The sequence below is a fragment of the Quercus suber genome, unplaced genomic scaffold, assembly GCF_002906115.3.
Source record: "Quercus suber isolate HL8 unplaced genomic scaffold, Cork oak 2.0 scaffold_522, whole genome shotgun sequence".
Lineage (NCBI taxonomy): Eukaryota > Viridiplantae > Streptophyta > Magnoliopsida > Fagales > Fagaceae > Quercus > Quercus suber.
Window position 1 is genome coordinate 159,846 of NW_027069971.1, and position 71,529 is coordinate 231,374.

The 71,529-nt window shown below is 35.5% G+C and overlaps 6 protein-coding genes across 8 annotated transcripts in view; 5 read left to right on the plus strand and 1 right to left on the minus strand.

The window, feature by feature from the left end:
• Positions 1–4,166: 4,166 nt before the first annotated feature.
• LOC112023190 (uncharacterized) lies at positions 4,167–20,797 on the plus strand. Its single transcript, XM_065763742.1, is given in 19 exon segments — positions 4,167–4,365; positions 5,428–5,557; positions 5,688–5,805; positions 6,433–6,540; positions 6,658–6,776; positions 6,908–7,299; positions 8,329–8,458; positions 8,550–8,639; positions 9,932–10,096; positions 10,179–10,250; positions 11,168–11,207; positions 11,210–11,287; positions 11,362–11,543; positions 11,545–11,692; positions 11,798–11,958; positions 12,074–12,304; positions 16,131–16,772; positions 17,458–17,613; positions 20,455–20,797. Coding segments are annotated over 18 exon segments (3,030 nt in total). The 5' UTR covers positions 4,167–4,365; position 5,428; the 3' UTR covers positions 20,524–20,797.
• Positions 20,798–23,953: 3,156 nt separating this feature from the next.
• LOC112018304 (cytoplasmic tRNA 2-thiolation protein 1) lies at positions 23,954–29,371 on the plus strand. Of its 2 annotated transcripts, none has more exons than XM_065763747.1 (10): positions 23,954–24,231; positions 24,726–24,832; positions 25,880–26,022; positions 26,648–26,767; positions 27,026–27,138; positions 27,218–27,310; positions 27,396–27,436; positions 27,741–27,807; positions 27,896–28,007; positions 28,694–29,371. In XM_065763747.1, the coding sequence occupies exons 1-10, from the start codon at positions 23,963–23,965 to the stop codon at positions 28,856–28,858; spliced, it is 1,230 nt and encodes a 409-aa protein (XP_065619819.1). In that variant the 5' UTR covers positions 23,954–23,962; the 3' UTR covers positions 28,859–29,371. The 2 variants fall into 2 exon arrangements, with proteins under 2 accessions (XP_065619819.1, XP_023906584.2); XM_024050816.2 differs by having other exon boundaries at positions 24,037–24,231; positions 24,718–24,832.
• A 6,213-nt stretch (positions 29,372–35,584) lies between these two features.
• On the plus strand, positions 35,585–36,011 carry LOC136063397 (transcription initiation factor IIE subunit alpha-like). Its single transcript, XM_065763743.1, has 2 exons — positions 35,585–35,712; positions 35,849–36,011. The coding sequence occupies exons 1-2, from the start codon at positions 35,585–35,587 to the stop codon at positions 36,009–36,011; spliced, it is 291 nt and encodes a 96-aa protein (XP_065619815.1).
• A 3,081-nt stretch (positions 36,012–39,092) lies between these two features.
• Positions 39,093–39,875, plus strand: LOC112018298 (uncharacterized). Its single transcript, XM_024050809.2, has one exon. The coding sequence runs from the start codon at positions 39,181–39,183 to the stop codon at positions 39,523–39,525; it is 345 nt and encodes a 114-aa protein (XP_023906577.1). The 5' UTR covers positions 39,093–39,180; the 3' UTR covers positions 39,526–39,875.
• A 10,448-nt stretch (positions 39,876–50,323) lies between these two features.
• On the plus strand, positions 50,324–64,543 carry LOC112018292 (L-ascorbate oxidase homolog). Of its 2 annotated transcripts, none has more exons than XM_065763749.1 (8): positions 50,324–50,684; positions 50,780–50,889; positions 59,795–60,065; positions 61,146–61,248; positions 62,233–62,578; positions 63,393–63,758; positions 63,891–63,969; positions 64,058–64,543. In XM_065763749.1, the coding sequence occupies exons 1-8, from the start codon at positions 50,532–50,534 to the stop codon at positions 64,268–64,270; spliced, it is 1,641 nt and encodes a 546-aa protein (XP_065619821.1). In that variant the 5' UTR covers positions 50,324–50,531; the 3' UTR covers positions 64,271–64,543. The 2 variants fall into 2 exon arrangements, with proteins under 2 accessions (XP_065619821.1, XP_023906572.2); XM_024050804.2 differs by lacking the exons at positions 50,324–50,684; positions 50,780–50,889 and adding exons at positions 56,528–56,874; positions 56,971–57,080.
• A 1,581-nt stretch (positions 64,544–66,124) lies between these two features.
• The window catches only part of LOC112018290 (T-complex protein 1 subunit beta), a 6,321-nt gene continuing 916 nt past the window's right edge, over positions 66,125–71,529 (minus strand). The window contains exons 4-12 of the mRNA XM_024050800.2: positions 71,490–71,529; positions 71,262–71,373; positions 70,853–70,981; positions 69,835–69,906; positions 69,409–69,524; positions 69,095–69,171; positions 68,244–68,729; positions 67,177–67,492; positions 66,125–66,552 (exon numbers count right to left, since the gene is read on the minus strand). The exon at positions 71,490–71,529 is cut by the window's right edge and continues 26 nt beyond it. Coding sequence (XP_023906568.1) covers positions 66,406–66,552; positions 67,177–67,492; positions 68,244–68,729; positions 69,095–69,171; positions 69,409–69,524; positions 69,835–69,906; positions 70,853–70,981; positions 71,262–71,373; positions 71,490–71,529 — 1,495 coding nt within the window. The 3' untranslated portion in view covers positions 66,125–66,405. The remainder of the gene's footprint in view (positions 66,553–67,176; positions 67,493–68,243; positions 68,730–69,094; positions 69,172–69,408; positions 69,525–69,834; positions 69,907–70,852; positions 70,982–71,261; positions 71,374–71,489) is intronic.

Below are 71,529 nucleotides of genomic sequence, written 5' to 3' on the forward strand. Positions count from 1 at the left end.
CAGTAGTTCAATCTATTCCAATTTACTCAATGAGTGTATTCAAGCTTCCAGTGGGTCTCTGTAAAGATATTGAAGCCATGATTCGTAAGTTTTGGTGGAGCAATGGTGATGCGAAGAAAATTCATTGGGTTAAATGGAATTCGTTATGCTCTTCAAAATCAATTGGAAGTATGGGGTTTCGGGATTTCCAAAAGTTTAATAACGCGCTGTTGGCTAAACAGGTGTGGCATTTTATTCACCATAGAGACTCCCTTCTTTTAAAAGTGTTTAGTGCTAAATACTTTCCGGATGGTAATATTCTTGAGGCTTCAGTTCATCCTAGATGTTCTTATGCTTGGCAAAGTATTTTACAAGCTCATGGGGTTATTAAGAAAGGGGCAATATGGAGGGTGGGCAATGGGCAATTGATTGATGTGTGGCAACATAGGTGGCTGCCTGATTCGAACCACAGTAAGATTATCTCTCCCAAATCTAGTTCATTAGTTCATCGAGTCTGTGATTTGTTCCTCCTTGACACAAGAATTTGGGACCCTAGTCACCTGGCGAGTTGTTTTCTTCCATGGGAGGCAAAGATGGTGCAGAAAATTCAAGTTTGCGAGGATGGGGTTGAAGATGCTTTGATTTGGCCTCTAACCAATGATGGTGAATATAGTGTTAAGAGTGCTTATCGGATGCTTGTTTCTGCTGAAGCGCTTTTTATGCCGAGCTTATCATCTTCAAACATTAATGGTCTGGTTTGGAAGAAGATATGGAAGATCCGGACACCAAATGAGATCCGGCATTTCATTTGGCGTGCTGCAAAGGACTCTTTACCAACAAAACAGAACTTACAGGCTCGGCACCTTCCAATAAGTCAGGTGTGTGATGGTTGTGGTGACCATACGGAAACGACTTTACATAGATTATGGCTTTGTGATCAAGCTCGCTCTGTATGGATGTCAATCTCGGAGTTCCATTCTTTGGTTCAGAAGAAGTGTCGAGCTTTTTTTGAACTATTAGAGGAGCTTTTCAGTGGTGGATCGAGTTTCCAGATAGCTTTATTTGCTATGGTGGCTTGGTGTTTATGGCAACGTCGAAATCGGATGCGGGAGCGTCAACTTGTTTGGCCGTTGCATGAGCTGGGTGCTAGAGCAAGGGAGTTGGTGATAGAGTATGGGGACGTGAACTGTCAGGAGCATCGTGTGCCTCTTCCTCTTCCTAGGGTGCGTTGGTTTCCTCCACTTGCAGACTCCTACAAAGCCAACTTTGATGCTGCTTTTTCCAAAGAATCGGCGTTTGCTGCAATTGTTGTATATCGAGATCATACTGGGCAAGTCATTGCTGCCTTATGTTAGAATTTGGGCCAGGTCCAGTCGGTTGAAATGGCTGAAGCGTTGGCAGCTCAAAGGGCAGTGATTTTTGCACAGGAGCTGAGCTTGTTTAATATTATTATTGAAGGTGATTGTCTTCATGTTATTCAGGCTTTGCTGCGAACAAGTCCTTGTAAAATGTTATTCGGTCATATCATCAATGAGACTAAGAGGTTGGGTCAGATGTTGAGAGGTTGTAGGTTTCAGCATGTTAGGTGGGAAGGGAATATATTAGCTCATAGTTTAGCTAAAAGAGCAGTTTCATTTGCAAATACTGAGGTTTAGGTAGAAGCTCTACCTGATGAGGTAGCTGATGTCTTTCAGTCGGATATTTCCTAAGTTTTTTGGTTGTTTTTTTGTAGTTGTTTCTTTAATAAAATTACGTTTACCTTTTTCTCAAAAAAAAAAAAAAAGACATGGTTATGAGTGGATTGAATAACAAGGACGTGGAGTATGAAATTCTGTCCTCGGCCCTCATCTGAGGAGCTTGTTGTTCTTATTATTTCTTCGGTGCTTGATTACAAAGGTTTCAAAGATGATACAAATTGCTACAGTATCCTCTGTTTCTAATTTTTCGATCCCCCCTCTTTTCCTGGAGGATTTCTTACATTATATATCCCCTTTCAGTTGATCTTGTCCCTCCATTTGTTGATCATGCAGGTCACTACTCGAGTGCTTGTCCCATCTACCGCCTTCTTAAACCCTCTGTGAGTTGCAGCAACCAAGACAATACTATTCAGGGGTCATTTCCTCATTAATGCGGCCAGAACGTTAGTTGTGGGCATTTAATGTGAAGGTGATAGTTTCTCCTTGAATTGCTCCTCCACCATGCTCCCATGACTGACCCATTGTACTTGTCCTTTTTCTTGGGATGCTCTGGGAGGCTGCCTTTGATAGCGTGCCGCTCTTTCCTTTTATGATCTTGGTTGGCCGAGAACAGGATTGTCATCGGCGATGTTTCTTAGCAATTTGGACTTTCTTCGTTCGTCCTTGGACATTTCTTTCTCCTCAGCGTGGGCCTTAGGCTTAGCATAAAATGGGCCGGGGTTGCCAAATTCTTTGACCTCACACACACACACACACACATATATATATATTCTATAATCTACAAAATACAAAATATATATAAAATATATACTTCCATGATGCCTTCTATAATCTACAAAATATATATAAATTAAATACATTTGATTTTGATTAGCATCATAATACTATGTTATATAAACTTTTAAGACCTCATAATTTTATACGTTATTATTATCGTATATTCCCTAATTGAAATAAAATACAATTCCATAACTAAACCTTCTATTAAAATATTAGTTACAAATTTACTATATATATATATTTTTTTTTTATAAAAGAAGATTAAAAAAATCATTAAACTTTTTGGTGCATTGTATGGGTTACCAACTTGTTTATAGAAAAATTAAGGTTATATTTGGTAACAGTTTTTTTTTTTTCTATTTTCAAAAACTTATTTTTGGGAATATAAATAAAAAAACAATTTTCTTGTATTTTTGAAATAAAAAACATGTTTGGTTAGTTGAAATTAAAAAATAGTTTTTTGAAAAAGAAAAAGAAAATACTAAAATATGTTGTTACTAGGATTTAAACTCTAATGCTAACTCATTAAATGAGACAAATTCATCAAATTAAATGTGTATTTTCATTGACTTTTGAAAATTATAAATTGAAAACAGTCTTTCGCATGTTTTCAGTTTCTTTCATAAATTAAGTTTTGTTTGTTTTCTATCCATTTTGGGTTGCCAAACAAGTGTTTTAGTCTCAAAAATGAAAATAAAAATTGTTTTTGGAAACAGAAAATAAGGGGGATAAATAGCTACCAAACACACCCTAAACATTTAGCGCATTTTTTTTAATTGTACTAGAGACATAACAAATTGTCACAATATTTTTACAACAATTAAGGTGTCAATCTCTTATAGATCAAAATAAAATAATAGACTAAAACTCATCACAATTAAAAACAAGAGTGTTATGAAAATGTTAATGAGATTTTGTTCTGTCCATAGATTTTTTTTTTTTTTTTTTGAATAATTTGACAATTACTATGGGAGTAAGGTGATTTAAAGATTGTATGTCCTGTAAATTCTAGTTAGTTCGATTGATAAAATATCTTGTCGTCAAATAAGAAATATAGGGTTTGGTTCTCTCTTACACCAAAAAGTAATATATTGAAATTTTATCTCAAAAAAGAATATTAAATGTCTTTATTGAAAACACTAAAAATTACCATGAGATTGCCGGTCTGAGTAACGAGTAATGACTAATGAATACTGGCCATGCTTCAAAAATGTGATAATGGGGGTAAGTAATGGGCCTAATGGCAGATGATTCCATGGGCTTACCTAAAAGCCCAAATGGCAGCTGGCCGATGACTACGCACGACTCACGAGTCCTTTAAAATTTTGACACTATACCTACAACAATTTTACAACAATTTTACAATAAATCATAGGTGGTTAGTTGTTATTAGTTCAAATTTGAAACTAATACTGAGATTACTTTTTTGCCCTAACAATAATAACCAGTAACAACCTGCTACTTATAATTTGTTGTAAAAATATTGTAAAAATGTTATAGACGTATCATTTCTCATTTTGATAAGGAAAAAAAGAAAAAGAAAAAAGCGCTCTTGGGCAAGTGCCAACGCAGCACTGTTACGACAACGTATCATTTTTATTTTTATTTTTATTTTTTGGGAATGATTTTAAGGACTGGCCGTCTAGATTATTCTGGAATATTAATTCTTAAACAACTTTACATTATTTAAAAATATATATATATATCCTTAAACAACAAAGCCAGACCTGGACTGCAAAGACCAAGAGAGTGCTATTTCTCGCTCTCTTTGTCTCTCTCTCTCTCTGTGCGAGAAGCTAATTTGCTTTCGCATCAAGTCATAACGTGAACCCCTTTCAACTTTCTTCGGCGATCAAATCCAAATACTTCACACTCTCCGATTCATTTTCACGCCCCCTCCATCTCCAAGGTTCGCTTACAATATATATATATATATATATCTCTCTCTCTGTCTCTCTCTCTCTCTCTCTCTCTCAATTTTCATTAAATCCCTAAGCCCGGTTCTTGTGCCTTGTAATCGCGATTGTACATGAGATTATTCAGGGTTCGTTTTCTTGATTTTCTTTCCTGAATTTCTTTTCCTTTTGGATTTTGAAAATTCGATTTTGATTATCGGCGTTTGGCACCGAGTGGAGAAATGGTTTTTCAAAGCTTCACCTCTGCTAATTTACTTTCTCGCTCAGCGAATTTTGTTTAGATTCTGGATTTGACAAAATCTAGGTCTAGAATATCTACTGCGTTCTTGCAAAATTTAGCATTTTAGTCTTTTGTGCCGTACATTTTGAAACTCTCTAAATTTAATGCAACAAAAAGCACAACACAATGATGTTTGGAAATTGAATTATCATATGCATTAGTTCCTGATTCTCAAATGTGGTATTGGCAATGAGAAATTTCATGAACCTAATTGTGGGAATTAGGGCAATGATGTTAATGCCCATTATAAGTCATGGTTTTTGTATAATAATGACAGTGTTAGTGGGAATCCATTTTCAGGTGCAATGTGTCTATTTTTAGACAAAGTAAAATTCGGTCTTTCTTTCTCTTGCAAGAGAGAAACCGTTCTTCTAACTAGCAGAAATAGAAAGTGTACATTTTGCATAACGTCGCTGTTTGGGTTTGCATTTCAGTTATCCCCATATCCTACATTGGCTAGCAGCTTTCTTTTATGGAATGGAAAAAGAGATATGGATGCTATAACCTTTTTTTCCCTTATGGTTGATTATAATGTGTATTAAATATGTAAGTTAAGGTGGTCTCGGGTCTCCTTAGTTGATAATTAACGACCAGTATGGTATTCCGATTCCCTTTTATTGTGGGGCCTTAATGCTTAGGGTCACTTGGATTTTGGTTTTTTTGTAAAACATTTTTTAGCCACCTACACTGTGTATTCTGTGCTGCTTCTTTTAGAGTATATTGCATTGATTGAGTACATTTCTTGTGTTTTATACCTCTGTTGTTTTTGATATAGCATGGCGGATCAGCACTCTAATGAAGGTTCCAGTGCTGGAAATGTTTCTGGGGAAAGCTCAGATTCGACTGTCGAGCTCAATATCAAGACTCTTGATTCCCAAATTTACACTTTTCAAGTGAATAAAAATGTGAGCACCAATCAGTTGTCTTGCTTAAAAATAGAGCAGGACCTTATTCACAGTTATCTTGCTTAAGCAGGTTTATTTGTAACCTGCCTAGTTTCTAATTTTAATTCTTTTCATTACCAATTTGTTTCAGATGCGTGTTTCATCGTTTAAGGAGAAAATAGCTAATGAAACTACTGTCCCAGTTGGTCAGCAACGGCTGATTTTTAGGGGAAGGGTCTTAAAGGACGATCATCTTCTTTCTGAATACCGTATCCAACCAATGGAAAACTAATCATGTTTGCATTAAGAAGTCAATAATTGGTTGAAGTCAATAATTTTTTTATTGTTTAACTTTCATAGCTACCCAATGGGTTTTGAACCTACGACCTTACCTTATACCAATTCTTATGAGAGGGGTAAGTGTTATTTTTTTAGGCCAGAGTTCATTGGCTAGGTTGAACTCAACAAGTGTAAAGTTATTTATTGGTCTATTGCTAATTTTATGATTTATAAAGGGCTTGGTTGGATGATTGCTGATAAGTCTCTGTGTTTGTAAATACAAGTTGAGTGAACTTAATGTACTTAGGAAAAGTTGGTCTTTTGTTCTTCTCCATAGGTCATTGACTAGAGCTTAGTTTGGATTAATCTATTTAGCATATCCTTGCTAGAAGTATTATGCTGTTTATAGAATTTATATTTCGTGCTGTGGATTGGATTTACTTTTGTTTATTATATAATGTTTATCCTTCAATGTTTAATTATTGAGCATATCGGGCTGCATAAATCTGATTGTCAGTGAGTTTGTCACTGGTCTTTATAGTTCCTAGAATGGGTTCATTTGTGCTACCAGCTTTATATTGATTACTTTCAGAAAGTAGTTCCTTAAGTGGTTGTAGATGTGGAAAATGGACACACATTGCATTTAGTGGAAAGGCAGCCAGCACAGTCTCAACCTTCATCTGGTCCAGGTACTGGAGAGACAACTGGGAATGATGGTAATAGAGGTTGGTTTTCAGGCAAAGTTTCTTCTGCACTATATCGGGTTTGGACCGGTTCTCTAAAATGAAAACCATCAGTTGTAAAAACTAATTGTGTTTTTATTTTTTCATGCGAGTTGGCAGGAAATGATTCCAGTGCTGGCAACCCTCGTAATCGAATTGGGCAAATTTCCCACAGTGTAGTTCTCGGGACCTTTAATGTTGGGGAGCAAGGTGAAGGCGTTGTTCCTGACCTTAGCCGGGTGTGTTTTCTTGCTCATAGTTGGTGAAAGTCTTGCTTTAATTTGTATCTTAGTATTAGGGTTTGTGGTGAGGTGGGTTTATGTCAATTACTATTGGAACAGGACCTTATGGCTTTTTGTTTGAATTGTAGGTTATTGGGGCAGTTTTGAATTCAATAGGACTGGGTGGCCAGACTACAACTGTTGGTAATTCTGGCACGCAGTCTACCACGGTAAGTAATGCACAAAACTTGCAATGGTGCTCATCTATATTAATTTCTATGTTGGATGCACTTATAAAAAAAATTTATATGTTGGATGCATCTTGCATCTCAGTTATCCAAGAGGAGAGCATTTTTAACAATATGATCTATATATACTCAACTAGATTTACAATCTATGGGTTTGGCTTCATGAATCTAGTTAATCATTTGACACTTTTGGAGGTTCATATATTATTATTAATTTTCTTTCTACCTTCATGGTATTTCTTTCTTCTTTGCAATCCCTGTTTGAACCATGTCAAACCTATTTACTGGTTACTGTAAATATCATTCACTTACACATCCGTCAGATCTCAAACTCCTCTTGTTGACTGCATAACTAATTGTGGGAATTAGGGCAATGATGTTAATGCCCATTATAAGTCATGGTTTTTGTATAATAATGACAGTGTTAGTGGGAATCCATTTTCAGGTGCAATGTGTCTATTTTTAGACAAAGTAAAATTCGGTCTTTCTTTCTCTTGCAAGAGAGAAACCGTTCTTCTAACTAGCAGAAATAGAAAGTGTACATTTTGCATAACGTCGCTGTTTGGGTTTGCATTTCAGTTATCCCCATATCCTACATTGGCTAGCAGCTTTCTTTTATGGAATGGAAAAAGAGATATGGATGCTATAACCTTTTTTTTTCCCTTGTGGTTGATTATAATGTGTATTAAATATGTAAGTTAAGGTGGTCTCGGGTCTCCTTAGTTGATAATTAACGACCAGTATGGTATTCCGATTCCCTTTTATTGTGGGGCCTTATGGCTTGTTTGGAAGTTTAGAGAGGGAGGAGAGTAGAGGGGAGTAGAGGGGAGGGGAGTAGTGGGGAGGAGAGTAGAGGAAAATGATTCCCCTCCACCTTGTTTAGATGTTTTTAAAATTAGTAAGGGGGAAGGGAGTAATTAGTCCTTCTTCTTGTGTAATTTTGTTAATATAATAAGGGTAAATTAGGTAATTTACTTGGTCAATAGTTTATGTACTCTACTCTCCCTCCAAATTTTTCCAATTTGGGGGAATTAAAAATGGGGGGCTAGAGGGAGTTGAAACCCCTCCAAACCCCTCCCCCTCCTTCCTTAAAAAACTTCCAAACAAGGTAATTAGATTACTCTCCCTCCCTCTACTCTACTCCCCCTCTTTTTTTAAACATCCAAACAGGCCATTAATGCTTAGGGTCACTTGGATTTTGGTTTTTTTGTAAAACATTTTTTAGCCACCTACACTGTGTATTTTGTGCTGCTTCTTTTAGAGTATATTGCATTGATTGAGTACATTTCTTGTGTTTTATACCTCTGTTGTTTTTGATATAGCATGGCGGATCAGCACTCTAATGAAGGTTCCAGTGCTGGAAATGTTTCTGGGGAAAGCTCAGATTCGACTGTCGAGCTCAATATCAAGACTCTTGATTCCCAAATTTACACTTTTCAAGTGGATAAAAATGTGAGCACCAATCAGTTGTCTTGCTTAAAAATAGAGCAGGACCTTATTCACAGTTATCTTGCTTAAGCAGGTTTATTTGTAACCTGCCTAGTCCCAGGGGTTGCCTTCACCTGAAGCATTGAGCATTGTCCTGCGTCAAGCAGAACGGCTTCTCAGTGGTCATGCTGTTGCTGCACTATCTGTAATCACCATATTCAGAACACTTTTAAATTTTGGGTTTTTTTGGGTGACTTTGTTTTGTTCCTTTTGCTGCAACCATATTTGTGTGTATGTCTGCTCTCTACCTCTTTTTTGGCTTTTTTGTTCGATATATCCATTATTTTGATTTTTGTGTCTTTTTGTGGAAGAATACATTTGGGTTTGTTGTGACATTTAGCAACTTTTGGAACATTTCTTGATGAGTAAAAGAGAGGAGTTTCATTAGTTCCAATATTTTTTCACTGAAGCTGGTATTATTTTAGAAATATATATGGATCATAAGAATTCTGAATGGATTTCTTAAGTGTCCATTTGTCTGTAGCTTATTTGGTTAGCTTTAAGCTTTTAGCCTTGATATGCATCTTTTTAAAAATCTCACTCTTTCAAAGTACAAATACACTTTAGCACTTTTAGCAAAAAGCAAAAAGCTAAATAAGTTGATGCCAAACACACACGATAAAGAGTGACACAGTTTGTTTTAGTATGCAAGGTAAATCCTTATAATGATAATAAAGTATGTAACAATATAGACTTAATATGTGCGTGTGTGTGTGTTGTGTGTGTTTTAAAGCGTACAGAAGAAATATGTGCATCTTCTACACTGCACTCAAATTCTAATAAATAAAAATTGTCTCCAAAACATAAGAAACACAGTTACACATTGCATTTAAATTTTTTTGAATGGAGAAATTATATTGCATTTCAAGTTTTAAACATAAGAAACAAAGCATAAGGAGGCCCTAAGCAGCACATTTTAACTCATAAGAGTCCCTTTCCTGGCTGTGGGTCATCTGCCATCCACCCACTGAAGTTAATTTTATCAGTGCATTGAATGGTTTCAATGTTCAGTGTAAAACATATTGTCAACATCTCATTGTATTGTGCTGTGCATGTTTCATTGTGATGCAGTCACAGGATCTAAAAAATTAATTAGTACTGAAAAGTTTTGATCCCTGGAGATACCTAGTTAAAGTATGGAGTAAAGTAAGTCATATTTTTTTATCATATTATATGCCTTGGACATTTATCTTACAGAACTTTCTTTGATTACAATGTTTTTATGCAGTGCTTCAATAAGTAACTTTGACAGATGAATTACACTTTTCCAAAGCTGATGTATTGTATCAGCTATTTATTTTTCCGTATAAGATTCTTATTACTGTAACATGAGTTTGATGAAGCTGATATATTCATTAAGATGTGCAATTTTACATTCCTTGGATTTTGCCTTATTATCTGATTATGTGTTGTTTGTAACTTGCTGCAACTTTGTAGCATATTGCAGGACGCTTGGAGCAAGAGGGATCTTCTTCTGATCCCACTATAAGGGGCCAAATACAGGCAGAATCAATGCAATTGGGAATCTCAATGCAACATCTAGGTGCCCTTCTTCTTGAGCTTGGCCGCACGGCTTTGACACTGCGAATGGGACAGTCTCCTGTATAAGTCTTATCCCTATTCTGTGCTTTAGTTCATTTGTGTGTCAAAAGCATTTAATAAGTTCTGGCGGTTCGATTTGCAGGCAGAATCTGTTGTAAATGCTGGGCCTGCAGTGTACATATCTTCATCAGGCCCTAATCCTATAATGGTTCAGGTTTGTTAGTAGCTGCACGCTTATCAATTCTTTTACCTATATTAAGCATTTCAAATATCAGTTCGCTAGATTAGGAAATTTTTGGACATATAAGGTATCTGTGAGACTGATTTGATAATAGAATATTTTAAAGTTAAAGTAGCAATATCTTAGGTGAGTAACTTATTGCAATATTTGTCATGGATAGGTCAATATTTGTCTTTCCCAACAACTTTGTTTGAATGGTCTTGTGTTTTGGGTCACAGCGAGATACATTACATTCTAGATTTCATTGATTCTCTTTCATTAAATTGTAACTATCAATTTTTGTAACTCTAGGACTATTTTGTGTACTCTTGTGTATGTGAGATAGTTCATTTTTTCAATTAAGTGTTATTACTTATAATAAAAAAGGGGTCAATATGTTTATTGAATGACTCATTCTTGTCTCTAAATCAATCATTGGTATTCAGCAATAATAGTATTTTCTCCTGGAACTAGAAGTCTTGTTCACGACTAAGGCAGATGCTCCATGAAGTCCAATTCAATTTTGACCGATAAAAAAAAGTCTAATTCAATTTTTATGGGGTGTAGTAAGGGCATTCAATAGGAATCAGGCATATTCTAGTCTCCAAATAGAGAACAAATGTATAAACTAACAAGTACAGTGAATAAGTAGAACAAGCTAATAGACTCTAATGGTCTGTTTGAATTGAGGGAGAATGGAGGGAGAGTGGAGGGGAGTAGAGTAGAGTTGGCTGAAAATAGATTAGGCCAACTCTACTCTACTCCCCTCCACTCTCCCTCCATTCTCCCTCAATCCAAACGGACCATAAAGAAATTGTAGATTTGCTTTGTTAAATCCTAGTAGTTATGGCTTCTAAATGATTGCAAAGGTTGGTGTCAGTTATGGATTAGTGATGTATTATTATTTGCAGCCTTCTCCTTTTCAAACCAGCTCCCTGTTTGGTGGTTCTGTTCCTCAGCCAATCCCATGACTTTGGGTTCTGTTGGTATTGGGAATGTCCCAAGGCACATAAACATTCATATACATGCTGGTAAGATTTTTTTTTTTTAATACTTACCTCCACCATGTAACTTCTATATGGTGATTTGATGCTATTAGTATCAGGTTCTTCCCTAGCGCCAATTGTTTCAGCAGTTGGTACAAGGGCAAGTAATGCGGAAGGAACACAGGGAGAGCACCGTAATGGTGCTGGTTCTGGTGATTCAGGTGCAACAAGGTGCTACCTCTGAGAAGTGTATTGCGACGGCTGTCCATCACGCCCTGGTGTGCACCATCCCCTGGTGGTGTTGCAAATTCCGGTGTGCTCAACCTGGACTAGTTTCTGTTTCACAGCCACCTTCTGATTCTGTTTCACTATCCTCTGTTATGTCTGAAGGATATTCTCGATTTAGAAATTTAATTGGAAATATGCAAGGAGATAACATGGTTTCATCAGGTGGCTAGCTGTTTATTTATTTTGTTTAACCTGAATCCATTTATTATAAATATGTTAGCAAGTATTATGCTGTTCAATTCACCAAGCTGATATTTCTGTATACAGGTCAAGTAGAATCAACTGTTCAAAGTTCATCTGGTGAATCTGGTGCAGGTAGTGATGTAGGGAATGAACATTCAAATACCTTGACAGCCAACTTGATCAACAGAGTTGGGGAATCAGATGCATTTATATCTGGAAGCACACCTGAAAGTGAAGGTCAGAAGGTAGATTTTGCGCACAAAATGGGGATCTTATTTCTGCTACTTTTTTTGATAAGTAATTTCTGCTACTTTCTTGATTGTTGTTTGAATCTTGTACTGATTTATTGATTGTAAACAGCATGATCCTAAATGTGACCAATTAAGTAATAATGATGCTTCAACTGGCTTAAAAGATGTTTCTGCCTCTGGAAGTTCTGTGAGTTGTTTAAGTGGAGGAACAGTGGCAAAGCCTGAGGGTGTTCAGGAAAATGCTCTAAGATCTGGTGAGAAGCATGATGCAACTGAGGGTGACAAATCGGGTGACAGAACTGTTCCACTTGGATTAGGACTGGCAGGTTTGGAACGTAAGGTAAGCTAATTTTGTATTTTATAATATTCCTTAAAATAGCTTATTGAAAGATAAATAGCTCTCTTCTCTCAGTAAATTATTGCTATAAATTCAGCTTTGCACTTATGGTGTACTTGGTGTGATGTTTCAACATCTAATGGAGATGGACATAGTGGGGTATTTGTTATCACCAGGGAATAGACTGCTGGGGGATGTTAAGGGACCAAATAAGCCTCCTAGACATTATATTTGAGAGGAAAACAGAAAAGCTGGTCTTGTGGCCCCACGCATGTCCTTGTAGGCAAAGGTTGTGGTGCAGACTTGGGGGTTGTTGTAGATTTCACTGGGTGCCAGCTTAGGTTTGGTCACTGCAAAACATGTTTTATGTTTTACTCGTCTAGTTTTGGACTATGGGTGGTTCAGTAATGGCTGGACAACGGTCTGTTTTATTGGACACTTCCGTGGTAGGATGGGAATTTACATGTGAGTTATTTTAGATCCACAAGTTTTGCCACAACTTTGGTGTAGTCAATTGCAATCTATCACTTTCACATGAACCTATCTTCTTTTCTCCACCACTCACCATCAACCACATCAGAGTTGTGGCACAAAAGTTGTCTAAAGACTTTATCATTGTTTAAGTGCCTATGATAAGATGCATGGATTTATTGACGCAAATATAATGCCCAAGCAGTCAATTGTTCACTTTAGATTTATGCAAGTGCTTATATTTGTACAAAATTGCTAGGTTAGGTAGCACAGTTTTTGTGCTTGCATGTTAAAATGCAATCTGCTGGAGGACAGAACATTTGACTAAAGTATCACATGTTTATTTTTAAAAAAATAAAGAGGAGGGAAATGAATGATTTATATTATTTATAGGAACAAGTAAAATATTTGTGAGAATATGAAAGGAAATATACACGCCAGGCTACTTTGCCAATTTTCTTTCTTTGTTATTGTTCAGTTGTGTCCTATATGAGTTAGTTTGTGTGCTCTTGCTCTTTTTGTGCCATTTTCTTCTTAGTTTTAAGATAAATGCTTTTCCATAGTTCATAATGTGTTGGAAGCCGAATAAGAGAAGGGGTTTTGAGGTTCGTAGCTGTTAGCAGGTTTTGACTTTTGCTAGTGATCCTCCTCCCCTTGGAAAAGCATATGGAAGCCAAAGGTCCCTTCTAGAGGTGCTTTTTTTGTTTGGATTACAGCATTGGGGAAAATTTTGACGATTGATAATTTACAGAAAAGGAATGTTTGGAATGCAACAATGGCTTGCCAAATTATCTTAATATGTCTTCTTCCACCTCTCCCTTCTACTTCAATAACTTCCCCCCTCAACCATCTCACTCACCACTGTCTCTACCTTCCCCACCTTCCCCGCCATCCTCTATACCTTTTCCCCACCCTTTCCATCCTCTGTCCTCACAACAGTTCCAATACCCTTTCCTCCATTTTTTCCTTGGCCCTACCTTTTTCAACTTCAATATGTGAGCCTCCTGCTTCCCTTAGTGTGTGTTTTGGTTTTTCAATACCCTTTTCCTCCATTATTTCCTTGCCCCTACCTTTTTCAACTTCAATATGTCAGCCTCCTGCTTCCCTTAGTAAACGTCCTGTGCGTGTGTGTGTGTGTGTGTTTTTTTCCTATCAATGGATATTATTACTTATAAAAAAAATAGTTTGGATTTTGGATTGTTGTTATATATGCAAAGGTAACGGGGAATCTGTAGATCATATGTTACTTCATTGTCCTATTGCTATTGAGTTGTGGACTATGGTGTCTGTTTTGTTTGGTATTCAAGGGGTGATGCCAAAGACTAGTGGATTTACTGATGTGTAGGCAAGGAAAGTTTGGACATCAATTATAATATTAGTGTTGTTTGGATGGCTGTCCCTCATTGTTTGATGTGGTGCATATGACAGAAGAGAAACAACTAGAGCTTTGAAGATGAAGGACTGTACTGGATTTTAAACTTTTTTTCTTTCGAACTTTGTTGGCCTGGATGTCAGATGTCGGAAGTTTTCTATATGTTTTTTGTTTTTTTTGATAGGTAATAGAGATTTTATTGATAAAAAGTTCAGTGTGTTCACAATGATGAACACTCTGAACTTGAAACGAATACAATAAACTCAAGGAGTAAAACTAATAGAATGAAGAAAAGCACGAATGGAAATACATTGTGTGTAACCCCAAACTGAAGACCACTGAAACAAAGTACCAAACAGAGGAGATTTTAATAGTTCTAGAGATTTCTCTTTATCTTCGAAGGTACGAGTATTGTGTTCCTGCCAAACTAACCATATTTGACACACCGGAACCAAAGGAGTAGTTTTCTATGTGTTTGATTTGTGACTTGATGGATCATTGTAATTTTGTGTGTTAGTCGTATACATCCTGTATACTCGGGTGACTTCTTTTTTTTTTTTTTTTTTTTTTTTGAATTCAATAAAATTTCATTATTTAAAAAAAATAATTGCTTTTCCGTAGTTCTGGTTTCACTGGTTATGCTCTTGTTGTTAGTTTATTGTATGCAAAATGTTTTCTGGAACTAACTAGCATTGCACAACATAAAGAGGCTTCGGTGGCGGATGATCATGCAATGTGGTAGCCTTCATTGGGATATCAGTTTCATTAGAACTTTGCAAGGTTAGAAGTTGGTGTCTTGTCTCTTTTCTGGATACCCTTTACTTTACAAAAGTTTGTAGGAGATGGGAGGATTAGAAAATATGTTGGAAACCTTCATAACACCAGGAGTGCAAGGTTAAAACCTTTTACTAAGTTTTCTAGGATGTATTGTGCCCATAAGGAAATTCCTAACGATGGATAATTTGAGGAAGCACCAAATAGTAGTGGTAGATTGGTGTTGTATCTGTATGAAGAGTATGGAAACTACTACCTATAAAAAAAAAAAGAGAATGAAAACTACTAATCACTTGCATCTTCACTTTAATATTGCTAGAGTAGTGTACCATGTCTTTATGTATATTTGTGATGTTGCTATGGAGTTGTGGGGTATGGTTTTATGTCTATTTTGGAATCAGTGGGTCATGCCTAAAGTTTTGTTAATTTGCTGTCTTGTTGGAAAGGATGGTTTGGTTGACATCATAATGTAGATAGATGGAATGCAATTCCTTTATGTCTTATGTGGTGTATTTGGAGGAAAGGTAATGCCCAAAGTTTCGAAGGGTGTAAGAAATCAATTTGGACTTGAAGCTTGGGTTCTTGAGGTTCTTATATGATTGGATGGCTACCACCACATATTTTTCTTTTTCAAATTGACTTGAGTTTATTGAACTTTGTAGTTTTAATTGATGGTTGGTTGTCTCCTCCTATGTACATGGGTTGCGCCCTTTTGTGCCTTTTAAAATAATGTACTTATTTATAATTTTTTAAAATGTTGAGAAATGCATTAGCAACAGATCAAGCAATAGAAGTTCATTAATAAAGATGTGATGTTGGAGTCTTGTACTGATTTCCTTTTTAATATAATTTTACAAAGCATTACATATTTTTATTTCTTAGATATTTGTTATAATTTGTATTTAGCATTGTAGGTTCTTCATATTGTGGTGATTCTATATTGGCTTTAGTCAAGTTACCTGTTGGCTTGAGTTTGTATATTTCAAATTAGTACTTGAGAATTCTCCCTCAGGCTTTGTTCTCTCTTTTGAATAACTTCATGTGCCATGTTTGATTTTGCTTTACTTCTATTCATTTTACTTTATGTTTCAAATGAAGTAGTGGGCTATACATGCTTCATTGTTTAGTTTTTGGGTTCTTTAGTTAACATGATTTGAGTGTCTTCTGTTTCATAGAGATACTTACTAAATCCGTGTTTTTTTATACAATCAGAGACGAGGCAGGCCACAAAAATCACAGGTCCTGGGTGGTGATGGTGGTACAGCCAGTGCTTCTGTTGATCAAGATCAGCAGATTAGAACATGCGGCCAACAGCTACTGGAATCTCTAGCATCCCGTAGCTCTGCTGCAAATAGTATGAATGCAAATGAACAGCTCCTAGGACAACTTCCCTCTGTAGTTGGGCCGGTCATGGACAGTAGACCTCTGGGAGGGCAAGGTTCTGATGACCAGATGGATATGGCGAGTGTTATGTCTCAGGTCTTGCAAACTCCTGCTTTGAATGGTTTATTGGCAGGTGTTTCAGAACAAACTGGGGCTGGCTCTCCGGATGTCTTGAGGAATATGTTGCAACAGTTCACTGAGAGCCCACAGATGAGGAATACAATCAATCAAATTGCCCAACAGGTTGACAGCCAAGATCTTGGAAACATGTTCGCTGGGCTTGGAAGAGGCCAAGGTGGTGGCCTTGATTTGTCTAGGATGTTCCAACAGATGATGCCCATTGTATCCCGAGCCATCGGCGGTGGGTCAGCCACCTCTCAACTTTTTCCTTCTGCTGAAGCTGTAACCCAGCCAGAATTTAATGGGAGGAGGCTGAGCAGAGATGATAAACCTAATGAACATAATGTCCAGGTTTGTATACATGCGTGTTCGTAAAGGACTTGTACATGTATTTTCTTTTGCTCTTTTTCATTTGTTACTTCTGGCTGGCAGACAAATCCTACTAACAGTACTTGTTTTACATGTGGGTCACATTATTGCCTTGGCCTTGTCAAAGAACCCTGCTGAAATATATTTTTTACATTAATACCTCATTGAACTGCATCAGGTTGTTGATTAAATGGATTTTTTTTTTTTTTTTATAAATTTTGGAACACTTCTATTGACAGATCAAGTTTTCTAAATTAAATCTGTAGTTACTTGTTATTAACAGAGAAATTAGGAAACAAGGACTGGTTGGATTGTACTATAATAACATCACTTTTATTGACTGACCTAGTTTATTGATTGTGTAATTGTGGTTTATTGTTGTTTTGTGGGATTTAGTGCTTAATACTAAAAATCTGTAATCTGTATATTTAAAAAAAGTCTATTGTTTACAATCCTGCAATCCTGCATTTGTCGTGGATTATTTTTTACCACAGGTCCACAGCTGCTGGTTGTTGATGTACTTTGGGCCTTATATCTGTAAGTAGGAACCATAGGAGATAATTTGATCTGAAGATATGTCAAACGTGAAGTTATATGAAACATGTGCTTGTATTACTATTAACTTGGGCTGATAATTGATAAGATAAAGTCTCTTCTTTGTTTTCAGATTAACCTTCAACAAGTGGCTCAGGGGATTGAAAACCTGAATCCACCTCAAAATGTTTTCCGTTCTGTAGTTGAAAATGCAGTTCAGTTATCTGGCAATGAAGGTGGTTTTGAAGGTCTTGTGGATGAGTTGTGCAGTGATGAAGGTCTTGCTAATGTAAGTTTCCAAAATTTTGATTTTGTGCACCTATAACCAATTGCATGTTTTTTGGGGGTGGGGGGGTTGTATCTGGAAGCACAATGAACTGCACTTCCATTGCTATCATGTGCTCAAGGTGCTAATGAACTCTTAGTTAAGGCCACCTCTTCCCCCTATAAGTAGGGCTGGAGAGTAAGAATGTGGGTTCAAAACTCACTGGGTGTGTTTAACTTACCAATAAAAATAATGCAGTCAAGATCATTTGTCTGCATTAGAAGCTATGCATTCTTGTTCTGTAACTTAGTTTTGGTGGTAGTAGTTATGGAAGCTATGAATTCTTATGCTTTTTATGTTCTGCATGAGGTCTGTTTAATAATGATTACAGTAGATGTGGCACATTTGACTGCTCATAATATTATTTGGCCTGTGCAGGAATATATAGAGATGTTACGACATGAACTAAATCAATTTGTCTGCATTAGAAGCTATGCATTCTTGTTCTGTAACTTAGTTTTGGTGGTAGTAGTTATGGAAGCTATGAATTCTTATGCTTTTTATGTTCTGCATGAGGTCTGTTTAATAATGATTACAGTAGATGTGGCACATTTGACTGCTCATAATATTATTTGGCCTGTGCAGGAATATATAGAGATGTTACGACATGAACTAAATCAACGAGTTCAGGGTGACCCTGGGCAGGACAACTAGTAACTAGAGCCCACAAACTCAAGTGGGCATGGTTGTGATTTCTGGATGTCATTGTGAGGATTATGGAAGGAGGTTGGGTTTGATGGTAATTGACTTCGCCAGGGTTTTTATTAAATGGTTGAGTTACTCATAATCGTTGTATAATTTAGGTTTTTGGCTTGATGTGCTTTTAAATTGTGGTTGGTCTTCTTGTTGCTGGCACACTCATCTGGTTTATAGTGTATCAAATCATTAATTTATTAATACATGCTATATAGGTGACAAATTAATGATTTTTTTTCTGGGCCTGGTAGTTAAGGCCTAGACTGTCTCCTAACAAACCGCCACCCCCCTCCTCAGTTTCTCCCACTGTTATTCCAGCTTCTCTTAAATTAGTTTTTTCCTGCGAGTGCGTGATTATAGTATTTGGTACCTTGCCGTACAAAAATAGGACAATGGTGCAAGAAAACTTGAGAAAGGATTACCAACACAATGGGCAAACCTAAGAAGAAATGAGGGAGAAAGGAAATGTGCAGCCAGAGTAAAATGCACGTTATGCAGAGCTCTTAACACTGCATTATGTGTTTAGTAAATCTGAAGCAAAACATTTTAACTCCTTATTTATGGAAGAGATTTTAGCTTTCCTTCAGTATAATAACCTATTCTAACCAGCTCAACCACTGTACAAACCATCTTAGGCTAGCTAGTCCTTGACTTGTTGAGTCAGCAAGGATGCGATGGGGTGTTTGTTCAGTTGGTTGAGATTGACTTGCCATGGAGTGGGCCTGGCATTGCATTGTGTATTCTGCTGCTTCAGTTCCTCATCAAACGCATGGCCAAAGTATAGGGAACATGAGTTTGGAGCGAAGAACCAGGAACGGAACGTAGCGGAAGAAAAGCATTGGCGACCTGGTCAACAAGTTAATCTAAAGGTAGAGACACAGTTAACTTAAGACCCTAATGGACAACCTTCTCTCAAAAGATCGATAGTCGATCTCAAAGTGCCTGGTCTGAACATGAAAAACTGGATTTGAGGCAACCTCAGTCTGAGCACGAAAAACTGGATTTGAGGCTGAAGAAAGAGTTGAGACATTATCGAAGTAAATCTGTAGCATGTGTGAAGAACAATACCCAAGTATTCGAGAAGGATGTGAAATCAGCTAGTCAAGTAGTAGTAGAGGCAAGAGAACAATATTCTACCTCTGTAGAAGATTGGTTGCTTTTTAGCAGATCAAAGTAATGGGATTGAGAGCGGGAAAGATAAATTGGGCTTGATTGGATTGTTGAGTTGGGTTTGGTAGGAAATCATCTTGGACCTACCTGCGTTACGTCTGGTCAAATCATATTATTTTAATATGCTTTCTTTGTTTCCAAAGAAAAAAAAAATCTAAATGTTTTTGGTGTTTGGAGCAGTGGAAAACGCAATTCAACGAAAATTTGTTTATATGGCTAACGTAAAACATCTCCAATATAATTGAAAATGTTTTTTTCTTTTTCTTTTTAAGAGTAGAATAAGTTTTCCAGTTTTCAAAAGTGGAAAATGTTTTTTTAGAATATCATATACTCAACAAAACACCACACAAATACGCTTCACAATACAAATATTTCTTGAAATTTGTTTTCCGGAAAGTAAAGAGAATGAGTAATTATTAGAAAATATTTATTGTTGAAGCAAATAAAGTATAAGACGTCAAAGAACCTAGAAAAAGGAAAATTATTAGCTATATCTCTATAACTAGAGTTCATATCAAATTACCTCCTTCAATTTTAGATTTTGTCATTAGGTTTTTCTATTTGAGTCTAAAATTAAATCAATATTCTTAGATCCAATTGATTAATTCTCCCAAAAGTACACGTATCATTTACATATTTACTACCAAAAAAAAAAAAAAAAATAAGGCCACCTCTTCCCCCTATAAGTAGGGCTGGAGAGTAAGAATGTGGGTTCAAAACTCACTGGGTGTGTTTAACTTACCAATAAAAATAATGCAGTCAAGATCATTTGTCTGCATTAGAAGCTATGCATTCTTGTTCTGTAACTTAGTTTTGGTGGTAGTAGTTATGGAAGCTATGAATTCTTATGCTTTTTATGTTCTGCATGAGGTCTGTTTAATAATGATTACAGTAGATGTGGCACATTTGACTGCTCATAATATTATTTGGCCTGTGCAGGAATATATAGAGATGTTACGACATGAACTAAATCGACGAGTTCAGGGTGACCCTGGGCAGGACAACTAGTAACTAGAGCCCACAAACTCAAGTGGGCATGGTTGTGATTTCTGGATGTCATTGTGAGGATTATGGAAGGAGGTTGGGTTTGATGGTAATTGACTTCGCCAGGGTTTTTATTAAATGGTTGAGTTACTCAGAATCGTTGTATAATTTAGGTTTTTGGCTTGATGTGCTTTTAAATTGTGGTTGGTCTTCTTGTTGCTGGCACACTCATCTGGTTTATAGTGTATCAAATCATTAATTTATTAATACATGCTATATAGGTGACAAATTAATGATTTTTTTCTGGGCCTGGTAGTTAAGGCCTAGACTGTCTCCTAACAAACCTGCCAACCCCCTCCTCAGTTTCTCCCACTGTTATTCCAGCTTCTCTTAAATTAGTTTTTTCCTGCGAGTGCGTGATTGTAGTATTTGGTACCTTGCCGTACAAAAAGAGGACAATGGTGCAAGAAAACTTGAGAAAGGATTACCAACACAATGGGCAAACCTAAGAAGAAATGAGGAAGAAAGGAAATGTGCAGCCAAAGAGTAAAATGCACATTATGCAGAGCTCTTAACATTGCATTATGTGTTTAGTAGATCTGAAGCAAAACATTTAACTCCTTATTTATGGAAGATATTTTAGCTTTCCTTCAGTATAATAACCTATTCTAACCAGCTCAACCACTGTGCAAACCATCTTAAGCTAGCTAGTCCTTGACTTGTTGAGTCAGCAAGGATGCGACGGGGTGTTTGTTCAGTTGGTTGAGATTGACTTGGCATGGAGTGGGCCTGGCATTGCATTGTGTATCCTGCTGCTTCAGTTCCTCATCAAACGCATGGCCAAAGTATAGGGAACATGAGTTTGGAGCGAAGAACCAGGAACGGAACGTAGCGGAAGAAAAGCATTGGTGACCTGGTCAACAAGTTAATCTAAAGGTAGAGACACAGTTAACTTAAGACCCTAATGGACAACCTTCTCTCAAAAGATCGATGGTCGATCTCAATGTGCTTGGTCTGAACATGAAAAACTGGATTTGAGGCAACCTCAGTCTGAGCACGAAAAACTGGATTTGAGGCCGAAGAAAGAGTTGAGACATTATCGAAGTAAATCTGTAGCATATGTGAAGAACAATACCCAAGTATTCGAGAAGGATGTGAAATCAGCTAAGTCAAGTAGTAGTAGAGGCAAGAGAACAATATTTTACCTCTGTAGAAGATTGGTTGCTTTTTAGCGGATCAAAGTAATGGGATTGAGAGCGGGAAAGATAAATTGGGCTTGAATGGATTGTTGAGTTGGGTTTGGTAGGAAATCATCTTGGGCCTACCTGCGTTACGTCTGGTCAGATCATATTATATTAATATGCTTTCTTTGTTTCCAAAAAAAAAAAAAATCTAAATGTTTTTGGTGTTTGGTGTAGTGGAAAACGCAATTCTATGAAAATTTGTTTATATGGCTAACGTAAAACATCTCCAATATAATTGAAAATGTTTTTTTCTTTTTCTTTTTAAGAGTAGAATAAGTTTTCCAGTTTTCAAAAGTGGAAAATGTTTTTTTAGAATATCATATACTCAACAAAACACCACACAAATACGCTTCACAATACAAATATTTCTTGAAATTTGTTTTCCAGAAAGTAAAGAGAATGAGTAATTATTAGAAAATATTTATTGTTGAAGCAAATAAAGTATAAGACGTCAAAGAGCCTAGAAAAAGGAAAATTATTAGCTAGATCTATATAACTAGAGTTCATATCAAATTACCTCCTTCAATTTTAGATTTTGTCATTAGGTTTTTCTATTTGAGTCTAAAATTAAATCAATATTCTTAGATCCAATTGATTAATTCTCCCAAAAGTACACGTATCATTTACATATTTACTACACAAAAAAAAAAAAAAAAATAACCTGTTAAAATAGAAAAGAAGCTTTATAACTTTACTGTTTTTAAAAAATAAAAACTCTTCTTTGATTTTGAAACTATAATAGTTTTTTTACTTTAAAAATTTATTTATTTGTTGAAATTTTGATAAGTATTATTATACTTTAAAAAACATAAAAAATTAGAAAATTCATATATAAACCAATAAACTAATAATTAATGGTAATAAACCCAAAAAATAAAATAAAAATCAAACCCACTATAAATACTAAAACACAATAGTTGCGACTAATAAGAAAGAAACCATCATTTACCTATATAAAAGTATATATAAATTTTTATTTCTCTAAACCATAAAAAATGAAATGACAGTTTCTTAAAGTGAAAGAGGTAATTTGAGAAAGAGAAAGAAGTGAATAAAGTTAATGCCGAGTAGCTTGTGGTTTGGAATTTAATATATATATATATATATATTACTATGGGAGGGTAAGGTTCGAGTATGGGATAGAGCTCGTGGGCCCAGTCTGAGGAGGTGAAGGGGCCCACCCACACATCAGTGTTGACTCGACACATGGATAAGAATCCGAGGAGGAGAGACGAAGAAGCTGATCTCCCGATGAGCCCTAAGAGCGAGCGTTCCTCGGATTACCTCGAGCAAGCTACTTACATCAGAAGACAAAATACTATATAAAGTAGCTATTACCTTTGTATTCAATGCAATGCACCAATTCAGCTAGTCGCATTAATGGAGGAACCATCTCCAGCAAAATGCTAATGGGACAAGCATCCAAAGGAAGGTCAATGATTGTACAAGTGGAGGGTTAAGATGCAATTCAGCTGATTATATAAAGAAAGGAGATCCTTCTAGAAGGGGAGACGAAAAACTGGAGGAAACACTGACATTGTGTAGCACTATCCTATGATTAAGACTTGAACAATCTATGAACAACTTGCTCTTCGACCAAACCCGAGGAAGTATTAATTCTAAAAATCTGTTCTTCTTCCTTGAATTGTCTAACTTTTACCCATCCATCTAAAACTTAAATCATACCATTACCTTAAAGTTGACTTCAAAAGCTCATTATTTAACAAATTAATTGTATTGGGCTTCTAATTTAAATCAACTATTCTAAGTGGGCTTAGCCTGTTAGACCCGCTTATAATTACATTGCAAATTCACATTTTTAAAGTTTCAAAATTTGCATTCTTAGTCCTAACATTACCTAGTGTTTGGTAAAAAAAGTAAAACTATTTCACCTTCTTTCATTTCATCTATATTAAATATGAGTTATGCTCGTGTCATATGAAGTGGCACAATTATCACTCATAATCATCACATGGACAAGTTATAACACAAGTTGTGCGACTTTATGTGACATTAGCATAACCCATTAAAAATATATATAAAAAATCTCATCTTCAACCACTTAAAATGATTATATTGGGATTTGGGACTGAAAAAAGTGTTAAATATGTTTTTTACATTTTTCTCAAAAAAAAAAATATATATATATATATTTTTTTTTTTACATATAAACAAAACGATGTAGTTTTAACAAATTAAACCACGTCATTTTGAAACTTATGAAACAAAATAAACTTTATTTTATTTTTTCCAAATTGCATATTTCAATTAAAAAAAAAAAAAATCCCAAAGGTTGGTTCCTTTTTAACAGCCAGCCGAATTATATTTATGTTGAGGATTTTCAGAAACGAAGGGCGGAAACGATCGTGTTAGAAAAATTGAAATGGAAAAAGGCGAGGAGGAGAAGCCGACGAAGGCCGGGTCCCGCTTGTGCTGTAACTGCAATCAGAGAAGGGCCGCTCTCAAAAGACCTAAAACCCTACAGCAGGTGCCTCTCTCTCATACAGCAATACAGAGTAAATTAACATAACATGCTGCTATCTTTCATTCAAATCTCTGTTCCTATAAAGCTATATTTGAAACAATTTACTTTGCTCTCTCGATTCCAGAACCGCAGTAATAACCAGAACACACGATGTGAACTTTTACCCCAAATTATACTACTACAGTTGTTCCTTCCTGTTTCATCATTCTATGAATTACTGTTTTACTTTTTATATTTATTAGATGTTTGTAATTAAACTGATTGCAAATTGACAAAAATATATACAAATTAATTTCTATAATCTAATTTAATTGACTCTTTTTAAGGAAAAAAATAGTTTAATTGAAGGACAGTCATAATTGAGCTCCAAATATATATATATATATATTTTGTGTGTTGAAAAGAAATTTATTAAGTGAAAATAGTGGTCCTTAAATAGGAATAAAAAGAGACAGATGATGATAGGGCTGATAAATTTTATGTATGAAGCTATGCAGGGAGTGTTTCTATGAGGTGTTTGAGGAGGAGATCCATCAGGTAATTGTTGAGAATCAGTTATTCAAGCCCGGTGAACGCGTTGCTATCGGTGCGTCTGGTGGTAAAGGTGAATGCTTGTTTCTTGGCATATTTTATCATATTCTAGTGACTGCGCTTTGTTTTTCTTATTGTATGTTCTGAGTCAGATACAGGGGAAGCACTAGATTTCTTTCATACTGAAAGAACCGAATTTAGGTCATTTTGGTCTAGGTGTTACCTAATTCCATATATTTGATTCATGTGATTTCCATTTGATTACCTCTAAAATATTATTACAGAAAATATTTCTCACGAATATGCTTAGTTGAAATACGTCATGTGAAGAGTGAAGCGACTCTTTTAGCTGACCGTCAGGCAATGAAAGTGAGAGTTTATGGTTTCATTCTAATAATTAATGGGTCTGACAAAATAGTAACATATCTTATTTTAGCCCTGTGAAATGTTGTATGATAAATGTTTTGTAATTAGCATATACTGGGAAATATATTGAGAATGGTCTAGTTAGTCAAAAGACTGGCAATTTGATTTTACTTTTATCAGATAAAATGCTAATGCATGTAGTGAAATGCTAATGCGTGCTTTGATTGTACAAGAGTAACAATGTAACTGTTTGATTACAGAATTGGGGCATATGAGGATTGACTGAATCTGGACATGTGATGAATCAGATCATCTCAATCGATACATTATTCAGATTATGACATAGGAATAGATATTATTGAGTTTGTCTGTACATGTTGTAAAACAGTTTGTTATATGTAAATATCCCTTGTAAAAGAAAGAGATATTAGTTCAATTATGTATTCCACAAAGATTTAGGAGCGCAAGTTGCCCAAAGATAGAGGCAGATATTGAGCAGAAGTAGAATATAGTTTGGCCATAAGGCTCAGTTTTTGCAATTACAGACCAATATGCAAATTTTAAAAGTTATTTTCATCTCCCGTCTGTTAGTTCTTCACTTCTTTGTGCTATGCATGTTGGTACTCCATTTTTGTGTCTTTTGTTGTTGATTATACCATGGCAAGCTGTTGCCCATTCAGCTAACTTGACATGACAAGTTATCTTTTTTTTTTTTTTTAATTTTAATTCTCATTGCCTCTTCGCATGTTTGCAGATTCCACAGTCCTTGCTTACGTATTATCAGAATTAAATCGACGACACAATTATGGCCTGGATCTCTTCCTCTTGTCAGTTGATGAGGGCATTACAGGGTACAGAGACGACTCTCTCGAAACTGTCAAACGAAATGAAATTCAGGTGAGTGGTTCTTTTTTTTTTTTTTAATAAACTCTTGTTCATTTTTATTCATATTGTGCTCTTTGTTCCCCCGCAAAGCAGGATCTGTGTGCTTTATGTATGACCTTTTATTGTGCTTGTTGTAAGTTTTCAATAATGTTTTCCGGGTGATATCACTGATATGCTTTTTTTCCCCCATTCAGGATCTGTCTTTTGTTTCTTTTATTTGACATTTTGACTAAGGAACTTAATAAAGTTGTAATTCTTGTAAAATAATTGTGGTCATATTCTTCCTGAATTTACGAGAAATGTAGTTACCAGCTTCTATAGTTCCAAGTACGTGTGTGTTCACGGTCTTGTTCATATAATATTTATCTACTCATAGTTTATTTATGGGCTTGCAGATGCGAAGTTAATGTATAAAATCATTATTTTGTTTTTTCTAGTGCTTGAGAGTAGTTGCAGTGCCAGTCTCTTTGTTTGTTCATCATTGTTATAACATGTTGTGTGCCGTTTGAACATCACTCTGAAACTTTGACTTGTTAATTTCCCTTCCCAGTTGTCTAATTATCTTTTTTGAATATGTTTGCTTTGTCATTTTCTATTATTCTGATGACCGACTCTTATTCTAATATTCCATTTTCAGTATGGACTGCCACTTAAAATTGTCTCATACAAGGATCTGTATGGATGGACGATGGACGAGATAGTGAAGATGATAGGTTTAAAGAATAATTGCACATTTTGTGGTGTTTTCCGACGCCAGGTATAGGACATGACCTCCTCTAAAATTATAGGCACACATATGTTCATCATGTATTTTCGACTAGTCCTGCCATTTTTGCTGTTGGTGGCAGACACTTGGCTTTGTGGATTAGCGCTGGGCATGCACACAATGATTTGATATATCAAGCACAATTTCTGTTGTATAATTACATAGTCTTTAACCACAAGGGTTAATGTTTTATCAGTTATGAAAATTAAGTGGGATTTGATTCAATTGATTGATTGCTTTATGTCTAAGGCCCTTGATCGAGGTGCTGCATTGTTGAAAGTAGACAAGGTTGCTACCGGACATAATGCAGATGATATTGCAGAAACAGTTCTTTTGAATATTCTACGAGGTGATATTGCTAGGTGAATACATTTGTCCACTCTTCCATCTTGTTTCTTATAAAGTTTTGTGTATGAACTCATTGATGCTTTTGCTTTGTAGATTGAGTAGATGTACTTCAATAGTCACTGGTGAAGATGGACCAATTCCAAGATGCAAACCTTTCAAGTACACATATGAAAAGGAGATTGTTATATATCCTTGTTATTGAAAGTCTTGTAATGTGTTATCCTTTAAATATTTGTTGGTATTATTTACAAATCCTTAACGAGATATACACGTATGCATATTTCAAGAGGCTGGACTATTTCTCCACCGAATGTATGTTTGTTATTCCACTTCTCATGAATACTCTTTTCGATGACTCATTGCAACTTTCTCTGTTAGTTTCCTTGTGCGGTTTATAGGACCTACTTAGCATGTTTCTATCAAACTCTGAATAGTTTTTTGCAGCTTAAAAAGTTGCAGTATTTATTTGCAAGTTTGCAACTTTTCTTGCCAATGTATAATAGTCTGCAATAAAGTCAATCAATTATGAGCTGGTCCTTTTTGTGCCCTACCTTTGTTTCTGATAATTGGGTTTTCGATTGAACTAATTACTGAGTTCTTTTTATGGAAACTGCAGGCATTTACTCTCCAAATGCATATCGTGGTTTTGCTCGTGAGTTCATAAAGGATTTGGAAAGAATCAGGTTTTTATTTAGTTGAGACTTTCCCCAGTGGTTGGCATTTTAGTTGTTTTATTAGTATGACATATTATGTCTCATGTTACTGATGCAGACCTAGGGCCATACTTGACATCATCCAATCAGGGGAGGATTTCAGGATTTCTACTTTTACAAAAATGCCAGAACAAGGGACTTGTGAACGCTGTGGCTACATTTCGAGCCAGGTAAGTTTTGCTTCTATTTCCATCTAACCAGAAAATTTTGGATACTCATATCTCATGGAATTTATTTATCACTTAGATTCTATTTGCAGCATTGATGTGCATATTCCATGACCTGATATGTTTGACCAAAACTCAGTAGTATATAACCCGTGCTTTTGTTGTCTAACGCAAAATTCTAGCTTCACTTTATTTCCCAGTTACAGAAAGATTTTATAAACATGATTTGCAAATGATAGCTCATTTATAAAAGTAGTTATCTGCCTATTAGACAAACGTGTTTATTATGGCCTAGAGTGGGGAGAGTTTGTGCAATTACAACATTTTGGGAGATTGAATGCTTTAGTTTTGTTTAGCTATCTTGTGTGAGGCAGCCTCATGTGCAGTAGGAAAATATCAAACACATTAGCTCAGTTATAGCCTTTTTTTTTTCATGATACCAAGTCCTACATTTGCTTGTAATTTTCTCCTGTGAACCAGCACTTCCTTTGGATGGGTCAGGGAATCAATTTGTTAGCATTATCCAACATTACCATTTCCATCAGCTTCAGGGGGGGGGGGGGGGGGGGGGGGGGGGGGGGTTCTCTTTCCCCTGCATGTATGTGCTTTAGGAATGACCATTCATGTGAACATGCATGTGCTACCCATTAGGGCATCCAAGTATTCATCATCCTTGTGTTATTGTGCAGAAATGGTGTAAAGCTTGTGTTCTGCTTGAGGGACTAAATCGGGGTTTGCCAAAGCTGGGCATTGGGCGGAGTCGAGGCCCTAATAATGATCGTAAGAAGGGAACAAAAGAAACTAATGGAGCAAAGAGTATTGAGAGCAAGCAATGTGGAACTTTGGACTTCTAATGTAGCACGTATAGATCACTTAAAACTCTCATGGGCTCAGGGTCCAAGTTTCACTTTAAGGCAACGAAAGTGATAGTTATTCAATGCTCTTGGAAGGGATATATCCACCCTGTTGATTGAACTGAGATCGTTGGTCTCGGGACTAAAATGAACAGCACAGAAAAAAAAAAAAAAACAATTAGAGGATAGGATCTTTCTTTTTTATGGTAGAGTTAAATTATGTGGGAAGTCTTATGGTAGAGATGAATGGAATTAACATGGAGAAAGTAGAAACTCCCTTTTATTAGTTAGCTGTAGTGATTGTGAAAGTTTCTTTTCTGTCAGCACCAAATCATTTTGTGCAGGATGAAGTCATTTTTAACGGTCACACGACAGTTGTGGTTGTTTTGATTTCTGGATGGTAGTAATTTTATATCTTTACAAATTCTTTTTGCTAGTTATGCAATTTTGAACAATGTAATTTTCTATTTTGGTTTTGTTTCAAATATTTAGCTGGGTTTTTTCTGTGGTAAATCTCTCATCATTTTTCTTTGCACTAGCAATGGACTCATTGGTACGCCCATCTATACTCTAGTGTTCTTGTACTCTGGTTGGCCTCATTGCTATACAGAAAGGCCCTGATCTAGCTATCTACCTCAATCGGCACATAAACCAAATGTATCTGGAAGAGTGAAGACGTTGCAGTCTTACCTCATTTTCGCAAACATCTTCAGTCATCAGTTGGCGTAAAAAGCATAAGAAATATAGTGACAAGAATTTTCACAACTGTTGAACCTCTATCTTTTGACATGTCAGATACAATAAATCTAATGATACAATTTTTCACAACTGTTAACGTGATGAATTATGATTAACGATTTAATATAATCTCATTTGATTATACTAAGAAATTGTGGAAAAGCAAAAAAAAATGTGGTGAATTGTTTTTGACGTTTTAACATTGCTAAAAAAAAAAAAAAAAAATGTGCTCTCCAGTTTCCTCTCTTTTCTTTCATTCCAACGGTCCAACCAATGGTGCCTCAAAACGCACCGTTTCGAGCTGCAACCACTCTCTCTCTCTTATGGATTTTTTTAGAAAATAACTATAAAACCCAAACAATATCATTAGTTAGGCAACGTTTCAAAGTAATTTGGTTTCTAACAATTCGAGTCCAGAGGACTCGATTTTTGGGTTGTTATTTTCCTATTTTGCCGGCAGTTGAGGTGGACAAAGTGTACACGTAGGCCCATAAATCGAGTTCATTGGACTTGGTATCTGTACATATAAATCGAGTTCATTGTACTTAGTTTTTATACATAGAAATCGAGTCCTCTAAACTCGTTTTCTATGTATAAAAAATGTGTCCAATGAACTTGATTTCCTAGTCTCATCAGTCTTATCTCACAGCATCAACGGTCACGTGTATTGAGCTGGAAATCGTCTCCAGAGGTCTCGATTTCCATGAATAGTCCCCAGCCCTCCACATGTTGCCGTGGGTCCCAACTGGGACCTGTTTTCCTCCTTACCGTGGGGTCTCGCACCTTCAGCTCTATATTCTCTTCAAAAACTTTATTTCCTAAACTGTCTCTCACTTATACTCACAGAACACTCATCTTACACAACACTCTCAGGTAATGTTTTTACAATATTGTGATTATTTGCTAGTTTTTTTTTTAATTAAAAATTTAGAACATATTAGGAAAAGTTTTGTTTTTGTTATTTGTTAGTGTAAATATTGTGATTAATTTATTTGTTAGTATATTGTGATTATTTGCTAGTTTTTTTTTTTTTGGGGAATTAATATTAGGACACATTTATATAAGATCATGAATCTACTTAAGAAAAAATATCTATAATGACTAGTAATATTATGATTAATTATTGGGAATATTTAGTAAATAATTGTGATTAAATTACAACATATTGGGTTTTTTTTTTTTTTTTGTTAGTGTAAATATTGTGGTTAAATTATTTGCTAAGTTTTTTTAAAAAAATTAATATTGTGATTATTGGGAATATTTAGTACCAAATATTGTGATTATTATGTTATTACAACATATGAGAATATTTGTTTTGTTTGTTAGTGTAAATATTGTGATAATATGCTAAGTTTTTTTTTTAAAATTAATATTGTGATTAATTATTGGGAATATTTAGTACTAAATATTGTGATCAATTGTTAGGAATATTTAGTACTTTTAGGTCTTTATCATGGATATGAAATGGATTATGAGTTTGATACCTAAGATAGTAGTCTTTTTACCATAAATTATGAGTTTGTAGTCTTTTTACCATAAATGATTTCAAGATATATTTGTTTAAGATTTGTAACAAAGATTTCAATGGATAACTGGTTGGTATATAATATTTTTGTTCATCATAACTTATTTGAATGGGTTTTGAAAGTCATGCCCCTAGAATGATTTAGAATTTTTAAAGAATATGAAATTGGTAATGACTATTTTTGTAAGATTACTAAAGGTGAGTATATGCAAATTTGGTTGAGGTTAGTATTGTTGGCATTTCATACGCAAAGTTTTGTGATTGATGTTGATTGAGTGTTATAAATTTGTCACTAACACAATTGCACTTGATGATCTATAGGTTGACAATGATCCATATAAATATATACTACAGTGGACCTCTTAGCAATGTCAACCCTTATGACGGATTCTCATTTCAAGGTTTGGGTATCTAGTGCTGCTATATGATGATATGCCGTAAGCTAAAGACCCTGAATAAGTTGAAAGTAAAAATTATAGAAGAGTTGCAAGTGAACTCTACTTTGTATGATATACATATTACTTTTCGTTCTCCATATGAAGTCCTCAGTCAATGCATTAATTACAGATATATGGCGATAACAGAGGACAAACATGTGAAATTCATGTTTAGTAAGATGCAGAAATGGGAACAAGCTATAGATTTTGAGTTGTACGTCACTTTGGAGCCGCGTTCGGAAGTCGACGTAGAGTGGAAGTCGGTGTAGATTTTGAGTTGTACGTCACTTTGAAGTAATCAACAACAATAAATGATGGGCAATCGTAAATTTAACATTACATATCACTAAGTTTATACCAATAAATGATTATCTAAACATATGATTAGTGGTGGAGTTAGAAATTAATAACACTTGTATTATACATCAATAATAACATATGACCTCAGTGGTTGTAAAACGACATATAAAAATAAATAAAAATCCTATTAATTTTCAAAATTTGAGGAATATCAAGGTTAAAATTTTATTTTCTATGTCTAACAATGTGTCATGTCGTTTAAAATTATAGATCTATTTCCAATAGAAAAAATCGGTCAAGGAAGAGACTTACTTAATGGACAGCAGAGAAGATGCAAATGGTGGGCCATATGCATCATCTGGTGGGAGGTCCTCCTTCCTTAGGCACAAAAAAAGGAATCTAAACCATGTCCAATACTGAACCAGTAGCAAGTCCCCATCAATCTAACCGGCACCTCTGTCGGTTGCCCTGCATAACTCTCTATACAACCATGCAAGGCAAGCACTCCCCCAACATACTGAGGTGGATTGCGAAGGTCTCTCAACATCTGCAACCACATCGTATGCACCCTATTACCAGACTTGTCGGCGAAAATTGTGTCTGCCAAGAGTGCTAGAATATAACACCGTGCATATTGATGCACAACCACCTCTGCTGCATCATTAGGCAACCCTTGGTCAATTTTTTCTAGTAGCTTGTTAATTAGGATCCTTTGTCCTTTAAGCACCGTTCCATTAGTAGCAATTCCAAGCATACTCTGACATTCAGCATCCCATGTCAAGTCAGTTGTTCCAACAATTGCCTCACCATCGATTAGAATCCCAAAAAGAACTTCCACATCTTGTAATGTGATTGTTGTCTCACCATGTGGCAGGTGGAAGGTGTGGGTTTCAGGCCACCATCGCTCAACGAAGGCCGTTATCAAGTTATGATCAATCTCTCTACATGAGGTCCTATATAGCCCAATTAATCCAACTCTCTTGACAATGTTGAGGACGCGATCATCCACCACTATGGGGCATCGTTTTCGAAACTTGTCATTACGACCATGGCATTTTAGTGCCCCTGGATCTTGCACATGATAGAACCATGGTGATGAGATGCAATATGCCATAACCTTTGTATATATGATTGTGGCTATTGATCCCAAAAAACAAAAATAAAGCGGTTATCAAGAGAAATTAAAATATCATCCCCCGGGGGGGGGGTTTTTTTCGTTGTACAGGAGAAAAATAAAAGGATGCAATGCATTTGATACATTTGATAGAATGCTAGTGCACAGTGCAGAGCTACAGCTAATATGAAGTTTATTTTAATTTATAACACTCTATCCGTAGTTGTTTCAATCTGATAATTGAGAAAATATATGACTTTAATTAATAGCAGCAATAAAACTATAGTTTATGGAGAAAGTGAAACAATATTAGGGTTTACGTAATAGCAGCAGTTTGTACACCCTATGGCAAACTTTGTGTGCAGTTCCTTTGCACATTATGTGGATCCTATGGAGAAAGTGAAACAATAGGACCTTAAACAGCGTCAAACTTATATTAAATTTACTAACTTCATGTTTCATGAGGTTTTTGTATAACTTGAACCCGTGACCTGTCGCTTTGGGTGGAAGACATTTGCCATTACACTAAGACCCGATCTGTAGCACTCCTAAAGGTCAAGTTCCTAATAAAGTTCCTGGAATTTCAAGCATAGCCTCCTTTCTGCCTTCTAATCACAACCTAACAAAATACTAATAACTTAGAATGCATAATAAGGCTTTTATAAATGGAATTCATAAAATTTCCGATATCTATAACCTTAGCTTACTGCATAACTAATCTGGAAAAATACTATACGCATATGCCCCATTTCTAACAAACACCCATCCACCCCGCTGGGTTCTACATTGTGCAATTCTTACCATAATTTTGATGAGTGTTCTTTTGTTTCCACTAGAATTATTTAATGTACATGTCATACTTATCCTACTAGAAAGTAACTTTCTTTTGGTTCTTCAATGTTTTCAGCCGCTCTTGTTGTTGCTTGTTCATTTTCTCATGAAGTTCATGCATACTAGTTGTTGGCTCAATTATATAAACCCTGTTATTTAAATATATTCTTCATACGCCATAGTTGTCTGGTTTTACCACAGACAGCTAAGGGTGCGAAGATATATAGTGCTGCTGTAGCTGCCACAGCTGATGGTCATCCTCTAAAAGAGAGGGAAGAAAAAAGATATATAGTGCTGCTGTAGCTGCCACAGCTGATGGTCATCCTCTAAAAGAGGGGGAAGAAAAGGTTAAGATGCACACTCACTCCTACTATTGTCTGGATTATGCTCAGCTCTCTCTCTCTCTCTCTCTCTCTCTCACCCCCCCCCCCCCCCCCCAAAAAAGCAACAACAGGAGAAAAATAAAAGGATGCAATGCACTTGATACATTTGGTAGAATGCTAGTGCACAGTGCAGAGCTACAGCTAATATGAAGTTTATTTTAATTTATAACACTCTATCCGTAGTTGTTTCAATATGATAATTGAGAAAATATATGACTTTAATTAATAGCAGCAGTAAAACTATAGTTTATGGAGAAAGTGAAACAATATTAGGGTTTACTTAATAGCAGCAGTTTGTACACCCTATGGCAAACTTTGTGTGCAGTTCCTTTGCACATTATGTGGATCCTATGGAGAAAGTGAAACAATAGGACCTTCAACAGCGTCAAACTTATATTAAATTTACTAACTTCATGTTTCATGAGGTTTTTGTATAACTTGAACTCGTGACCTGTCGCTTTGGGTGGAAGATATTTGCCATTACACTAAGGCCCGATCTGTAGCACTCCTAAAGGTCAAGTTCCTAATAAAGTTCCTGGAATTTCAAGTGTAGCCTCTTTTCTGCCTTCTAATCACAACCTAACAAAATACTAATAACTTAGAATGCATAATAAGGCTTTTATAAATGGAATTCATAAAATTTCCGATATCTATAACCTTAGCTTACTGCATAACTAATCTGGAAAAATACTATACGCATATGCCCCATTTCTAACAAACACCCCTCCACCCCGCTGGGTTCTACATTGTGCAATTCTTACCATAATTTTGATGAGTGTTCTTTTGTTTCCACTAGGATTATTTAATGTACATGTCATACTTATCCTATTAGAAAGTAACTTTCTTTTGGTTCTTCAATGTTTTCAGCCGCTCTTGTTGTTGCTTGTTCATTTTCTCATGAAGTTCATGCATACTAGTTGTTGGCTCAATTATATAAACCCTTTTATTTAAATATATTCTTCATACGCCATAGTTGTCTGGTTTTACAACAGACAACTAAGGGTGCGAAGATATATAGTGCTGCTGTAGCTGCCACAACTGATGGTCATCCTCTAAAAGAGAGGGAAGAAAAAAGATATATAGTGCTGCTGTAGTTGCCACAGCTGATGGTCATCCTCTAAAATAGGGGGAAGAAAAGGTTAAGATGCACACTCGCTCCTACTGTTGTCTGGATTATGCTCAGGTCTCTCTCTCTCTCTCTCTCTCTCCCTATGCATATATATTTTTAATTTTTAATAAGATCATACCTTCAATTTTCAGTGATTTAATTAGACAGAGAAGGCAAAATGATCCTTTTCTTTTTATGGGTTTTTTTTTAGTTCAATCTTGATTATCCATTTCTCCAGTTAATTAGATGTTGAACATATTTTGGCTACTGCTAAAAGGCCTAAATGAAAAATGGTGTTGGTGTGTTGCAGATCTATGATCATCGGGTACAAATTGCATCGTATGAAGAAAAAACTGAAAGATGAATTGGACAACAAGAATGCAGTTCAAGAGTATATATGCCCCAACTGTGGGAAAAGGTCTCATTAACTGCTGATTTTTCTTTTTAATTTACTTATATAAAAAAATATGTGTAAGTCACACACTCGCACATGCTTGCATGCACAAGTCTGGATGAATTTTATATTTCTAAAAAGTTGAGTTTCAAATGTTCAGGTACATTGCATTGGATGCATTACAATTGATTTCTATGGAGGATGAATTTTTTCATTGTGAAAGTTGTAATGGAGAACTTGTGGCTGAGAGTGACAAGTTAGCTACTCAAGAAGGAGGAGATGGAGATGACAATGCAAGAAGGGAAAGGCGCGTGAAAAGTTAAAGGACATGCTTCAAAACTTGGAGGTTTACTTTTATCATAACTATATAACTATATATATATATATATATTAACGTGGTCATACTTTTCTCTTGCCTTGGATGTGATGCCTAAATATGAAATGATATGAAGGTTGTAATCTTTTTGTTAAATTGTTTATGGTTTATGATGGTTGGGATACTTTTGTGAGATATGTAAAGTGTTATGTGGGGAATGACACATTGATTCTAATTTCCCTTTTAGATAGAGGATCAAATATCTTAGAAACCATCAAAAAAGGAAAGTTGAAAGTTCACTCTACTATGAAGTTTTGAGGGGTTAAGATGATTCCTTAGATGTACAGCAGTGTTGGATAGAATTATGACAATGGATAATCTTCAGAAGTGTAACATTATTATTGATTAGGGTTGTATGTGCCTCAATTGAGCTCATTTACTTCACTGTAGGGTTGCAAGAGATATTTGATCATTTGCGTTACTTTTATTTGGAGTATCATGGGTTACCAAATACGGTGGATCGGATGCTAAGCTGTTTGAATGGGATTGTCACAAAAGCTCTAAAACTTGGAATGGGGGTTGCATTGTGGACAATTAGCATAAGTGAAATATTAAAACTTTTGATAGCATCAAACATCCAAACAACATCGTCAAACATTGCTAAGATGTTTGTATGATTGAATGGTTATTTTTTTTTAAATATTTCCTCATCTTCTATTTTAGAATTCATAGATAGCTTAAGCTTTGAGAATGTAACTTTCAGGAGTGGGATTTTTTATAATAAATCTGCCTTAAATATTTTTATATTTTGAAATGGTTTAGAGGACAATGAAGGTTGATTTCACATCTTTAAATGAGAGCTGTTCAATATGAGAGAATGAGGGAGGATTGTTTTGGCATTATTTTTTGTTAAAAAAAAAAAAAAAGCAAAAAAAAGAAAAGAAGAAGAAGTAAAAGAACCTTGAGCCTTTTTGACTTTCTTATATCTTAATGACAACCATGTCCTTTACTAGTGGTCTAATCTGATGCTACCCAATTAATAGGTTTTTGTTGTTGTTGTTGTTGAGAATCCACATTTTCATGGAATAAACCAATATCTAAGTGCAACCTTTATATAAGGGTGTGCAACAGTCAACCAATCTAACTTAACCCAACTTATGGGCATGACTATGCATTCAAACCTAGTAGTACCATTGACAAACTTAGAATTTTAGAAATGGGAAGGAAAAAAAAATCAACATAATGTAAAATGATAAGAAGAGAATATTCAGCAGGTGGTCGGTTTTAATTTTACCTTGCCTTCCCAAATAGCGCACAATCGATGTTATTTTAGAAACCTTAACACTGAATCCTCAATGGGACCAGGACTGAACTCATCAAGGATCTGAGCAGGAACAACAGCCATACTGCACGAATTTTAGAGAGTCAAGAGTAATATAAGCATATGTTGAAGATAAATTGGCAAGGATCTTAATGTATAGCCTAATTTCTTGCACAAACGATAAGTATGACAATCAACCACAGGGAATAAAAATACATATAAAAAACTCAATATGCTATCAAAAACTCAGTATGAGCTAATTAATTAAGCCTTCTACATTTCTTCATTATAAGCTTTGGGTTGGATGTAAAACAAAATGTAACCTTTTTTTTTAAGGCAAGAAAACGAAAATGTAACTTTGAGTTGACTTGGGATAATCCTAATTCTTTGGGATTTATAGTGTCGAATTGGTTTATTTTTAAGTGGTAATTTAGTATAATTTAATTTATTTCTATTGGTTTATTTTGTTTAAAATATAAGCAGAACAAAAATATAACTATGTAAGGTGGCAAGTTGTTAATAGTGGATAATAAAATAGTATTTAATGATGAACTCTTATGAGATTCAATAATAATATGCAAACTCAACAGGTGTGAAATTTGTTGTAAAAAATGTTGTATCAATAACATTGCTCAATTTTATCACACAAGATGTAAACTCCTAGAATTACGCTAGAGTTCAAAATGAAGACACCCATCATATGTATAATTTCTTCATTTGTGATCTTAATTCCTAACTGTGATTTAAATATGTAACTTCCCCAAAAAAAAGCTCTATTGGGCACATTTTATTAAAGGCCAGCTAGATGACCATAATCAAAATCCTACATTTTACTTGAATTGAACAAATCATTTCCTCACATAAATTTGGTCATACAAAGTTACAAATGCCTCACAGTATCAGAAATGGTATTTGCAGCAAACTCTGCACCCCCCAAAATCTATCAAGTACAATGCATGCCAATAGAAAATCATCCATTACCAATAAACCCAGAAAAAATAAATAATCAAAGCAAACCCGTATATGATGCTATCAGTTGCAAGGAATATAGAGAGAGAGTCTTTACTTTTGTGAGGTAGTCGGAGCCAACCAAAATCAATGTCTGAGGGAGAAAGGCCAAGTGAGGCGGAGACGGAGCGACGGGAGTGAGAGGCAGCGTCGGCGTCGGAGCGAGAGGGAATAAGAGTGAGAGTGAGAGGGAATGAGGATTGAGAGCGACAACGATGGCGACGTAGCGAGAGGGAATGAGAGTGAAAGTGAGAGAGAGAGTGAGAGTGAGAGGGAATGAGGACTGACAGCGACGATAGTGACAGATCGAGAGGGAATGAGAGTTGAGAGTGAGAACTGTGTGTTTTGAACTTAGTGTTTTTGAGTGCGTGCAAGCGATCTGTGTTTTTTGATGGACACGTGGATGGCTGAAATGAAATCGAGTTTAGTAGACTCGTTTTCCATATACGAGTACAATGGACTCGATTTCCTTTAAACCAAACCGAGTCTAATGAACTTTATTTCTGCGCCTACAAATCAAGTCCAATGAACTCGATTTTTTGGCCTACATGGACACTGTGTCCACCTCAACTGCTGGCAAAATAAGAAACTCGTGGACAATATACTAAATTTTCAACCCAAAAATCAAGTTCTCTAGACTTGAATGGTTAAAAACCAAATATGCTTGAAAAATTGTCTAACTAATAATATCCTTTAGGTTTTATTGTTATTTAAAAAAAAAAAAAAAAAAATCCCTCTCTTATCCAACACCAAATACGCAATAGTCAAATAGTCCAATACTCATTTCAGTTTCAGTTGGGGGTTCTCTCTCTCTCTCTCTCTCTCACTCTCTCTCTCAAGCTCAACCATGGCTTCCCCAGCACCAGCACCGCCAAGCTCAGCCACAGGTACAGGCACAGGCGTCCAAAACCCTAAGAAATCGCTGGGCTTTTTTGCAAACGCAATAAAGCGCAAAGACAGCTTCATTCAGTTCGCCGCCATGGCGGGAATTTTGCTCTTGAGCGCCAGATCGCTGGGCCAGAAGTACCGCATCAACGACCTCGAGGAGGACACGTCAGCTCTCAAGGAGGAGCAACAATCCCTAACCGAGCGCATGAACAACATCAAGCAATCTCTCCTCCACGAGGCCTCTCTCGACCGCACCGGTCGCTTCGCTGCCAGGCTTCGCCTTCTCTTCTCCGATCAAGACTGATCGGAACCGAAATAGCTATTGTACTGTGAGTTTCGGATTTTGTTGATTTTTGATTCGTTTTGAGTTTAGGTTTTTGCTCCTTAGAGTTCAGTGAAATGTCCTACAGATGATATATAACTATTTGGAGTCTAAAATCCTTGAATTTAAAGGCTTTTAGGGTTTCTAAAATTTTTCTCTCATACTCTGAGTTAGCTTCTAAAAACAAAAAAGTTTGAGTGTGATTTTGGTGAGAGAGTAGGCTCATTTTCTTTTTCTTTTTCTTTTTTTGTGTCTTCTATTTTAGTATATGTTATAATGTAGAATCTTTGTCATTTAATGTTTGGTTTAGGGTATTATTAATTCTCTAAGAAGATTATTGGGATATAAATTTGTCAAAAAAAGTCTGTTCTTTTTGGGAAAATGTCATAGGTATTGAATCAAAATGTAGTATTTTGTCTTCATATAAATAATAAATAACAGAAGCTTTGGAAAATGATGAAAGTAAGAAGAACCAGAGCTGCCCAAGGAGGCTATTCAATTGTATGGACAAAATTCATGGGGTCTATTACTATTAGTAGCTGAATTTTCATATTTCCAGCTCATAAATGTAGGTGCACAGAGCTTCTGTGATTGGTAAACATGTTCAATGAGTTGTAGATTAAATGATACCTCCTCCCGATAGAGTGAGATTATGGGTTCAAGACTCACCGGGTGCAAATAAATGAATAAAATATCTAATGTGGTTCAGTAAATAAGAAAGATGAGAGACACTACAACATGGTTGGAGATACTCCCTGCGGGTTCTTTATTAGATGCATGTACTCCCCAACTTGTTCTCCTCTTGGTGGATTAAAGAGTGAGTTGGGGATGAGATGTAGATGGGAATCGAGAATCTGAGATGGCTCTTTTAGAACATTTAGTATAACTTTGCATTTAACTTAGCTAGAGTTTGGGCTACATGACTGATGGCTCTTAATGAATGTTGATATGATCATAAAATAACAGTTTGAGTAATGAGGTCTAGTTCAATGGCACTACCTCCATTTATAATAATGGGATGGAGGGTGAGATAGCAGGTTTGTGACTCATTCATGCATGTGTAACTTACTAATAATAAATAAATAAATAATAGTACTAAATAACAGTCCAATTTTGTATCTCATTGGTGCTGAAGCTTGTTGCTAACTTTTCTGGTTTACTTGCTGAATCTTTCCAGAACTCTTGTTGCCCTAGTGTTTTCTTTCATTTCAGAATAAGTACTAAACCTGCGAATTGGCTGAATTGACAAATAATATTTAGGGGCTGACTTGTAGGATATTTTTATTGCCATTTGCTATAACCGCGTATGAATGAAGCTGGTCCTCATGGTCACGGTATATATTCTATTGCCTTATGTTTTTGTTCAATTGGTCATTTAACTGGGGCCATCAAATGGGATTCTTGATTCCACACTTTAGAGTTGGTAATTTTTTATGGAGTCTATGGACTTGGTTAATCAGTTAATCTCATTATTATGTGAGTTGCAGGGCAGCTTATGTTGTTGTTTAATTCAATGTGTGAAATGAGATCATATAGGTAGGCAATAACACAATCATAAAGTAGTTCTGGCTTCTCAGAAAGAATTGAAGAAATCACAAAAGAAAAGAATATATTTTAGCGCCTTCAGCTGACAGAAACAGAAGTTTGTTTGTCATAAAACTCATAATTTTTACTGGATACAAGTTTTACTTGTTAATTCATATCATGGATAGAGTCAGGCATACAGCTAAACTATGTAAACTAATTAGATAAATCATTTCCATTGACTTGACCAAAATCAAGCACATTTTCATCAAAATTGCTCTCTTTCTGGGTGGGTAGCTGTCACAGATTTAGTCCCTCAATAAGCCATCACCACTTGCCTGCTCGGTAGTACATGTTCAAATCCGATTGATGAATCTTTTGCAAAAACTTGTGTTGTCTAACAAGATTTCCACATTTGTCTATCAACACTAATCAAAAGATGAATGCCTCATGAACAACTGCTAATATTTGTAACTTTCTTCTTTGTTGCGAGTTTTATATGTTTTTTACCCCTGAAAGACAGGGAAGTGGAATGGCTATGTTATCTCATGTAGTAGCAGTCATTACAATACTTTCATACTTAGTTTGGCGTGAATTTACTACTTTCCAACGGTGCTTTTGAATGATTTAAATTGCAATGCCGTTGAACATGAAATAAGCAACTCGGTTAAACAAAGACTATATCTCTCTTCTTTTTTATAAAGCTTTGTATGATAAAAGCTGAGGGAAGAGAAAGGAAAAGAAATGAATATGAAGAAAAAAAAAAAAAAAAAAAAAAACCTCAAAATCAAAGCAGGTCACCCAAAAACTGAGGGAAGAGAAAGGAAAAGAAATGAATATGAAGAAAAAAAAAAAAAAAAAAAAAAACCTCAAAATCAAAGCAGGTCACCCAAAAAGCTTGCAGAATAATACTGAGAAGTTTTCAATGTACTCTTTTCATTTGGAGGGGAAGTTTCTTACTCATAATTTTGATAGAAATGTAGAAATGCAATCAATCAATTCCTCATTCTCTTGCTCAAATTTCATACCAAATCGTCTAAACTCATTCTATTAATATTTGAAAAAGGACTAAAACTTGTTTTTTCTCTCCTTATTATTATTATCTTTATATTATTGATACATTGAGCTGTAACTTCTGCATGCCCTTGTCTGAAAAGCCGTGTTGCATGATTATTGCTTGTATGTACTATGTATGGTTTCAGTGTAACATGGCCACTGATTGAAATGGATGGTTCTGCGAACCAACAAATACACCAAACTGAACGTGTTAACAGGACAGATAATCAGATATTTCATTAATTTTGTTGGCTTCTAAGCTGCCTGGCAATTCAATTTGAAGTGCGTAAAAATACAATCATAATATAAGGTATTTTTTATTAAAAACAAATGTCGCGTTATAGGTCAATATGGCTCCTTAATGTAGTGATTTTAATTAGATACTAAATCATTCATCTAATAATTTTCTGCTATGATTAGTTGATAACTCGTGATAAAATTGTAATTATTCACTTAGGGGGAAGTCAATTAGCATATGAGGCCCACAAGGACAAAGTTTTATATATAATATTATAATACATACTAACCTGGGCTTGTACTTAATCAACATACGAGACCCACAAAGCACAAGTTTTATACTGTATATAATAATACATACTAACCTTGTGCTTGTTCTTCATCACATTTATAGGCTTCTCACCAACTCCCATTAAAATTCACATGAACTAAATCAACCTTCATATGCACAATTCAAATGCCACCATAAGCTGAAACCTACCAAGGTTGAGACTGTGGACGATGAATAGGGACGAGGCAATTACCATCACGACACTAAGAATGACGCCGGATCAACTCAACTAAGGACGACCGTTACGAGTAACTGCATTAAATACCAAGTCCGTTGAAATAACGCCAGTTGAACTGACACCTGGCTCAGGGGTTATCGGCCCAAGCAATAATGCCCTCATAATGACGAAGCCAACGGCTAGAAAGGCACTGAAAAGGTCTATATATATCTGGAGATAGTACGGTGAAGAGGTAAGAGAAATATATCCCAGTCAATCCACATTCTTTGTTTTACAGTTCACTAAGCTTCTCTAACTTAATCATCGGAGGCGTTGTGGGTAGCCCAGCCCCCCCCCCCCCCCACCAATGTTTGGTTTAGGGTATTATTAATTCTCTAAGAAGATTATTGGGATATAAATTTGTCAAAAAAAGTCTGTTCTTTTTGGGAAAATGTCATAGGTATTGAATCAAAATGTAGTATTTTGTCTTCATATAAATAATAAATAACAGAAGCTTTGGAAAATGATGAAAGTAAGAAGAACCAGAGCTGCCCAAGGAAGCTATTCAATTGTATGGACAAAATTCATGGGGTCTATTACTATTAGTAGCTGAATTTTCATATTTACAGCTCATAAATGTAGGTGCACAGAGCTTCTGTGATTGGTAAACATGTTCAATGAGTTGTAGATTAAATGATACCTCCTCCCGATAGAGTGAGATTATGGGTTCAAGACTAAGACTCACCAGGTGCAAATAAATGAATAAAATATCTAATGTGGTTCAGTAAATAAGAAAGATGAGAGACACTACAACATGGTTGGAGATACTCCCTGCGGGTTCTTTATTAGATGCATGTACTCCCCAACTTGTTCTCCTCTTGGTGGATTAAAGAGTGAGTTGGGGATGAGATGTAGATGGGAATCGAGAATCCGAGATGGCTCTTTTAGAACATTTAGTATAACTTTGCATTTAACTTAGCTAGAGTTAGGGCTACATGACAGATGGCTCTTAATGAATGTTGATATGATCATAAAATAACAGTTTGAGTAATGAGCTCTAGTTCAATGGCACTCCATTTATAATAATGGGATGGAGGGTGAGATAGCAGGTTTGTGACTCATTCATGCATGTGTAACTTACTAATAATAAATAAATAAATAATAGTACTAAATAACAGTCCAATTTTGTATCTCATTGGTGCTGAAGCTTGTTGCTAACTTTTCTGGTTTACTTGCTGAATCTTTCCAGAACTCTTGGTGCCCTGGTGTTTTCTTTCATTTCAGAATAAGTACTAAACCTGCGAATTGGCTGAATTGAAAAATAATATTTAGGGGCTGACTTGTAGGATATTTTTATTGCCATTTGCTATAACCGCTTATGAATGAAGCTGGTCCTCATGGTCACGGTATGTATTCTATTGCCTCATGTTTTTGTTCAATTGGTCATCTAACTGGGGCCATCAAATGGGATTCTTGATTCCACACTTTAGAGTTGGTAATTTTTTATGGAGTCTATGGACTTGTTTAATCAGTTAATCTCATTATTATGTGAGTTGCAGGGCAGCTCATGTTGTTGTTTAATTCAATGTGTGAAATGAGATCATATAGGTAGGCAATAACACAACCATAAAGTAGTTCTGGCTTCTCAGAAAGAATTGAAGAAATCACAAAAGAAAAGAATATATTTTAGCGCCTTCAGCTGACAGAAACAGAAGTTTGTTTGTCATAAAACTCATAATTTTTACTGGATACAAGTTTTACTTGTTAATTCATATCATGGATAGAGTCAGGCATACAGCTAAACTATGTAAATTAATTAGATAAATCATTTCCATTGACTTGACCAAAATCAAGCACATTTTCATCAAAGTTGCTCTCTTTCTGGGTGGGTAGCTGTCACAGATTTAGTCCCTCAAGCCATCACCACTTGCCTGCTCGGTAGTACATGTTCAAATCCGATTGATGAATCTCAGGAAATTTTGCAAAAACTTGTGTTGTCTAACAAGATTTCCACATTTGTCTATCAACACTAATCAAAAGATGAATGCCTCATGAACAACTGCTAATATTTGTAACTTTCTTCTTTGTTGCGAGTTTTATATGTTTTTTACCCCTGAAAGACAGGGAAGTGGAATGGCTATGTGAGTGTTTGGATGCGCAGTTTTCGCGGCGCGTTTCAGTTTCACGTCTTTCTCTTTTTTTTTTTTTTTTTTGGCCGGCACTTGTTGACTTTAGAGACAAATTACTTTATGTACTGTTTGCACTTAGTACTGTTCACGCACTGTTCTATGCACTGTTCACGAAATATTTAATATTAAAAGGGATCCCACAAACTATTTACACATTTAAAAATTATTTTGCTACAGTGTTTTTCAGCAACAATCAGTTTTCAGCAACTTTCAGCAACAATAAGTGCTATCCAAACGGACTATGTGTTGACTGTGTTTGGATAGCAGGTTTTTCTGCTGAGAGTTAAGTTGCGTTTTACTTTTTTTTTTTTTTTTTTTTTTTTTTCTTCTTCTTGCCGCACTTGTTGACTGGGGGGACAAAATTCATTATGTGTGTACTGTGCGTATACTGTTCACGCACTGTTTACGCACTGTTTATGTATTAAAAAATATTAAAAGTGGATCCCACGATACTATTTACACATTTAAAAATTATTTTGCTACAGTGTTTTCAGCAACAATCAGTTTTTATCAATTTTCAGCAACAATAAATGCTATCCAAACGGACTCAACATCTCATGTAGTAGCAGTCATTACAATACTTTCATACTTAGTTTGGCGTGAATTTACTACTTTACAACGGTGCTTTTGAATGATTTAAATTGCAATGCTGTTGAACATGAAATAAGCAACTCGGTTAAACAAAGACTATGGGTCCGTTTGGATAGCACTTATTGTTGCTGAAAGTTGCTGAAAACTGATTGTTGCTAAAAACACTGTAGCAAAATAATTTTTAAATGTGTAAATAGTGTTGTGGGATCCACTTTTAATATTAAATATTGTGTGAACAGTGCATGAACAGTGCGTAAACAGTACGTGAACAGTGCAGAACAGTACATAAACAGTAAACTTTGTTTCTAAAGTCAGCAAGTGCGGCCAAAAAAAAAAAAAAAAAAAGAGAAGACGCAGAACTGGAAACGCGCCGCGCGGAAACGCGCTATCCAAACTGCGTCTATATCTCTCTTCTTTTTTATAAAGCTTTGTATGGTAAAAGCTGAGGGAAGAGAAAGGAAAAGAAATGAGTATGAAAAAGAAGGAAAAAAAAAACCTCAAAATCAAAGCAGGTCACCCAGAAAGCTGGCAGAATAATACTGAGAAGTTTTCAAAGTACTCTTTTCATTTGAAGGGGAAGTTTCTTACTCATAATTTTGATAGAAATGTAGAAATGCAATCAATCAATTCCTCATTCTCTTGCTCAAATTTCATCCCAAACCGTCTAAACTCATTCTATTAATATTTGAAAAAGGACTAAAACTTGTTTTCTCTCTCCTTATTATTATTATCTTTAAATTATTGATACATTGAGCTGTAACTTCTGCATGCCCTTGTCTGAAAAGCCGTGTTGCATGATTATTGCTTGTATGTACTACGTATGGTTTCAGTGTAACATGGCCACTGATTGAAATGGATGGTTCTGCGAACCAACAAACACACCAAACTGAACGTGTTAACAGGACAGACAATCAGATATTTCATTAATTTTGTTGGCTTCTAAGCTGCCTGGCAATTCAATTTGAAGTGCGTAAAAATACAATTATAATATAAAAAATAAAATACAATTATAATATAAGGTATTTTTTATTAAAAACAAATGTCGCGTTATAGGTCAATATGGCTCCTTAATGTAGTGATTTTAATTAGATACTAAATCATTCATCTAATAATTTTCTGCAATGATAAGTTGATAACTCGTGATAAAATTGTAATTATTCACTTAGGGGGAAGTCAATTAGCATATGAGGCCCACAAGGACAAAGTTTTATATATAATATTATAATACATACTAACCTGGGCTTGTACTTAATCAACATACGAGACCCACAAAGCACAAGTTTTATACTGTATATAATAATACATACTAACCTTGTGCTTGTTCTTCATCACATTTATAGGCTTCTCGCCAACTCCCATTAAAATTCACATGAACTAAATCAACCTTCATATGCACAATTCAAATGCCACCATAGCTGAAACCTACCAAGGTTGAGACAATCACGGCTCCTAGGTTGAGAGTCTTGAAACCCACCATGATCGAGTCTACCACCAATACCCATGACCACCTAGAGTCATGGTCAAGTGCTTGGGATCTTGGTTAGAGGGTAAGTCTTGAGTGTGAACATTTATATTGATGAAGTGACACTAGTTAGACTAAAAGACTATTGCCTACCACCGTTCGAAGTTGCTAGTTTGCTAGTTTTCTAAGCGGGACCAAGGTCAAGTTATAACTTAATACATTTAAAGGAGTGCTCGTAGTTCTTTATTCTCGTCTCAGGTATTGGTTCCTTAGTAGATAAAGGGGTTAATATAGTCACATCAGTGTGTGTGTGTGTGTATATATGAGCAAACAATATATATATACATGCCATGCACGGGCATGTATATACAACTTGTTGATTATAGTCCCACTTTTAAGCATGCCATGCACCGGCAACTGAACCCAATCATCACCATAACATCACCATGAATCCAGTGTCAGCCACAATTTCGACATTAACCATTTATACCTTCTCTAAAAGCATAAGGTATTTTTAGCATTTTCAACCTTAAAATCTATTGCATCAGGAAATGTTACACGTAAGAATTGCAAATTTTTTTAGAATAGTGCTACAGTGCAATTCTACCTTTAGAATTGCACTGTAGCACTATTGTATATAAAAAATATATATTTTATGATCTTTTTCCCCCAAAATTTCTCTCTTATCTCTCCATTTTTACTGTTCTCTTCTCTCTCTACCTTCTTGTTTCTCCATCTGCTCTCTCTACCTTCTTGTTTCTCCATCTGCTCTCTCCTCTCTTCAGACCCAAACACCATCACACACCATCCTCCATCGCTGAAGCTTCACCAAGCCTCTCACCCACCTCCATCGCACTGTAACTCCATCGCTGCAGCTTCACACGGCCTCACCCATCTCCATCGCTAAAGCTTCAAACGGCTTCTCTCTCATCTCTCAAAAACCTAAACCCAAAAACCCATCTCCATCGCCGAAGCTTCAACTCAACCGATTCACCCATCTCCATCGCTGAAGCCTCCCTCTCATCTCTCACTGTAGCTCAACCGATTCACCCTCACCCATCTCCAAATCCCTTTGCTGATTTACCCATCTCATAAACCCAAGACTCTAGATAGCTCTACCCATCTTCAAACTGAGATTCTCAAGGGTTTTTGGGTTTGGGTTAAGATTTTACAAAAACGAAGCTCCGTCGGTATTGGGGGATTTAGCTTCGTCGGTGTTGGTGCTGACTGTAAGGTGGGTTTTGATCAATGTATTAGAGTTTTTGTGTTTGTGTTTCTTTTCTCTCTCTGCAAGAAAAAGAGGGATTCAATTTGTGTTTGGGTTTTGATCAATGTATGGTCGTCAGAGATCGCCAGTGTTTGGGTTCGGTGAGGTCATGGCGAGATCGGCGTGGGTCACGATGATGGGTTTGGTGGAGATCGGCGTGGGTCACAGCATGGGTCACCACATGGTTGGCTGGTTCTTTTGGGTTTTCAATGGGTTTTTTATTTATTTATTTATTTTTAATATGGGTCTTTGTTCCGGTGGGATTTTGGTGAGCAATGGGCAGTGGTGGCTTGGGTTTTTCTGGGTTGATCATCGGCGTTTTCTGGGTATTTTTTACGGTTGGGTTTTTCTGGGTTGATCATTAGTTCCAATTGGTTTGATGGATTGTGTGTGTGTGTGGCTCTGTTTAAGGTTTGATGGTTTGTGTTTGTGTGTGTGTGTGGTGATGGGTTTGGATAGGTTGATCGGTGTATCATGGGTCTATGTGTGTGGCTTTGTGTGTTGAACCGATGCTAGAGGTTAAGGGAGAAAGAGAGTAAAAAAAAAAATGGTTGGAAAGCCCAAGAAAACCAAAAGTTACTGTTAGAAAAAAAAAAGATTAAAAAATATTATTTTAATAAAAATAGAGTTTTGGGATGTGAAGGTATTGTAAAATGGAATGGTATAATAGAATTGTGGGTTTTTAGAATTGTAAAATAGAATAGCATTAGCATTTCCCAATGCTAATGCTCTAATATCTACACCAAAAATTCCTAACTGCTAAATCTGCCAACTATACCAACCCAACGCCCAAAGAGGAGGATTGGCAAAGTTCAATCGAGGGAGAAGAGATAAAGGGGATTGGGTAAGAGGAAAAAGAGAATGAAGTGAATAGACAAAAGGGGGGAAAATAAAGAGAATGATTCAATTACAATGTCAAATAAAGACCACCTCTTCTTTCTTTTCTATTTTACTTTTTTTTTTTTTTTTTACAAGCAATATAAATTAGTTTTTTTTTTTTTTTGAGGAAAACAAAAACTGAATTGAAGTCATGGAACATGGATGAAATGACTTAATTGTTACATTTTAAATAGTTGCAAAACATAATTGCAAGTTCTTAACTTTGGGGGACTAAAATCCACATTTGCCCCATATTTTTAGATAGAATTATTGTTGTAACTATAATTGAGAATGCCTTTGAAACAAAAAACTAATAATTTACTAAGGAGCCTGTAATATCTAGCAAACTTTGATTTAGTGTGCGTTTGGTTTGCACGTCCACGTTGGGCGTTTGCGTTTTCAGTTTTATTTTTTTTTTTTTTTTGCACTCATTTTAGGCTAATATTTGTACTGTTCATTTACTGTTACAGCTATTGTTCATGAACAGTAGTAATAGTTGACTTTTTTTCTCTTGTATGCTTGACTCGATACGATACTAACATATGTTCAAAACTTACCATGAGTGACGAATCCGCATTGGGTTGGGTCTAGACGTCTAGTGTATAGGAATATTGACCTAAAAACCTTGTCTATGTATACATACTTATTCTCACCGACTTGACTTGTTGCTGCTGCCCCTAAATTGGTCAAGGAAATCTGCAGTCGTTCGCAGTTCGCACACTATATAGACTATAGAGAGATGGCGCGCGGGAGCTTCAATAAATGCTTTTAATTTGGCACACACAACAAACTTTAGTTTTGGACAGAAAAAATAGGTAGAAACTAGAAAGTGTAAATACGAAAGGAGGGCCGGGCCGGGCCGGGCCCTGTGTGTTAAAAACTTAAAACTCATCCCATGTGCTCTACTGACTATTAATACTCTTCACACTTCCAAACAAAACCAATTGCAAAACCAAAAAACCAAAACCCACCCCATGTGGCAGACATAAAACACACACTAGCACACAGATCAAATGTGTAACTAAGCTATTCACTTGGACCCCACCACCGACACCCCAAAATTTTCTTTTTCTCTAATATTTTTCCCTCTCTTTCTTTTTTACGGCTACACATACATCACCACTTCACAAACTCTGTTCTGTACCGCACTTAAATATGTGACATATTCCTCATCATTTCCTAACCTCACGCTTTCCTTAAAATCTCTCTCCTCTCTCTCTCTCTCTCTCTCTCTCGGTTCCACAAAGTTGGAAAAACTAGAAACGGTCTCTGAATTTGATTTATTGATTGAGAAAATGCCGCTAAACTTAGCGGGAGGTGTACTTGGTGGTGCTGTGCTATGTGTCACAGTTTTTCTATTAGCAACTGTTGGGGCTGAAGATCCTTACAGGTTCTTCAACTGGAATGTCACTTATGGTGACATATACCCACTTGGTGTTCGCCAACAGGTTTGTTTTCAATTCAGATCTGATTCGTTTTTTTTTTTTTTTCAATTTTTGTGATCTGGGTTTTGCTTGATTAATGAAAACTGTGTGTTGTGTAGGGAATACTCATCAATGGTCAATTCCCAGGTCCAGATATTCATTCTGTTACCAATGACAATCTCATTATCAATGTCTTTAACAGCTTAAACGAGCCTTTCCTTCTCTCATGGTACGTACACACAAACACTCTCTCTCTTTTTTCGCTCGTGAACTTTACCTGTTTGCAAAGATTATGCGCAGTGATTTGCGCGCTTTAGATTAAAAGACAAAACTGCCACATTAGAACCCACTGAAGAAAGAAGAAAGGAAAAAAAGAAAAAGAAAAAAAGGAAGAAATGAAGAAGAAGACGAGCTGATCAGAAGAAAGGAAAAAAAAAAAAAAAAAACCCAGGTTCGAACCCACTGAAGAAAGAAGAAAGGAAACAAAGAAAAAGAAAAAAAAAATGAAGAACTGAAGGAGAAGACAAGATGATCAGAAGAAAGAAAAAAGAAAAAGAAAAAAGAGAGAGGTAGATTGGTCAAAAAGGTGCGGCTAAGTTATGACAAGTGGGACTGGGTGTGTAATGTTATTTACGAGTTTGCCATTGAAAACAGAAAATTGAAAATTGAAAACAGTCAAAAGTTGTTTTCAGTTTCCACAACTCATAACTCAAAAAGTAGAGAATTGAGTATTGGAAACAGAGTTATGAAAACAAAGAAATTGTGCAGGCAAAGGAGTATTTTGCTATGATTCCCACCATTTTTGAGAATTGAGTTATGGAAACAGAGAATTGAGTCATGAAAACTAGTGAACCAAACAGCCTCTAACCATTTATACATTCTCTAATATCTACACCAAAAATTCCTAACTGCTAAATCTGCCAACTATACCAACCCAACGCCCAAAGAGGAGGATTGGCAAAGTTCAATCGAGGGAGAAGAGATAAAGGGGATTGGGTAAGAGGAAAAAGAGAATGAAGTGAATAGACAAAAGGGGGGAAAATAAGGCCTGTTTGGTTTTTTTTTTTTTGTTCACTCATCACTTATCACTCAATTTTTATCACTCATTACTCATCACTCTACACTCAAAAATACTCAAATTTCTATAACTCAGTTTGTGGGCTGTTTGGGTGAAACATTTCAGTGAATTTTTCAATTCCATTACTCACCTTTTATGTCATTCACTGGTCCCACAAAAATCACTTCCCAACACAGGTGCACAAAACGGTCACAAGCCCGTCCCGCGTTGGCTCTCTCTTTCCTCTCTTCACAACCTTTCCACAACAAAAGCACTCTCTCCCCAAGGTCTCAGTAAGAGGCATAAATAAATTCCTAGCCATTCCTCAAGGTCTCAGTAAGCACAATAGAAAAAATGGAGGAACATGGAAAAAAAATATTAAAATAAAACCCAACAGATGGAGGGGCTGAATATTCTCACCGGAAAAAAAAAAAAACAGGTTCACGGAGCTGTGCGAAGGTACTGATCGGTGCGCTTCAGTCTTCAGTTATTGCTGTGCTGTGGGCTTGGGAGAAGGAAAATGGAAGTGATGAAAAGTAAATGAAGTGAAGTAATGAATGCTGAAGGCAGTTGGGAAAGTAAACTAACAAAGTGCCGTTGGTCTGCTGTGTGATTTGATGCAACACTGCTGTGGGACCCAATGACAACTATAAAATTACACATATTGCCATTGAGTTAACAAATCTCAAAACTCAAAAAAATGAAAACAAGGCTGGAGAGTTTCCTACTTTGTTAACTCATATCCCAAAATTTTGGGTTTTGTTAACTGAGTTACATCTGAAAAATAAGCCAAACAAACATATACATGTGGGGCCCCCCGGTTTTTGGGTTATGAGTTAACAAAACTCAGTTTTTGTAAGATATGAGATATGAGTTTGGCAAAATCCAAACAACACCTAAAGTTCTCAACTTTGGGGGACTAAAATCCACATTTGCCCTATATTTTTAGATAGAATTATTGTTGTAACTATAATCGAGAATGCCTTTGAAACATAAAACTAATAATTTACTAAGGAGCCTGTAACATCTAGCAAACTTTGATTTAGTGTGCGTTTGGTTTGCATGTTCACGTTGGGCGTTTGAGTTTTCTGTTTTTTTTTTTTTACACTCATTTCAGGCCAATATTTGTACTGTTCATTTACTGTTGCGGCTACTGTTCATAAACAGTAGCCGCAATATTTGACTTTTTCCGTGAACAATGCACGGTGTACTGACCCACAAATTTCATTAAAAATGATTTCACAGTATTATTTACACATTTAAAAATTAATTTGTTACAGTGTTTTTCAATTTTCAGCTGTATCCAAACGGACCCTTACTTTGAGCGTCAAAATAAATCCTTACGTATAGAACAAGTGTTTATATAAAATACAAATGGAAAACAAAGCCCACCAAAAACAAAAACAAAAAAACAAAAACAAAAAAGGAGGTCAACAAAGCAAAGGACCAAATTACATTCTTTCTTCAAAATGCTTCCACATAAATAAATCAAAGACTGGTGAAGCCCAAGTCAATTTCATCTGCAATAATATAGGAAAATGACATGTCAAAGCCTTTTAGAAAATTAAGATCATGGTAAAGTAGCATGTGACTGACACTAGGCGTAAGGTTAAAGGATAATGATAAATTGTTGCATGCCTACTAGCGTGTCTAGTTCAGAAAAGCAAAAAACACGAATGTGATAGGTTTGGTGTTCGGGTGAGTCACATACCATTCATATCTTCTTTTTTCAGGTGATATAAAATTTGTAAGATCTGATCCATCAACTGTGAGAGAATCGAACTCTAGTCATTGTAACGACTGGGAAATTGCCTCTAATTTCTTTTATGAATTAGTAATCCGCTTGAGTTTTCTTGGCAAATAAATAAATATATATTAATAATTTAATAGTTGGGGGAGAGGGAATTTGAACCTTAGATTTTTCTTTAGGAAATACTAGAAGTTGTCAATTAATTGAATTACAAGGCTCTTGGCAAAGAAAATTAAATTGATTACCTTTGAGTTTCCTTGTTATATAAGAAAAATATTTCTTATCATAAAAATAATTGATATTTCTTATTAAAGAAGTGATAAGTTGAACTCCCTGTCCAAGGATTCTCCCACTTGATGAGAGGTAAAATTAAGAGGAAAAAAAAAGTTTTTGCTTGGCCTCAAGGAGAAAGATGAAAGATAGCTAGTTTTGGGTTTTTTGAAAAGTACGTAAATCAAGTAGAATTTGTAAGACTTAAATTAATTCTATAGCGTGAGACAAACAAAACAAAAAACCTACATGTGGGTGAGAGAAAAAAAGAAAGAAAAAAAAGATGAGTTTTTCTTTAGCAAAGAGAAATACAAAAAATCTTTTTTGTATTTCTCTTTGCTAAAGAAAAACTCATCTTTTTTTCTTTTTTCTTTTTTTCTTTTTTGGCATTGAAAGTTGAAACCACAAAGTGTTGTGGTATCCACTGTGAAGATCTCAAATCAATTTGAATTAATTCTTTGAGATGTGATGTAAGTTGTTGGTGCAATACAATAAAAATTACAAAAATCTTAACACAGTTGGACTAAGGAGTGAGTATCTCACTCTCTTTAAAGAGATTCAAGCCTCTCAATTGGCAAAGCCCAAGACTGGAGCAACAAACCTCTTCCTTTCACCTTCCCCCTTCCTTTCATGTTCGACTGATTTTCTCCTTCATTACACTTATAGATTCTTCATTTATCAAATTAAACTCTCATATCTTCTCATTTAACTTTCCAACGTTTTTATTAATTATTTTATTAAAATATCATTTTAATACATGCTACAACAATAGTATTTTTGTGAGCTTAAATTTTGGATATAAACTTAAGAAAATATTGTAATTAATTTTATTATAGTAAATGTTTTCGGATTTGATATTATGGTTTTTTGTTAGAATATTTTGTGAATTGATTGAAATTATTTTTAAATATTTTCTTAATTGTAATTAATCGGCCACAATCTAGTCTTATGTGAATTGAGAAAATCCAACAAATAACCTTAACAAATCCCCAAAGTTATTCCATTTTATTTTCTGAGAAAAAAATTATTCAAACTAAAATACTGATTCAAACTAATATATAGGCAGTCTGCAGCAATTCTAGCTTCCTAAAATCCGTAGAGTCGGGTTGGCTGTCGATTTTACCCCAAACCCAAGTCCAACAGACCCGTGGACACACTAGGAACAGAAAACTTTGCTATATTTCCCAATTTCATAAACATATGCTTTTGGTCTTTCTTATTTCAAGCCAGAAGACAAAAAATGTTCATGTGCATCTCAATATATGTACCCCGATCGATGTGCTAAAAAAACAGAAAATAAATTTATCATTGAATGACTTCTCTTCCTTCCATTTTAATGCTAATGAGCCTGTCATGCTGGTCCACAAAACTAATCTGCAACTAATCATGTTAATTACGTACTGCTCACACATTACAGAAAGTGGTTAAAATTTTTAAAGGATATTTACTTCATCATAATAAAAACTGGTCTAATAAAAGGCTTCCTGCGCAAGGTTCACACTCACACACCCTGATTACATTGTCCAATTGGTATAGGAAAGTGTTTTTTTTCTGTATTTCATTCCAAAGTTGATTCCATCAAATAATGGGCTTTTTATATAGGAAGGAGATTCTTATCCTTCTTTTGAATATTGGAAAGAGTAGGAAATTGGAATGGAAAAGTGTATCACACTAACAAACCTTATCAGTGCAATAATTGGCATCCTGTTTGCGTAAATATTTTCAATGGTGTTATAAGTGAAGCAATATCCGTGTCCTTGGCACAAACATCCTCTCATCCTAATTGCTTTGTCTTGGCAACTTCACTCACATAGTAGTAGAGTACAATCCTCATCTATCTTGATTCAATTCTCAATTCCGAATAATTATGATGCGAAAATGCGAAAATGTTAAGAAGCAGAACGCGTCTACAAGAAACATACAGAGACTTAGGGGCCTATTTAAGGACTCTGTAAAACTTGACAGACAAGAAAATATATTTTAAAATGACTCATAATTAATACCTAAACATAACATGAATCAAATTTGACATAAAAATCATTAAAAGCATCTAAAAATAAGGAAATAAACCACTTAAACTTAAAATAACGTTTTTTACATAAAAATATCAAAATTAAATAATTACAAAAATTAAATTGAAGATTATGTCCTACTTGAAATTATCTCAACATTGAATATAAGACACGGTTTGGATCTAGTACTTTTGTATACTTGACTCGTTACGATACTGACACATGTTCAAAACTTACCATGAGTGACGAATCAGCATTGGGTTGGGTCTAGACGTCTAGTGTATAGGAATATTGACCTAAAAACCTTGTCTATGTATACATACTTATTCTCACCGACTTGACTTGTTGCTGCTGCCCCTAAATTGGTCAAGGAAATCTGCAGTTGTTCGCAGTTCGCACACTATATAGACTATAGAGAGATGGGGCGCGGGAGCTTCAATAAATGCTTTTAATTTGGCGCACACAACAAACTTTAGTTTTGGACAGAAAAAATAGGTAGAAACTAGAAAGTGTAAATACAAAAGGAGGGCCGGGCCGGGCCGGGCCCTGTGTGTTAAAAACTTAAAACTCACCCCATGTGCTCTACTGACTATTACTACTCCTCACACTTCCAAACAAAACCAATTGCAAAACCAAAAAACAAAACCCACCCCATGTGGCAGACATAAAATACACACCAGCACACAGATCAAATGTGAAACTAAGCTATTCACTTGGACCCCACCACCGACACCCCAAAATTTTCTTTTTCTCTAATATTTTTCCCTCTCTTTCTTTTTTACGGCTACACATACATCACCACTTCACAAACTCTGTTCTGTACCGCACTTAAATATGTGACATATTCCTCATCATTTCCTAACCTCGCGCTTTCCTTAAAATCTCTCTCCTCTCTCTCTCTCTCTCTCTCTCGGTTCCACAAAGTTGGAAAAACTAGAAACAGTCTCTGAATTTGATTTATTGATTGAGAAAATGCCGCTAAACTTAGCGGGAGGCGTACTTGGTGGTGCTGTGCTATGTGTCACAGTTTTTCTATTAGCAACTGTTGGGGCTGAAGATCCTTACAGGTTCTTCAACTGGAATGTCACTTATGGTGACATATACCCACTTGGTGTTCGCCAACAGGTTTGTTTTCAATTCAGATCTGATTCGTTTTTTTTTTTTTTTTCAATTTTTGTGATCTGGGTTTTGCTTGATTAATGAAAACTGTGTGTTGTGTAGGGAATACTCATCAATGGTCAATTCCCAGGTCCAGATATTCATTCTGTTACCAATGACAATCTCATTATCAATGTCTTTAACAGCTTAAACGAGCCTTTCCTTCTCTCATGGTACGTACACACAAACACTCTCTCTCTTTTTTCGCTCGTGAACTTTACCTGTTTGCAAAGATTATGCGCAGTGATTTGCGCGCTTTAGATTAAAAGACAAAACTGCCACATTTGTCCTTTCCTTTTTTGGTCTTTATACATTGTACTAAGCCGCAGTGTAAGGGCATATATGTATTTACATTGGCCTAATACTGCACGTTCATTTTTTTTTTTTTTAAAGGATTAAGAGAATGTCTAAAAGCCTCATTAATTGGTTAACTTTTTTCACATGACCTTTTCCTTTTTTTCAATATTTCTTCTCCCATTCTGTGCTGGACTTGATCTTAGTCTAGATCTGGATACTTGGGTCGGATTCACATTGTAATTTTTATATGTTCTCTCTTTATTAATCCTATAGTTTATTATATGTTCCCAAAAAAAAAAAAAAAAAGTACTTGGTGGTGCTGTGCTATGTGTCACAGTTTTTCTATTAGCAACTGTTGGGGCTGAAGATCCTTACAGGTTCTTCAACTGGAATGTCACTTATGGTGACATATACCCACTTGGTGTTCGCCAACAGGTTTGTTTTCAATTCAGATCTGATTCGTTTTTTTTTTTTTTTCAATTTTTGTGATCTGGGTTTTGCTTGATTAATGAAAACTGTGTGTTGTGTAGGGAATACTCATCAATGGTCAATTCCCAGGTCCAGATATTCATTCTGTTACCAATGACAATCTCATTATCAATGTCTTTAACAGCTTAAACGAGCCTTTCCTTCTCTCATGGTACGTACACACAAACACTCTCTCTCTTTTTTCGCTCGTGAACTTTACCTGTTTGCAAAGATTATGCGCAGTGATTTGCGCGCTTTAGATTAAAAGACAAAACTGCCACATTTGTCCTTTCCTTTTTTGGTCTTTATACATTGTACTAAGCCGCAGTGTAAGGGCATATATGTATTTACATTGGCCTAATACTGCACGTTCATTTTTTTTTTTTTTAAAGGATTAAGAGAATGTCTAAAAGCCTCATTAATTGGTTAACTTTTTTCACATGACCTTTTCCTTTTTTTCAATATTTCTTCTCCCATTCTGTGCTGGACTTGATCTTAGTCTAGATCTGGATACTTGGGTCGGATTCACATTGTAATTTTTATATGTTCTCTCTTTATTAATCCTATAGTTTATTATATGTTCCCAAAAAAAAAAAAAAAACATTATGGTTTGCTATGTCACGCGGTATAAACTAGCTAGAGACTCAAATAATAGCCCGTGATAAGTGGAGAAGAGTCTGCTATGGAGGTCATAAATATGATCACTATTAATCATTGTCTCAGAGTCATTATCAATTGTTCTATTAGCCTTCTTTTTTTTTTTTGAGAATTAATTGTTCTACTAGCTTAGTAGTGGAGTCCAAATCCTCTGTCTCATCAATTGGACAACTAGCCTCTTTCATTAAATGAGATAACTCTGACTTTAATGAGAGAGGCTAGTTGTCTCATTTAATGAGATATCTTATTTAATAAAAAAGGTTAGCTGTCCAAATTTTATTGGTGGAACATGAAGTAGAGCACAATTGATGAGACAGATGATTTGGACTCTTAGTAGTGAGCTTTCTATAAACAGAAAGGGACAGCAATGGATGAGAGCTTTAACGGAAAGATTTCATTTTTATTTTTTGGAAATTGGAATCATTTATAATATTTGTTTACCAACTTCACTTGGAAAACGAAGTTTCAGTGGTCCATTTATAGCTGTCTTCCACAAGAGGACTTGCATAGGATAAACCAGCAGGGAATGGGGATAGGGTTAATCTCCGTAAATGTTACGCAACAAACTAACAACGAAAACAAATACCTTCTCTTTTTGTTCCAGTTAATGGTGTGTTCAAGGCATTTATAAATAAACTATTTTTAAAAAGTTTTAATATCATTTTTATGATAAATAGAAAAAACTCAGAAAAATCAGTTTTTTTTTTTTGTTATATAAATTTTCTTAAATTGTTCGCTAACAAATGTTTTTAGGGCATATTTTAACAAAATATTCTCTTTTATTCTTGATTAATCATTTGATTATATGAGAACAGATCTCTCTGGCTTTGCCCTTTACATTTGCTTGATTAGGTGACTTCAATGTCTGCAAGCAACTAACTTACTGATTAGGACGCTAAGCGGTCCCATTCATTACCTCGCACCAGGAAAATTTAGTGCTCATTGAACTTAGACATTTGCAAAAAGTTGAAAACTACGTTCATTAACCTCTCCATCAATATTAAATTGGCTCAATATTGTTAAGGATAGGAGCTAGCCCACATCTAATCCATCTGCATTACAATTGTGATAATGTGATAACCACAGAGTATCAAATACAAGGATTAACAACTGTAAATTGTGATAAGATAGAATAGAGTCATTTGTATTTCTAACTCTATAATGCGGTTGGAGTAAAATTAAATCATATATGAGTTTTTTTTTTTTTTTTTTTTGAATTAAAAAAAAAAAAAAAAAATCTCTAGTGTGGACTCATCAACCTCACTTTACATGATGGCAATGGATAATACCACATGTACCATCAAACCACATCTCGTGTGCTATATGTGTTTTTACATTATCACAATTGCAATGATCATTGTAGGAATATTATTGACAAAATGAACTATAACTTTTGCTTGCAATACAAAATTTATAGTAATATCTTATTATAACTGTAATATTTTTTTGGGTGTGAAAAATATAGGAATGGAATTCAAAATAGGAGGAATTCGTTCGAGGATGGTGTAAATGGAACAACATGCCCAATTCCCCCAGGGAGGAATTTCACATACATTCTCCAAGTCAAGGATCAGATTGGAAGCTTTTACTACTTCCCTTCTCTTGCATTTCACAAGGCTGCTGGTGGTTTTGGAGGAATCAGGATTCTTAGTAGGCCAAGAATTCCTGTCCCATTTCCAGACCCCGCTGGTGATTACACCGTTCTTATTGGAGATTGGTACAAGGCTAATCACACGGTAATTATTTTTCCTCATTTGTTGCATCAAACTATTTTGATAACTCGATAGTTGAATAAGAAGTTTGAAACCAAAATATCAGTAAGTGTCAGCTAATTGAGTTACAAAGTTTTTGACAAATGAATTAAAACTTGAAACGACAATACTTTATTTATTTTAAATTTTGAGGTATTAAAGTGGTATTGGCGGGGATCCTATGGATTGTGACCTTGTGTTTGCGTCGGTAAACCGGTGGGTCCATCGCTGTGAACAAAAATATTTGAATTTTTGACGTAACTACTTCCTTTTTTGCCAGCTAGTTTCCTTTTGTCTTTATCGTTGTTAAACCAGCTCATAGCCTGATGGTGAACAAGTCCCAAATGGATTGACCCACTATTTTTTTCACTAAAAATGTCAAAGATTGTTACAGGAATGAATGAATCTTAAATTTAATGAACTTTAAATTTATAAAATTATAAATCACTGTATATATATATATATTTATTTTATTTATTTTTTTGTTGAGAATCACACTGTATTCTTTTTATTTTCTTTTGTTGCGGTCCGAACAATTTACAAACCAATTGTCCCTTGTCCAGTTCAACATTTTTTTTCCTATCACTCATAATTATGTGTAAATTTGTGTGGTCCTATTTTTTTTTTTTTGGTACATGCACTTGTTGGTTTGCCTTGGACCACAAATTCTATACATTTCGGACCACAAATTCTATAAATGTCTAGCATACATGGTGACACGGCATTTATCGGATTATACATCATACGTTGTGAGTAACACTTGCTGTCTCTATAACATCAATAAATCCAAACACTTGAATCCCAGTTTCCAAAACACTATGGTATCTTTGGAATGTTCAATACTGGTCTCATGGACCATGTAGCTAGGTTGTTCATATACATATCCAACATATACACATTAATGGACCAGTAAGTGTTGGTTAATGAAGTTGATGGAACTTAATGGTTGTAACAACCTAAATTTAATAAGCTAGTGTCGGTTGCGTTACTCTTGATTTGTACAATCATTATTTGTACTTGTACATTCTTTATTGATTTTACACGTGTTTATTTCATCGTGCACAGGACTTAAAAGCTATTCTAGATCGTGGTAAAAAGCTGCATTTTCCTGATGGAATCCTTATCAATGGTCGCGGGCCCGGCGGTGCTTATTATACAGTTGAACAAGGTGTGTATTCTTTCTCAATCAAAGTCCCTACCATTGATTCAAAAAAAAAAAAAAAAAAAAAAATCTAAGTCTCTACCAAATGATTTTGATTTTGTCATATATATACGAATTATACGAAATTTCTGGCTTGATTGTTTCTTTGCTTACGTCTATTTCATAAATTTTGGTTGGATGGTAAAGCTTTTAGCCAATTGTATTTATCTTTGGCCTTTTGCTTCATATTTTGTATTTTGTTTGTTTTGCCTTTGAAGTACGCCATTACTTGCGTTTCACATTTTATTGTTGTCAATAAAAAAACTCTACCCCACTCTGCATGTCTGCCACGCAAAAAAACAATAGAAGTTTTCGTTTACTCCACTTTGAAATTTGGACTTACATGTGTGGAAAAATGTAAGATAAATATCCGAGTGCGATGGCGCAATTTTTGTTATAATTAGGATTACTTTTTGGCATGCACTTGATGTTGATATGGATATTTTTGCATTTACAATGTCCTGATTCCTAAATCAACCACCTCCCTCTAAAAATATTACAAAAAAAATCACCTACTACTCATTTGGACTAAGAAATTTAGAGAGAATAATTTAGATTTCAATCTTTAATTTAAATTTACTTGAATAGAGATATAAAATGACATGTCTTTTCTATTGATACAATTTATGAAATGATATTAATAAACCAAAAATAAGGTGTCATTTCAAATCTATAATATCTCCGATATTTTTGTTTGAGCAAACTCCCTAAGGCCCACAAATTTATACTAGTAATTATTCTTCAAGTCCCTTAATTTAAAATTCTCACATCCTAACTCAACCCAAAATTTATTTAAATCGACATTTTTCAGTTCATCAATATTAGCATCAAATAATACTCCAATAACTTTGCTGCTTAGCCTGCTCTGATGAGCTTGTTGTGACTAATGATTACTTTGGTTTTGATTACCCATTCATGCCTAACCATATATCCTGCTATCATGTATCACAGGAAAAACTTACAGGTTTAGAATATCAAATGTTGGGTTACAACATTCACTCAACTTCCGCATTCAAGGCCACAGGTTGACATTGGCAGAAGTCGAAGGAACTCACACCCTTCAGACTTCTTACTCCTCCCTTGATGTTCATGTTGGGCAGTCTTACTCCGTCCTCGTAACGATGGATCAGCCCGGACAAGACTACTACATTGTGGTTTCCAGTCGTTTCACCACTCCGATCCTCACCACCACTGGTGTTCTTCATTACAGTAATTCAGCTGGCCCAGTCTCAGGCCCACCTCCTGGTGGACCTACCATCCAAGTTGATTGGTCTCTGAACCAGGCCCGCTCTATAAGGTATGCTCTTTTGTCAATTGTCATATCTCTGTTGTCGGTTGGAAAAATTGTCAAGCCATTTATTCCAAGCCTGCTTTTGTGTTTTGGAATAACACTGGTCTATATTCCTTCCTTGGGCCCTTGCTCAGGAGGTTAGTGTAGCCAGAGGGCCACAAATAATGTTACTGTTTCAGGCATATGGTCTTATGGATATTCAGCCAACCATCTATACCCCCTCGGCCCTGGTGTCCATTTGCCAATAACTTTTTCTAAAACTTTTTTTTTTGTTTTTTTTGTGTACTTTTTAATTTCCTGACTTATGTATACAACTTTTCAAAACCATATTTTTTTCCAAGTGAATAACTATGTCTATAATTTAACAAATCAGCAAAGTACTTATCTTATCGAAAACACACCTCAATATTGTCTTGTCTCTTTGCTTCCAGGAGTATTAACTCATGAAACAATGTTTCTTCGGGACAAACTAATGGTAGGTTGAATAAACTTGAAGGATATATTGTAAACCTAGAGCTTTCAAGTTTCATTCACCACATTGTCGATCCACAGGGCTTCTAGAGGATTGGGTGTCGAATCATCTGAGCAAAAGTTATGACACACACACACACGTGTGTATATATATATATATATAACTCCTGAAACAAAAGAGCTCCTCACTCAAGTGATGAATGTCTAAATATTGATACTTGGAGAAAGAGAAATAGCCCTTGTTGGCTAGAAAATTTGCACATTGATTATAAAATTGTCACCTTGTCACACGCTAGATGTTTGTTTTCTTTCTTTAAGTATATGAGCCTAATTTTCACTTCCATTCCAGGACTAATCTTACAGCAAGTGGACCAAGGCCAAACCCACAAGGTTCATATCACTATGGTCTCATTAACACAACCAAAACCATCAGGCTACAAAATTCTGCTGGTCTTGTCGACGGCAAGCAAAGATACGCAGTTAACAGTGTATCATATGTCGCCGCAGACACTCCCCTAAAGCTTGCCGATTACTTCCAAATTCAAGGAGTTTTCCGAGTTGGAAGTATATCTAGCAACCCTACTGGTGGTGGAATCTACCTTGACACAGCAGTAATGGGTGCTGACTACAGAGCATTCATTGAGATTGTGTTTGAAAACACTGAGGATATAATTCAGAGTTGGCACCTTGATGGCTACTCTTTTTGGGTGGTTGGGTAAGCTCACTATTTACATATATAATTGGCGTGTATATTTGCTTCATGAGATTCACTTGCAATCATTTGTTGCTTCTTTCTTGGATTGGTTTCTCTTACTTTGATTAATATGGAAAAACTTTGGTAACGTAGTATGGATGGAGGGCTGTGGACTACGGCTAGTAGAAATCAGTACAATCTTCGAGACGCAGTTTCACGTGTCACCACTCAGGTGAGGTTCAATGCCATTTTTGCCTTGGCTAACCTGAAGAAAGCTTGAAAGTTTATAAATCTAATGTTTCATGCTTTGGTGAGTGCAGGTGTATCCCAAGTCATGGACTGCGATATATTTGGCACTTGACAATGTTGGAATGTGGAACTTGAGAACTGAGTTTTGGGCACGACAATATCTTGGACAACAATTCTATTTGCGAGTTTATACTCCATCAACTTCAATTAGAGATGAATTCCCAATTCCAAAGAATGCACTGCTTTGTGGTAGGGCAAAGGGCCGACACACACGACCTCTCTAAGCTATCAAACAATAAAAGGATCCATTGTTGAGTAGGGAAGGCCTGTCTAGCTTAGTTGGATGAAGAGTAGGTTGTTGCTTCTATAATTTATTAATGGGTGAATTTAATATAAAGCAAATATATAATTAGAACTCTAAATGACCTTAGCTCAAGGTCACATTCTTTTCTAAAATCTACTGTATCTCGTTTGTTATCATTCAAGTTTACATAATAGCATTGCTATTTATATTAAGGGAGGTGATTCTCTAGTCGCCTTTCAAGTTTTTTTGTCAATTTGTTCTTCCTACTTTTGAATACAACAAGAAGCAAGTTTTAGTCCCAAATTTTGGGGACGGCTATGGATCCTCGAGAGGTTAGTTAAGACCGGCTATATGTATCATTTTTCTCCATTCTTCCTATTATTGAATATGATATAAAAAATAAAATTAAAAAGTATAGCAAAATAAAAAATTAAAAAAAAAAAAATCTAAGCACTTAGACCCTATACATTTGCATTTGATTCATTATTACTATCAAACATTTCTGCAGTTATATTTTCTCCTAGTTTATTTGTCATGTGGAGTATCATCTCCTAGTTTATTTGTCATGTGGAGTATCATTGGAAGGGGAAAAAAAACACACGTCGTAAAAATTATGGTAAAAAAGTAAAAAATATATATTTGTGAACAAGTTAGTTGAATAAGTAATGTTAAAAATAACAAAAATATGTAATTTAACAATTATATTTCAAAATACTAATCCAATAAAAAGTAATGGATTTATGTGATATCGCAAAGAGTTACGCTAAGGGTAGAGCCACACTTTACCTTGAATTTTTAAAAAGTTACCTAATATATATAGTTTTTTTATTAATAAATATTAGAAACCAAAATTAAGAGTCCCCTCACGCCCTTAAAAAAAGAAAAAAGAAAAAAGAATTGAATAGTTAATAGGCGGTCTCCAAAAAATAATTATCAATAACAAGAAAGCAGAGCTATCCCTTTATATTTTATTCCTCTCTTATTTGGTGAGTTGATTTTTGGTTTTTGAGTTCAAATAATGAGCTATATATTTGGGACTAAAGCCTTTCATTTTTTAATTTCAAGTTATTTACCAATGCTTGATTTAGACATAAAACGTTAAATAAAAAAACTATGCATAAGAGAATTAATGTTCGGAAATAATAGTAATGGAGAATCAGTTTATTCTTTTTTTTTTTTTTTTTAGGTACTAAGTACCTGTTTGGATCATGTCCAACGCGTCCACGTCTCCCATTAACGGTGCAAATAGGCATATAACAATTTTTTTAAGTATAAATAGTAATTCAAAAATTATTTTTTTATTGTTTTCAATTTTCAGCAAAATAAACAGTATTCAAATGCACCATAAGTCTTTTGTTGTTAGGATTCCATTTGTTTGTCAATATACTGAAAATGTTTTTTTTTTTTTAGAATCGACTGAAATCGTTAAATGAGAATAAAAATATAAACAGAAATAACAAAGGAGTATTAAAGTTAGAGAAGATAGTAAAAATATGAGAATTTTTAAACTATTAAAATAAAATAATGGTAACTTCTTATACTTATCAATAGCGAAGTAGGCAATTTCAGGATAAGGAGAAACTTATCACAGAACCGCGTCATTGCCATCCCACAAACAAACAGAGGGTAAGAAGAATAACAGCTAACATCAGTCTCATTGGAAAATTTCTGCACTTAGACGGGTTGCTGATGGTCACAGGATGCAAGACAGGGCAACATTTAAAACTGTATAAAACACATCAGAAGATGCATGCGTAACTTATCTTGAGCTGTTGGATTCTCATACATAGGACTCAGGAGCCCCATTTCAGTAGACCCTTCTCGAAAAGAGAGATGCATCAGAATTGCACATCTAACTGCCATTAGCTCAATAAAGCAACACAAAGAAGAAATTCACCAACAAAATGAAAACAGCAGAGATGATCAGTCTTTCCAAAAATTCCCCTACCCCTACAAAATAAAAAAGCCAAAAACTCAGTTATTGCAACCAGACCGTGTCGCAAACCACTCTTTCCATAACCTGTGTCCTATCCATCATAGCAATACATTAGGCAATCACAAAAGGGATTGCATTACAACAGATTTTCTTAATTAGCCAAATGGTCTACAGGATCTTCACATTCTATCTTCTCTCCTCCGTGGAGCACAAGTGATGATTTCATCGACTCTGAGAATCATCTCAGCAGCCTCAGTGGCAGAGAGCAAAACGGCTTGCTTGACTTTGAATGCTTCAGAAATTCCCCGCTGTGCCATATCTCCAACCTGTCAAAATATCAATTGCCACCAAGAGTCAACGAAGGAAGCAACTTTATTTATTTATTTATTTAGTTATTTTGATGGGTAGGTTACACATAATAAGTCTTGAACCCACGACCTCACCTGCTCACCCTCCACCTAGAAATCATAAAAAGGAGGAAGCAAATTCATGGACATGCAGGCAACAACTACAATTTAAGCAAATTGAAACCAAAAAACGAAGGCTGAAACCGTGATGTACTAATAAATTTCCGTCCAGTGCAGCATTTTTTCTAGTCAAACTAAAATTGTTTTCAGGTTGAATGGCATTTTTAGCTTGACCAACCACTGAAACAATAGAAAATGCTGAAATTTTTTTCAGAAAATCTATATGCATGATATCACAAGTGTTTTTGTTTGAGCAAAATTCTCAAAAAGCTCACATCATGTGTCGTTAAATTTGTATCAAGCAATTTATACTATCAATTATTCTTCCAATCACTTGATTTTAATCCTCAAATAAGCAAACTATAAGTAATCATAACATAGATGCATATAATCATAATATAGATTTCCATTTAAGATCCTTAGAGATCCATAGATTTTTTTTATTTTTTATTATTATCAATTTTTTGGGTATAAGTTACTTACAGATCCAGAGATGACATCAATCCCAGCAGTACATCCCTCCTTTTGGTGCTCTGCACGGAGCTGAGCAACCAACTCAGCACTGTCCAAACCAGCATTGTCAGAAATGATTGTTGGAATGGCCACAAGTGCCCGTGAAAAGGCTTCAATAGCATGAGACTTCTTCCCAGGAGTCTTCCGGGCCAGCTCATCCACATCCTTTGACATCACCATCTCAGGCCACCCACCTCCAAGTAAAACCCTACTGTCATTGACAGTCTGAGACAACACACACAAGGCATCATGCAGAGACCGTTCAGCCTCATCAAGCACATGGTGGCTGCACACCAGTTTACATGTCAGAAACTAAATCAAAAGAATGGTTATCTCAGCAACAATGTTATAACAGAAGTTAATCTATATATAAACCCCACAAACCATTAAACTATGTAAATATTAGCTAGATCAATGGTGAATACTAATGGAAGCATGCATGCATTCTATTAGCTTCATAGGGAAGTCAAGGGAAAACATGATCCAACATCAAAGCACAACTGTATGTAGCATTCCCCAAATAGAACACCTAGTGTGGTTCCGTCAGAATTGAATGGCAACATGCAATTTTAGTAAAGGGATTTTTTTACCAGTATATTTTATGGTTTGAACTCTGATATTAAACTTTCAAGCTTAAAAAATAAGGTGGGTAAAAATAGATGCTTCAAGGCTTGGTGCAATAATTCAAACTAATGACTTAAGTATTGCAATCCATAGTATGGTACTCCGGAAGTACCATAAATGCATACTCTCCCCTCTCACATGAATTGTGGGTTCCACCATAAATTAATTAGTGGGACTCACAATTATGTGAGAGAGGGGAGTACACATTTATGGTCCTCTGAGAGTTCCCAATAATTTCCCCTAATCAAACAAGATGCACGTACACTAAAACAACCTTTTTTTTTTTTTTTTCCTGTGGAGTCCCATTGAAACTACTTATGACAACATAACCATATTATCAGAATGACAACATAACCATATTATCAGAATGCAAGCTACCTTTTTGCAGGAGAAAAAAAAATCAGATTACATACCTTGCACCTCTAAGTACGATTGTGCATGCCTGACCCAATTCAACACCAGAAAAGTGGATCAACTTGTCCTCACCAATCATAATTTCCTCAATGAGCTTGCAATGTCCAAGCTTAACTGATTCTGGATTGTCAAAAGTTGATGCAATTTCACCACCAGTAACTAAAGCAAGGCGCTCAATCCCATCGAAATCTGCATGCTCAATTGCAAGTATACCCGCATCTGCAAAGAGCTCTTCAGGAAAATTGTAGATCAACTGCCTGTTGACAAAACAGTTGATCCCATGAGCTATAATCTTTTGCACTTTTTCTCTCATCTTTTCCTTCTCAGCCCCTTCAATCTCGGCAACCTTAGACATTGAATCAACACGGACACGTGCCCCATAGATCTTAACTTTATCTGTGTCCATCGCAGTGTTTGCCACCAAAATCTTTGCATTTTCGATGCGTTTAGGTTGTCCAATACCAATTTTCTTGTCAAGAATAAATCTGAAAAAGCGTGCAAGTCCCATTCAGAACAAACATTTAATGGGAAAACGTACATGTCATCAAGAAGAAAATATACAACGAAAAGCAACATTAAGATATTTAAAATAGCTAATCCTCCTTTAAAGTGGTATACAATATATCAATATTTGAGGAGAAAATGGATCCAACATATGTAGCAACTTCCCAAGAAAAATCCTTGCTCTTCCAAATCAATGGAACGTTTGATGGTTCATAAAAGCCTAAGTTAATCCTAAAACAAGGAAACTATACCAATTCACTAGTCTAGCAGAAGCAAAGGATGCCTACTTATTTCAAGCACAGACCATAGTTACATAATGGAAACTTGCAAGTTTATATTGCCTCACCCTTCATCCAAAAATGAATCCTTTAGAGATCCTCCAGGCTTCTTAATAATTTGGATAGACTCCAAGTTTGTGCTGCCCTGCCATTTCCAAAAGCATTATCAGAAAATATAATATAATACATATTTAAAGCTAAAAGCCACCATTTTGGAAGCCAACAAGGAGACAAAGTGGCTAAAAACTGAAAAATCAACTCAACCCAATTAAGCCTTAATCCCAACAAATTGGCATGGATAAATGCCTAAATACTCAAATTAAGGATGGATTGCATGACAAAATCAGAGCCTTGTCCCAATATAATGAACCATACAATTCACCTTTAGCCTCATAACAGCATCCACAGCCAATTTTGCAAAATGTTCCTTATCCTGTGAAAGAATCTTTGAACTCAAAGTAGTCATTGCAATCTTCATCAAGTCTGACTTGAATTTCTCTGCAAAATATAGTAAAGACAAGCATTAAGAATGTAATTATGCAAGGCACAGTCCAAAGGCATGGTCACACAAATTAGAAATTCCCATCCGTGTACAAGTGTATAAAGTGCCATACTTATACATCTAGTTTAGTCTATAAGTAACCATCACTGTCAAGAACAGATTGTATCAAAAAGTTCTCAATAAACAACAATGTTGATTCAAGGAAAAAGGGGGACTAGTACAGAAGATCCCGCAATAAAGAAACCGTTGAAGGGGGGAAAAGGATATAAAAAGTGAATATAGTCAATATACAACAATAATCAGTACCTGGATCCTCTTTATTATCCATGACTTTCTGCAACAAAGCATTGCGTGCACACTCTGCTGCCATTCGATAACCTAAATAAAATACATCATCAGAAACTCTGGTATTTCACATATTTAACATGGTAAGAAACAAATGGAAAACTACTTTTTTCATTTTTTTTATAAGCAGTAAAATCAACTGGAAGAACTTTACAAAACTTTTGGGTCAAAGGTCAAACTGCAAGCTGGGTGGGACAAGGATATAGAAACACAATGAAAATTGACCACATAACCGAGAAGTTCAGACAAAAGAACAATTCTTATTGAGAGAGAGAGAGAGAGAGAGAGAGACCAATCCATCAGCTTGGCAGCATTTCTTTAACAGCTGACAGCCAAAAGAAGCAACTACTAAAATATTCTCCAAATATAAACTTTTTCTACTTCTAAAAATATAGCTGGAAAGCAATTCTGACTACATAATGAAGGCATGCTTCACTATAGTATGCAACATATAACTCTTGCTTTGCTTCACTAGAGTAAGGTAAGGAGGCAAGAGTTATGTCAAGAAACATGACTGCACAAGCAATTCTAAAGCCCTCAAATATGCCAAATAAATAGTTTTTTTTTTTTTTTTGATAAGTAAATATGCCAAATAAATAGAATATTAGTATTAAAAAAGAAAGTGAATACATAATGGAAGCAAATGCCATCCTTCTTTTGGGATAGTTTCAGTAATTCATCGCACATATCATTAGCTGACCTAAATTCAAGGAAATTACATGACCTAGGATGAAGGAAGCATGTCCTTAAAGATTTCAAGAAACAATGACGTGAATGAAAAAATATAGCTCCTTTTTGGATGTTAAACACATGATGAGAATAAAGTAATATGCAATATTATTCAACCAAAAATAGAAAGTAAAATGCAATATTCAATTTTTAGTTAACTAAAATTAAAAACATGCCTAGTATACAAATATGACTTCACTAAACAAGCAAAAGATTGGAAAGACCACATATAATTCAAATATACCCAGACCTGCTATTATCGTCATCGGGTGTATCTTTGCTGCGACAAGCTTTTCTGCCTCCCTCAAAAGTTCCCCAGCCAAAACAACAACAGAAGTTGTCCCATCACCAACCTCATCATCTTGAACTTTAGAAATGTCTGATGCTTAAATTAAGGATGACCAATGAACAACATTTATTCAATAAAGTCATAGTTGTTATATGACCATATTTAATGTTACCATCATAGATTACAATAGTATAAATGCCATCACACAGATGCTCATACAAACCTCCACCCCCCAAATTTTTGGATAATGCAGGGAACCTTTCTAAAGAAGATCCCTTTGGACTCGCCTCTAGTTAGTAAAACATAATCAAAGATAATTCTTAATCCATGACAATCGTAATTCATGTCATCAAGCAAAAGACAAGGATACCAACAAGAACTTTAGCAGCTGGGTTGTCAATATGAAGGGACTTCAAAATGGTGGCACCATCATTTGTAACAGTGACTTCACGTCCCCTACCCGTTGATTGCAAAATTTTATCCTGAAAAACATAAAGCAACAAGCACACTGTAACTTAAGTTCCTCCCAGAGGCTGCATTCCTAAGAGAACAGCATCGTCTCATTTAACAACACACTCAAGTCTGAAGAAATTTTTACCATTCCCTTTGGCCCCAAGGTCGTTTTCACCAAGTCAGCA

Bases quoted from the DNA above. Each gene is read 5' to 3' on its own strand.
- LOC112018304 (XM_065763747.1), top strand. From the start codon at position 23,963: ATGAAACAAAATAAACTTTATTTTATTTTTTCCAAATTGCATATTTCA. The intron at 24,833-25,879 runs GTGAATGCTTGT...GCATGTTTGCAG, and splicing joins CGGTGCGTCTGGTGGTAAAG to ATTCCACAGTCCTTGCTTAC. The intron at 27,437-27,740 runs GTATGTTTGTTA...TGGAAACTGCAG, and splicing joins GGACTATTTCTCCACCGAAT to GCATTTACTCTCCAAATGCA.
- LOC136063397 (XM_065763743.1), top strand. From the start codon at position 35,585: ATGGTGTTGGTGTGTTGCAGATCTATGATCATCGGGTACAAATTGCAT. The intron at 35,713-35,848 runs GTCTCATTAACT...TCAAATGTTCAG, and splicing joins TGCCCCAACTGTGGGAAAAG to GTACATTGCATTGGATGCAT.
- LOC112018298 (XM_024050809.2), top strand. From the start codon at position 39,181: ATGGCTTCCCCAGCACCAGCACCGCCAAGCTCAGCCACAGGTACAGGC.
- LOC112018292 (XM_065763749.1), top strand. From the start codon at position 50,532: ATGCCGCTAAACTTAGCGGGAGGTGTACTTGGTGGTGCTGTGCTATGT. The intron at 50,890-59,794 runs GTACGTACACAC...TGAAAAATATAG, and splicing joins GAGCCTTTCCTTCTCTCATG to GAATGGAATTCAAAATAGGA. The intron at 61,249-62,232 runs GTGTGTATTCTT...CATGTATCACAG, and splicing joins TTATTATACAGTTGAACAAG to GAAAAACTTACAGGTTTAGA.